Consider the following 72089-nt stretch of genomic DNA (forward strand, 5'->3'; position numbering starts at 1 on the left):
GGCCGAGATCCCCCGCGGCCAGAACAAAACGGACGGGGCCGGCCGAAACCCTAGCCATTTCCTCTTCTCCCCCCCGATATTTCCGCGACAGAGAGAGTGAGACGACGCCGGCGGCGGCGCCCCCTCGTCCCCTTGCCGCATCCGCACGGAGAGGGACCGGCACGCAGCGAGGCGCGCGATGCGGCCAAGTCCGGCGGCGCGAGACGCGCGAGGCGTCCACGCCCGGCGGCCCGAGGCGCGCGAGGCGGCCACGCCCGGCGGCCCGAGGCGCGCGAGGCGGCCACGCCCGGCGGCCCGAGGCGCCCTTCATCATGCCGGCGCGGTGGCGGCGCTCGCCGGAGCAGCGTGCAACGGACCATGTCCGGCGCGCTCCTCCGTCGAGCGTGGCTACTGGCGCCGTATCCGTCTGCAGGGGGGCGCTCGCTGGCGAGGCCGGCAGCCATTCCGCGCGTTACCGCGCGTCCATCCGCGCTCCTCCGTCGGGAGAGAGCGGCGGCGCGGGATCCTTGCCCTCGCCGGAGCTATCGCTGCTCCGGTGGGCCCCGAAGGGAGAGGCAACGACCCGGCGGCGTAAGGTGAGTCTCCAAACTCGACAGGGGCTAAAAACATCATGAGATCGCTACTTAAACTGCCTAAAAACATGATCTTTATACAAAAAAAAGTGATCTTAGATCACCACTAGGGTTCTAGTGCTTGCAGTACTAGGCCTCTGCTACCACTGTTAAGCCTAAAATTGCATGAGTAGCACAAGATCGCAAAAGCAGACACTAGAACACCTAATGATCATAACAGAGAGAGTAGATGCGATGCATTACTGGGCACTGACGATCCCATCGACGCCTGCGTGAGGCAGGCTTGGTGTGGCGGTGTTGATGACGAACTTGTGGTCGATGACGATCTGGAGATCCTCCTGATCCCCTCGGGCCGCCACCTGCACTGCCCTGGAATAGCACGGTGAGGTTCCAGCCTTCCCGTTGCTTATGCGCGAACTGCGATCGGTGCAGAGCCTTAGGAATATTGGGGAGCAGCGAGACTAGGCGACTAACAGATGAGCTCGCTAGCCACCGGGGCTCCCCCTTTTATGTGCGCATGCAACAGGGGGCCACGAACCATTAGTTGGTGAGCGACGCCCCCGATCAGGGCGTTTAGAGATAAGTCACGTACAGAAAAGGTCGTCCTGGACGTTGGTCCTGTGGGCCCCCTTTTCTTCTTAACGTTAAGTGTTTCTGAAAATCTCTTTTATCTGTTAACTGAACCTGACAGTACGTTAACCTGACAGATCAATCCAACACGTAGCAGATGGCTGAAAGATTGATTTTGATTTCAATGTTGTAGGACACACAACAAGCAAAATGTTTTGAAATATTTTATCTAGCAAATGTCGTTGCTCAGAGGATGATTGGCTCAATAATTTGATTATTTGCTATGTTCAGAAAGAAATATTTGCAAAAATATGATGACACAAAGATTATGCTACGTTTTCACATTCCTACAGTGATCATCTTCCTCGACAGTTTTGTCTTGCCAACATGGATTCAGCGGAATGGTATGATACGATCTTTATCAAAATGTAGCACTATTTTATAGTAGTTTTCTTATTTTTATAGTCAGTTTGTAGTTGTCCTTGATGAAATATGTAACTGAATCTGTTAGGACCTTTGTATTGTTGAATACACTTGCTTTTGTGCCTAAACTTTTTAGAGCTTATTTGTTCGACCGGGTTAGTTTAATTCCTAGCTCCACCACTGACTCGTGAATGAGCATAACTTTTATGGCTGTTGGCATCTGTTATGGTCTTATGGATGGTATGAATACCTATTTTATGTCATACCAGCAGTTTACTTTGAACAATGTATGAAATACAAATGGGGAGTGGTGTTTTGAAACATGAGAACATATGCTCCCTCTATTTAGAAATTTATCTTACACACACTTTGAATTTTTTAAAAATTGAAACAAAAAATTCGTACGTACATCTTCATGTGCTACGCGCTCACAATGTTGTTTCATAAAAAATAGATTTGTCATGTGACGTGTGTAAAAAAGATAAAATTCAGTACTAAAAATAATGCTTTTTACAAGATAAATTTTCTCTTTTTTTACATAGACCACAAAAAATATTATTTTTTCATGAGACTTGACGGATGCACATATATTATAGAGATGTACATGTAGAATTTTTTGTCAAAATTTTTCAACAACTCAAAATATAATATTTTGGTATAGGGAGCATACGGACGCGGGAGCCAAATCGAATTTCCGATACAAACGACCATTGTTATGGTACTATGTGTTGTCCTCTTTTAGCATGGAGTTTTGAGAAGTTTTTGCACATCCATTTTGAGCAGAGTTACCAGTCTGTCCATTTAGAATATCATCGAAGCCAATGGTTTTCTACTATATCAGTGCCTTTTGAATCGAATGCTTTTTGAATAGAAATTGTGGAGATTTACAGTTCCTAATTAGATTGGAGATGTAGTCCAGCTGTTGTGCATAGGTTAAAGCTAACCAAATTATAGTATACAGGAACAATCAAATTTGATCAACGATAGTAATTTTGGTTGGGTTGTTATTCCCTCTAATGGATGCCCTAAATCTTTACATAAATCTATGTTAAGTAGATTTCCATGTTTAACTTCGTGCACACATGTTTGACAAATTGGCATGAGCGACTGTATACACCACATGAAACCAAGTGAGATCATATATATACTAAATGACCAATTCATATGTATGCAACGTATGACATGCATTAATTTTATGTCAGTCGATGATTACTATAAGGGATGCCATTTTAATACAATGGAGATTGCACTGTTGTCAACTGAGCATGGCTTGCAAGAAACGTTTGATGACTTGCCAACGGTTAAATTTGTAATCTAGAAGTCTCTATAATTATACTTTCCTAATAACATACTGCAATAAATACAAAGATATTTTCTCGACTATTGGCTTTAAATAACTCTATTAGTATACTATTTGAGGATGTTAAAAATATATACATACATAAACACGTATACATTAGTACACACTATATAATTTATGTAACCATGAAAAAAAGCTCAAGGACAATTTAAATTCAGCACAACCATGCTTTTGAGTGGAACATATAACTAATAACATGGTAACTTATATTCTGAAATATTGTTATGGGTTAAACTATGTTATCCAAATATAGAAATCATACTCATTAGGACTATAGTTGATGAAAATAATACAAAAATAAGTATAAATTTTAGTATAAATTATATTTATTTTAATTTTCTTTGGTTTCAAAAATTATTTGGATCGACCCTATATTTCTGGCCGTTGGCTTGAATGTAAATGGCAGTGTCGTGAGACTAGACACTAACTGCATGAGTTTGCCCCCAAATTTCCTGATCTGACCCCACGAGTGCAAGGTTGACACCCATGACTTCGTGGTCTTATCCCAGGAATTCTTGGCTTTGCTAAGAATATGTTGTCAGGAACTTCAGATCAAATCAACTATAGTATATCCTAGAGCTTCTATAGAACAAAAATCATGGAAGCCATGTCCATTAACATCATGATTATGATATCTTAGAGTCATTTAAGCCACTGGATTTTTGGAGGAGACTATTTCAAGATGATGAACACTTGAAAGGACAAGCATAGATTATGGGGAGTATTAGGATTTAATAATCGTGTAATTAATTAGATAAATCTCTGCTTGTAACCACACGTGGGAAACCCCCACGATGTAGGAACCGACATATCCAGGACCGCCTTCCGAACCATGCCCCGTTTGGAGGCGTCTCTTCCCCTGTATATAAGTGCTCAATCATCAATGAAAAGATCAGTTGATTCAATTATTTGTTCAATCTCTTGTTCTATCGATTTCTACTCTCAACACCAGTAAGATGATGTTTGTAGATAAGTTACTAGATAATCTCTGCAGACTGCAGTTCTGCACAACTCGCTGAAGTAGTAGTGATACGGGGCCATCCGCCCAGCCTTGGATGGTCAATCCCAGCAATGGAAAAAATTGTGCCCTACTTTTTTAATAAGGAGAATATTTTAATATCATGAAAATAACAATTACTTTTTTAGTCTCTGTAGCAACAAAATGTTCTAAAGACATTATGGGTGTACACAACTTAGAAAAAGAAGAAGAAGAAGAAAATTGGCTATAGAGATCAACTTCTTGTAGTTGTAGCACAAACCACCGTAAGACAACTCATTCTTCAAAAATAATCCCTCTAAAAAGAAAATAATGTATAAGCAACATCATCGTCTAATCATAGATCCTATGCGGTGTTTTGATCCGGTGGTGTCCATGGATGAGGCAACGACTCCATCTACATGGAGCTAAAGAAAAACCGCACGCGTAAGTTTTAGCTCAGGTCAGGATAGTGGACAAGCGCCGGGAGATGCCAAATCGTGTGAACCCAGCAATCAGCTGGAGCGTTCAGGTACACACCACAATCAGTCAATCACGCTGGGATGAGTTCGAGAGGATAAGAAAACAAGGCGCCGCAAAGAAGCGACGAGACGAGAGGATGAAATGGTGGTACCGTCTTTTGTCGTGACCGGACGCGCACTCCAATCCGAGACAAAGGATTGCGCCGGAAGGAATCAATCGCCGTCGCCCCGGAGTGGATCACGAATTCACGACTAGACATTCGAGATGACACGGGCAAAACCAAGAGGCCGCGCGGCATTGCACCCCGCTCCACGCGATCTCCCCGCGCGCGCCACGCCACTCCCCCGCCCATCGTCTCACAAAACCATCGGCCGCCACGGCAACCAAGCTAGTGACCCACAAATATTCCTCGCTTTCCCCCTATCATCTCCTCCTCCCCACCACCACAACATCCAAGAAAACACCAGAACCTGATTCCATTCCTCTGCCCTTTTATGCGTGGAGTACACCGGCGGACAGAGCCCTCCCTGCAGCGTAGCCGTCACTGCCGCCGGGCATGTGCCATCCTGGGATGCCGCCTCTGCCGCCGGGCTGCGCGGTGATCCGGCGGCGGGCGCGGCCGGCGGGAGCCGTGATGGCGCCCACGCCCGTGCCGCAGCGGCAGATGCACGCGCACCACTACTGCGTGTGCTCGCCCACCGCGCACCGGGGGTCGTTCAGGTGCCGCTGGCACCGCGGCAGCTACGCGTGGGGCAGCGGCCGCGGGAGGGCGGCGGCGGCGCTCGGGGCCGTGCCGTAGCCGGACGCGCGTGCGAGGATGGTGACACCTAGCACGGCCACGTGCCGCCCGCGCAGAATGTGTACGTGTTCTCGGCTCATGGCGCCTCCATATCCACTCTGATTGTAAGCTCATGTGATGTAACTGTACATACTTCTCAGCAGAAATACATGCAAACAAGGTTAGCATGTATGGTTTGATTTGTTCCGAACATTAGAAAATAGCATCACCATGGCTCTCCATCATGAATACCAATGTGCATACGTGCTCTGATTTGTTCTCCACTGAAAAATCAATCAAGAATTGAGTTCATGCATGTGCACTGGCTACATACTGTGCTACAGGAAACAGAGAATATCTTGTATGTCAGTCAGTGTCAGTCCACTGTGATCCGTCCTGGACCTCCCTTCAGCGACCGGTGCAGAGGCCTTGACCGCTTGAACCCGAATATGTCGGTAACCCGGTAAGTTTTCGGCGGATCAGCCTCGGCGATAGCCTTCTTGAACTCCGCCGAATGGTTGCCGCTGAAGACTTGCACGCTTACTGTCCTCCTTTGAGGCGCGCCAACCTTTATGTACTGGTCAAAGAACTCGATGAATTCGTCCTTCTTCAGCTCTCTTAGGGCATCTCCAGCGGAAGGCACCACCTCCAGCGGGGTGACGCAAAGTGACCGGGCCATCTGCGGAGACGCAAACCTGGTCCAAATATGCGTCTTTGGCGGACGCTCGATGGACACGGAAAGTATACACTCGCGTCTGGCGGACGTTTTGTCTGGCCACCCGGCAGTCGCGTCGATGCGTCTTCTCCGCCAGTACTGGCGCCGAGGCGTTGCTTCGGCAGTATGCGGCCGTTAATGGCGATGCCTTGCGTGCCGCACGGCCGTCGCCTACCTCTGCGCACGTACTAATGGCGATGCCACGTGTGGCGCGGCCGTCGCCCTGCCTCCGACCTATATAAACAGGGGCGCGAGCATCTCATCTCCTCCCCACAAAACCCTAGCCGCCGCTGCCGTAGCGCCGCTTCCGCTCAGCCCTAGCAGATCCGCCATGAGCAGCGCCGGACGCGGCCAGGCTGTCGCTCCTCCACCTCCACCTTCACCTCCCACTCCACCTCCCCCGGCCTCGAGCTCCGACGACGAGTTCGACTCCGAAGACAGCACCGACCTCCTCCACCCGGTCAGGGACGCCGCGACCCTGGCTGAAGCGGAGAAGGAAGCAGAGGAGGAGCGGGCGGCCCAGATGCCGAGCTGGAACAGCACAGGCTGGCAGCCGCCGCTGCAGCAGAGGACTCCGACTCGGAGATATCTTGGTCCTCCGATGACCCTGATGCGCCTACGCCAGAGGAGAAGGCGGCGGAGCAGAGGGCCATCGTCGAGTCTTTCGAGACGCTGAAGGACGACGCCGCCAACGCGAGGCTGGAGCAGTGCCTGCAAGAGGACGCGGCGGCGCACCGAGCCATAGCGGCCGCGCGGGAGGCGGCGGAGAAGCAGGCGACGGAGCGACGCAACGACGGTGCCGGTCCGTCAGGAAGCAAGTAGTCTAGGCCTATAGATCTACTTTGTATAGTTTTTATGCATTCATATGTACTACTTTGAAAGTTTTTAACTATGTTGCAATTCAAAAAATGGATCGCCCCGGTGGGAGCACACCCAGACGCAAACGGACGAGCGGAGAAAATATATTCGCGGGGCGACGCAAACGGATGCTCGCGACCACTTTTGGGCGTTCGAAATACATCGCGCCGCTGGAGATGCCCTCAGAAGAGCAACCTACGTATAAATTCTTGAGGTCATATATATTAACGACCTTTTTCTCATCTCCCCTTGGAAAGAAGAGTAATGTGTTTTCAATAGGTAGTGGCCATTTTGGTCATGTTTGCTTTATGTTCGACAGAATTTCTGCTTATCACGGCTGTGCATTGTTACCTGTGGTGGTGGAATTAGCATCTCTAGTCGTGTCCCCCAAAGGGATTTGAGGCGCGCCGGATAAAAAAACGTTTCCAGCCGCATCCCCCAAAGCCGTTTTTTGTCCGGCACAGCCCGATACAGTGTCCGACCCCCCGAGCCCGTCCCCGTCCCACATGAGACGTTCCGGATACGCCGGACACAACGAAAAGCGAGGCGAAACGACGCGGGTCTGACCTGTCAGCGGCTTGGAAGCCACCCGTCGTCTACCTTTGGTCAAGCGACGTTAATGGCGTCTCGGTTTTTCCAGCCAACGCAGGGACGCGTCTCGTCATGCATGGCCGCGTGGCCGTCAGCGCCGGCGTAATTGCGTGTAACCACTCGTTGCCGCCGCTGTACATTAAGAGGCCCTGCGGTTCGTCCCAATCTCTCACCGCTCCCAAACCTTCTCGTCGCCGCTCCCAGATCTTCTCCTCGTCGCTCCAAGCATTGTCGTCCTCGTTCTCCCGTAAGATCGCACCGGCAGCCTAACCGTGAAGGAGGCGTGGGCGTTGTACCACGCGGGATATCCTGTCCCGCTGGACATGCGCCTGCCAAGCAGCGGCGGCTGGAAGATGACCATGAACGGCATTGGCATCCCGCCGCCGCCGACGCCGGGCACGGAGCGCTAGAAGGACGCCATCAGTGCCCAGTGGGCTGAACTCAGCGCCGAGGAGCGGGCGGATCCGACCTAGGCGCCCAAGAATAACGACGACTGGTGGGCCACGTATTTCAAGGCCAAGTACGACGTGGAGATGGGCAGCACCGCCGGACTCATCGGCGGGCCGAACAGCTGGAATAGGGACGGGCGCGCCCGGTTCTGGGGTGTTCCGGGGCGCACCCTCGAGAGCGTCATCCGCGGCATCCGCAACGGTGCTCCAAGGTTGGAGACGCCGCCCTCACCACAACGTCTCCCGCAGCGCAATGGCAGCCGAGGAGGACCACGTACTCATCCTCCTCGAACTCTTCTTCCTCAGGATCGGCCCGATCGATGACGTCCTTGTCATACCGTTCGACGCCCTACACCGTCCCCAATCGCCTGAAGGAGGAGCCGGCGACGCCCGTCAATCCGAGGCGCGGCGGCAGCGGCAGCCGGCGCCAGCAAGAGAGGCGGGGCGACGCCCTCCTCAACCCGAAGCCGGAGGTGAAGGAGGAACCGTAGGAAGCGTCGCAGGTGGCGCTGCTGGCGGAGTACGAGCGGCATCAGCGCCTCATCGCCAACAGCGACGATCCCGAGGACTGCCCAGGGCTACGAGCGGCGTACTTGGTGTCGCTGAACGACAAGGACGCCCGCCTGGAGGGGCGACTGACACGCGTACAACACGCGACCGTTGGGAACCCCAAGTGGAAGGTGTGATGCGTACAGCAGTAAGTTTCCCTCAGTTAGAAACCAAGGTTTATCGAACCAGTAGGAGTCAAGAAGCACGTTGAAGGTTGATGGCGGCGAGATGTAGTGCGGCGCAACACCAGGGATTCCGGCGCCAACGTGGAACCTGCACAACACAACCAAAGTACTTTGCCCCAACGAAACAGTGAGGTTGTCAATCTCACCGGCTTGCTGTAACAAAGGATTAGATGTATAGTGTGGATGATGATTGTTTGCAGAAAACAGTAGAACAAGTATTGCAGTAGATTGTATTCGATTAAAAGAATGGACCGGGGTCCACGGTTCACTAGAGGCGTCTCTCCCATAAGATAAATAGCATGTTGGGTGAACAAATTACAGTTGGGCAATTGACAAATAAAGAGGGCATGACCATGCACATACATGATATGATGAGTATTGTGAGATTTAATTGGGCATTACGACAAAGTACATAGACCGCTATCCAGCATGCATCTATGCCTAAAAAGTCCACATTCAGGTTATCATCCGAACCCCTTCCAGTATTAAGTTGCAAACAACAGACAATTGCATTAAGTATGGTGCGTAATGTAATCAATAACTACATCCTCGGACATAGCATCGATGTTTTATCCCTAGTGGCAACAGCACATCCACAACCTTAGAACTTTCTCACATCGTCCTGCATTTAATGGAGGCATGAACCCACTATCGAGCATAAATACTCCCTCTTGGAGTTAAGAGTAAAAACTTGGCCAGAGCCTCTACTAATAACGGAGAGCATGCAAGATCATAAACAACACATAGGTAATAGATTGATAATCAACATAGCATAGTATTCTCTATCCCTCGGATCCCAACAAACACAACATATAGCATTACAGATAGATGATCTTGATCATGTTAGGCAGCTCACAAGACCCGACAATGAAGCACAATTAGGAGAAGACGACCATCTAGCTACTGCTATGGGTCCATAGTCCAGGGGTGAACTACTCACTCATCACTCCGGAGGCGACCATGGCGGTGAAGAGTCCTCCGGGAGATGATTCCCCTCTCCGGCAGGGTGCCGGAGGCGATCTCCTGAATCCCCCGAGATGGGATTGGCGGCGGCGGCGTCTCTGGAAGGTTTTCCGTATCGTGGCTCTCGGTACTGGGGGTTTCGCGACGAAGGCTTTAAGTAGGCGGAGGAGATAGGTCAGGGGGCCTAACAGGGGGGCCACACACTAGGGCGGCGCGGGCCCCCCTTGGCCGCGCCGCCTTAGCGTGTCGGCGCCCCGTGGCCCCACTTCGTGACTCCTTCGGTCTTCTGGAAGCTTCGTGTGAAAATAGGCCCCTGGGCGTTGATTTCGTCCAATTCCGAGAATATTTCCTTACTAGGATTTCTGAAACCAAAAACAGCAGAAAACAACAACTGGCTCTTCGGCATCTCGTTAATAGGTTAGTGCCGGAAAATGCATAAATATGACATAAAGTATGCATAAAACATGTAGATATCATCAATAATGTGGCATGGAACATAAGAAATTATCGATACGTCGGAGACGTATCAGCATCCCCAAGCTTAGTTCCTGCTCGTCCTGTAACATCCCAAATTTCAATAAAAGAAAGTTAGAAGAATTCCAGAGAGCAAAATTTTAAACCAACAAAAACTTTTCAAATTGCATATAGTGCCATGCATAGGACTTGTGCATTTGTTTGATATGCCATGATGATTGTTATTATGTGTATAAGCTAAACCCTAAAACCCTAATGTGATCAAGAGAAGATCACCAAACAAATAAATCAAAAAGAGGAAGAAAATCAAATAAAAGAAAAACCCTAAAACCCTCACATATGCCCTATGGCATTTTTATAAATTTTTACCCTAGACCTATTTGGTCTTCACCATTAGTTGAATAATGTTACTAAACACTTATTACAACTTTTGGAATCAAAGAATCACAAATCAAATGGATTTCAAATACAAAACTTGCTCACATATGATAATGGCCAAATCTGCCAATTATAGTCTGATCACTACTTTGAGCCCCTGCAATTCAAATTTCTCAAACTAAACCTTGCTAACTCTTTGCACCACATCCAATACAACATCAAGGTGAACACTTTTTGTAAATATCACCATGCCAAATTCTTTCTAGATCAATAGCTATGCTCATCCAAAGTTGCAACATTTTAATATGTGGAACAATCTCACACTAAGCCAAATTTGCAAAACTTTGAATTTAACAATTCCACCACCACACTCCATCACCTCTGGTGATTTCTAACTAAATGAAATACTCACAATTCAAAACTTTCAACCATTTGAATTGAATCAAAATTGGATGAAATTCACAAATAGCATCTATGTAACTATTTGACACTATTTAAAATAGTGCTCTACACAAACCTAATCTACACCACACTACTCTAAATGGTTCCCCTGCCCCCTCTCACCCTTAATGACAAATAGAAACCCTAAGGAGGAGCTAGGCATGGCATGGACATGGCCATGCCGGCCATGGACACCATGTCCACCCAACCCCTCTCTCCTTCCTTCCCCAACCCTGGCCACCGTGCCAATGCTTGCCACCACACCCTATTGGATCTCCTAGAGCAAGCCCTGGTCGAGGAGGAGCTCGATAGCCGCTGGAACGCGCGCGCCCAGCACGGCGACGCCATGCCGAGGACGTCGCACGTGTGCACGCCCGCAGACGCCGCTGGACACGCGCCGCCTCGCCACCCTACGCCTTGCCTGGGCCCCCTGTGAGCGAGTTGAGCACCTGCGTGACACCGCGACGCCGCCAGACACGCGCGCAACACCAACCCGTGCCCGCCGCCGCCGGAGAAGGAGACCCTGATCCGCCGCAGACGCGCCCGACGCGGAAGCAATGCGACCAAACCACGCCCTGCCCGACCAAGCTGTCGCCACCCAGAGGACCGCCATGATGCACTGAGCAGTGCGCCGCCCTCGCCTAGCTCGATAGACCGCCGGAGAAGCCGCGCCATGGCCGAGTTCGCCGCAGCAACCACGGCCACCCCCTCGCCTATAAAAGGAGACCTCCCCTCGTCGATCTAAGCACACCATCGCTTTCCCCTCTTCTCACTCGACCACCAGAGCCACTCCACCATCGACATTACTCACTGACGCCACCCAATCGAAGCCTCACTGCCCGTGATCGCCGCCGAAGCTCGCCGTCGATTGGAGCCACCCCAGGACAAGCCGACGGTACCAGGAGCTTTGCCGTCGTCGACATCGTCCTCGAGCACACTGCCCACCCTAGCTGGAGCCACGGTGAGCTCTCTGACCCCCTAGTGCCGCCGCGCCAGTGAGCTCCTCTCGCCGGAGAAGACGATGGCCCTGTGCCGTCCGATTCGCTTCTAATCCAACGCGCCAGATTAGTTCATACCGTTTCGGGTTTGAATAGCCGCTGACATGCGGGACCCACCCTGTCAGCACGCCGCGCGTCTGTGGACCGTGGCTGGGCTGGACTGGACCGTTTTAATTCAAATTTGGCCCAGTTTCGTTTCCCGCCGGCCCTATTAATTCAAACTCCATTTAAACAAATCCAAATAATTTCAATACTGCCCAAACTTTGAAAATCCATAGATTCAAATTGGCTTAACCAAATTCAATGAACTTTATATGGTTGGAAAGCTAGTAAAAAGATCTAAAGAATGCCACTGGTCCCATGTCAAGTTTTGCTGTAGAATTAATCTGATAAAAAGAAGAAGGCAGGGACTTTTCCCTATTCAAATAATTATTAAAAATCAACCAAAATAGATATTAAGTTAATTCCAACTCTAATATCTCACATTTGACTTACACTAATTGTTTATGCAAGAAAATGGTGTGGTCACTTTGCATGATCATGCCCTAGTTTAGTTAATGGACAATATGGCTAGTTTATGTAGTTGATATTGTCCAAAACTATTAAGTAAATCATATGAAGTATTATACTTCATTTAAATCTTGTCTCAAATGAATTCATGTGATGTTTGGACCCCTGGCCAAACTCACCTATATGAATTACTTGGAGATTTAAATCATATGTAGCATTATTAAATGGTATGAGGTGGTCTACCTCATTTAAATCCTTTTTCTCAAATGATAATGATGAATGTTTGACTTAGGTCAATATAAGTTCATATATGATTGTTTGAGAAATTAAATCTTAAGAAGATTTCAATGAGAGGAAATTATTTCTCAAGAATCCTATGGAAACTATCATTTACATATTAAATAAAAAGAAGTAAATTCTCCTCAAGCAACACAACCCATGCACCCTAATTAGATTATTTGTGTGCATAGAATAGTTTGTGTGATTATATAAGATGTATGGAATAGCCATTGAATTAGTGAGTAATTATACTCGTATTCAAATTTAGACGCTAGCACCGGAGAGTACACGGAAGAAGAAGGTTGCTACCAGGAGGAGGAGGAGGAGAATTTTGAGAACTACCAAGGCAAGCTAATATTCTTGCAAAGTGCAAAGCCCCTTGGGGCAAGGCACCATGAATCTTATCTTTTCTTATATAAGCCTATCCCAAGTTTATACAATACAAGTTTTTACTTGTTTTCTCCAGAAGTTGCTTTTACAGTTAACTTTGGTCAAAGTAAGGAAGTTTACTAGAGTAGTAAAGTTAGTCTTACTCAAGCAAAGCAAGATAGCACCCCTTATGATTTAGAGCTAGTGCTAATGAATAAAACTTGACTACTGTAGATGGGAACAATGTGACTTGAAATGAATTTGAAACCTTGGAATGATGAAGTATTCCATTGAATGATTTTTGAAGGTGAATATGACAAAGAGAAGATGGTGATTTTTGACAAACATGATATTGGTTTGAATGCGATACCTTTCCAATATTGAGTACCCCCACAATACCTGATTATGGGTAGGGCTTAACTGGAAGTTTATGCATCTTAGTATGGGTTCCCTCTGAACACACATCATAGGGGTTATGCTTGAGGCTGCCTCCGTTGTTGAGAAAAGATGTGAATTGAGGTGAATTGTACGGCCAAACCCTGTGCAGTTCCCAGGTTGACAGTTGGTCTTCACTGGGAGGCCAAGCTCATGGGGAGAGGTGCTCATACTAGGATTTATAAGTGAAAGGTTATGGTTGATGATCCGCGTATTGTGTTACGATGATTCGGGGTAATCCCGACGGATTAAATCAAATGTTGTGGCACAAGTGTGCAACCTCTGCAGAGTGTAAACCTATTCAAATAGCCGCGTCCACGGTTACGGACGGTTGGAAAGGCCATACAGTTTCCGATGTCAAATTTTGAAATGTTGGTGAAATGAATTGTGAAGTGGTGAATTGAATTGAAATCACCACTTAAATTGTGGGAATGACACTAATGTTCCCACTTGAGTTAGTTAGCACTTGAATAAGCTTTTCTCAAATACTTGTGAACTAAAACTGGCTTTATGCAAATAAACTAGAGCTTAGCAAACATGACTAGATTTGTCTAGCACTTACATCTTTACTATTATATTCTTTACTATTATATTCGAGTTGGTACGTCCTCAAACATGTTTGATGTCAAAGATCAGAAACATCTGCACCATCCGTTCAAAGATCAACGTCCAAAAAAGCAACATCCGATCTGCAAGAGTTAAGGAAGTATATTGTGTACTGCCAATAATAGAGAGATTGACACAATCACAGATTTTTTTTTAAAAAAAAGGAAAGCAACTAATGTCACCTCTAATCTTTAGTAGCGTCCCCTCCTGGTTGTTTGCGTTAAGGCCGGATTTATTAATTTGCCGACAATCAATCAACACTTTCCTTATTGTCTTGTTATTCTCGGAATAAAATCAAATTTATGAGCACAAGGCACGGGAATCAATTTTCTTTCCTATCAATTTGCAGACAATCAAAATCATCAGTTTCCTTATTACCTTGTCATTCCCGGAATAAAAATTGATGAGCACAAGTCATGGGCACCTGATGGGATTGTTTTCCCGATGCCCCCTCCCTTCACGTCTGCATTGTGTTGTGACTTATGACAAAGGCTAAAGGTTCGGAGGAGGGGGGTGGGCGGATGGCGATAGACGGCCACGGCGAGCGCAACATTCCCAGCATGTATCCACCCCGCTCACGCCAAGCTCCTGCACCCACACGATACGCATCATCGTCAGCCGCGACGCCCGTGCCAAGGTCGTCTCCTCCCTAGAGGTTGATGAGCTGCGCGCACCACACGCTCGAGGAGATGGTATGGTCTTTGTTGGCGACGGATCGCATGCAGACCCAACGCACGACGTGGCGGGGTCCTTGGTGGCGGCACATCATGGATGGAGACACCGCCGACGGTGGTCGTGAAGGCGTTCGTGGAGCTGGCGCATGGGATATGGAGGACGAGCGACGCCTCAGGCCTTCCCCACCTCCCTGCTGCACTGCTATATATGATCTTTACTATTAAAAGCAAACTGGTGAATGTCCGGTGTCACATTTTCATTTAAAGACAAAACTGCCCTCCCACGTCCTGAAGGAAAAAAAGATCCATCTAACAACCACAATTATCCATGCATGCAGCCAAGTGAGAAAAAAATGCGGTTGTTCTCATCTACATGAGCTAGAACGTAACCATCCCCTTGATATTCTCAACAACTAACAAAATCCATATCTAGCTACAGGTTCCATTTTATGATAGAATGCGTTTCACCCTTTTCATGTGCCCGTCGCTCGTCCCAGCGGGAGAAAAAAGGGGCTCGACCAAAGCAGGTACGAGCCATCCCCAATTTCCATCCAGAAACTGCAGCATCCATCTCGCTCGATCTGTGGCACAGGACCAGGCTGGTCCTTTGAACTGTGCCGCCGTCGCTGCCGGAGCAGCCTCCTGACCCCACGCTCCCTCTTGGTCGCATGCGTTGGCGGACACATCCCATGGAGCTCCGGCCGCCGCAACCTACCGACTCGTGTTGGCTCCCCGCCTCCGTCTCTCTCCACCACCTGCGTCGGTGAGGCCCAACCTTCTCCTCCTAGGGTTTCCCACCGCCTCCACGCCCCGATCTGTGCCGCAGTCAAGCCTCTGCACGTGATGGTTAACCCCAGAGTGGTGTGGTGTCTGGCGTGGCAGCGATGACGACTATTGGAACGCCAGAGCGGCGCGGTGATGCTGGGTTCGGTGTCGAACTGTCGATGCTGGTCAATATCGCTAGGTTCGTGGCATGGCTGCTCCTACAACGGCATCTCCTGTGCAGGTAACCGGCAGTGTACTCACCGACGCTCATGACGATTGCCAGCTTTGCAGGAGGCGGCGTTGGCGCTATCTATGCAGCGGACCACCTATGAGAGAAGAGGGATTACCCATGCATATTGATATGTATGTTCCATAAGAAAAGAAATTGCAATTTTTACTTTAATTTTTCTATAAAATAAAATTGTTTCCGATTCACCAAACCAATTCTTATCTCTTTCTAAAGGAATAAATAAAAAGTGGCTAGCGCACAAATACAAGGAAGGTAGCAGTGGCACTAGAGTGAGTTTCTCGCGATGCACGCGACCACCTTGCCATCGCGATGGCCCTTTGCCGGGTGCCATCACGCATTCACGTGGTGGCGCTTCCCTTACAAGATCAGATGTACAAACTCAATCTGATCTATTAAACAGAGCCTGCCTTTCTCCCATGCTCTCCTTCATCACCCATGAAGACTCTTCCAAGAATCAGCATAAGCGATCATGGAGGCACTCAGGGAGGTCCAAGCTAGCACACGTGTGTAGACTGCAGTTGCAGTCCATATCTCTTCTCCGGTCTCTGCCTTAATTTTTATTTTATTGTGTACACAACATGTTTGACGCTAACATGCTTATAAAGTGAAGACAATATTCATGTGAATTTGTTTTTTCTTTGTACTTAATTTTTACATGTATTGTTCACATGTGTGACACTAAACCCAAGATAAAGAGCCGTGGCCAAGCACGGACATTTGAGCAAGTCCTGTAGATGCAAGATTATAATCCCTTTATTCTTAAGAGGAAGCAGAAGGTTGCATATGTAAAAGGTGAGAAACGTGCCTCCATTTCAAATTTCAAATGAATGAAGAGAAAGAAGAGTATAAGATATATATTTGTGCTTGTTGCATTGTGCCCTACTTTCTCATGTAATTAATTGAGTAACATGGAAAATAGAAGTTTGTGCAAGCTAATTGAGTAACATGGAAGTTGAGACCTTACGCAAAACATTGAGACCATTTCTCGTTTCCCTCAACATTTTGATCACTTTGATTTTTAGTGCCTACAATTAGGCAACTTGAAAAAAATACTATACCACTCCTAAAATGATCAAAATGTGAAAGATCCGATGTCACACATCTCGTGATGTCACACTTCACATTATAAACGTTCCAAATGCCACTGCACCTATCCATTGTTCAGTCAACGCAACCTATTAACCGAGCGCATCATCCCGATCATCGTCTCAAAAACTGCCTGAACAACCTTGGCCCATCACACGCCTCACAAATTCTTTTCTCAACTACTGTATCTACTACCAGTGCCCGCATTCATGCACCACCTCGCCCTGCAGGTGCCTGATCCTCCCGATTCTAAGGTGCCTGATCCTCCCTATTATAACGGAAACGTCATTCTAGGATTTCGCAGTTCATAGCCTCTAAGCTCGCCACTACCCTCGCCGGTTTCCATAGGTCAGACGCCGACACTGGCACCTCAACGACGACGACCACGACGAGGCTTCCTCCTCCGATCCGTAAGATTTCCCGCCCCGATCTACTCTTCCACGAGTACCATCTTGACGATTTTTTGCTAAGTTTTTTGGTGGGGACGGACCGCAGGAAATCGAACAAGAATACCCCAAGCTGCGGCTACCGGCATCCACCTCGGAGCAGAATCCGTCGTCTTCCAGCGGAAGTATGGGCATCCTCCAGATGCGGCACCACCGCCGCAACGACAATGATGGTGATCGACCTGCTGCTGCTCTCCCCGGACGGCTGCAATGATACCTGGGACAGGCTTTTGCTCCTCTGCTGATTTGCGATAAGGAGCATCCACATGCAATCTGGTCCGTGTCTTGGCGATTCATCTTGTGCGTAATTTTTTTTCAACAAGCTCAATTGTAAGCATATGCATCTACATGTCTACATATAGTGCAATAGAGATTCATCAACACTTGTGCACTGTGTGTACCACTATGGTGTAGTGCTTAATTAGTTCTATTAACTGCTGGAAAAGGAAATTTGACTCTATATGCACCAACGTGCAAAGACACCAAAACTGCGTAGATAAGTCGAGCAAAATTTTATTGCTTGCTTATGCAATACAATTATTCTGGATACTATTAAAATTTGAGTGTTTCCTTACGGGCATGTAGTTAGTCTTGACTGTTCTGGATAGTTTATCTGCTAAGACTCTGATGTGCATGTTTCTCGCTGCCTCATTTCAATCATAGTCTCTACAGGTGACGATGATCCCTAGAGTTAGTTGTATTAATACTTTATGCAATAATTATGGTCTTTTGATTCACCGATATCTCTTAACAAATGCTTAGGTCTGACCGACAACATTTTTACATGAGCACAAATGCAGAGCACTCTACCAAACCTGAAACCTTCTATTCTTGATGAATACTCCAAGGCGGTAATCTAACATTAAAAAGGTGCTTCCACATAAATTATCCGCTAATGTGACGTTGATCTTGAATAAGCAACTTTCATCTTCATCTGTTGCTACTGTAATATTGATTTTGAAGAAGAAACTTTCGTATTTATCTACTACTTTGATGTGGATTTTGAAAAAAGCAACTTCCATGTTCATTTGTTACTCTAATTTTGATCTTGAAGATCGTCTTCTTTGTCCTCCTATTGGTTTTTTCAGATGAAGCTGGCTGTTTTGTGTTCTATAATAAAGTATTAGTGCTAAAATGTTATTGTATCATAATGAAGTATTAGCGATGACTATTTTTTGTGTCTCTGTTTGGTTGTAACTCGCTACATAGGCGTGAGGCAGCAGCAGCTGCCGATTCGCGTCCGCCTATAGAAGGCGGAGTTGATGAGTGAACATCAAGACTGCACAATAACCTAAAGAGCTAGCAGCTAAGACATGGATCTTGCTAGGTCCAGATTTCACGGCAAGGTAAGGGGTGGAGGAATCAGGCACTAGCTAGCGAGGTTAGAGTGCATGATTCAGGTCCTATTATCTTCCCATTTGCTTTTGTCTACATGTTGAGCGGAGTTTCTAGGGAAGATCGATGTGGATGCCAACTGACAGGAACATGGCAACGATCGCAAAGCCTTAATCCATCTTTAGAAATTATGTGGCCCTGACAATTGGCTCAATTTTGTTCTTTTTTAAATTTTGCTGGTAAAAAAACTTATAATTTTAACTATGATTTATATTTATAATATAATAAAAGTTTTGAGCATTCTAAAGTCATATAAATTTGTATATATTAGTAGTTAAAGTTGTGCAACAAAAACCGTGTGAAAATGCATGTCTTAAATGTCATGATTGATGGAGCAGTAAAGATTAAGTTATCATAAATATGTTGATTTATTGATACATCGTGAGCTAGGATTAGGTTCCGAATCACACAAGCTTTTGATAGAGTGACTAAGTAATTTAGTTTTTTGGTTACATAGTTTTTAGTTTTATGCCTTCGTGGAATGGTAAAGGTTGTTCATCCAGTTTACACGCACCATGAGTATTATATGTGCACATTTTTAGATTTTTATGGAAAAACTTCATGTTAACATGATAGACTGCGTGTGCATAATGGCTACGAGTTAATGAAAAAGTTTTTGATACTTGTACTAAAATACAATGTATATGAAGTTGATGATAATATTACTAATGTTATGCAAGAATTCCTTAGACGTTGGCTTTTAAAATGAGGAATAATGGGTTGGTCCTTGCATTTTATAACTTAAATATTTGTAATATTTACTGCATGGGTGATTTTTCTACATACTTGAATATTTGTGCATTATTTACACATGTAACGTGTGTAACACTAGATATAAGGTAGGGAACCGTGGCGAAGCACGGGCATTCCACTAGTATTGGTAATTTGTACAATCTCACGTGTTATGGTCCTGTTTGTGATCTGCGATATGGCTGCCACAAACGCCAGTGAATGCCTCTGCAACTTTGGATCCATTTCTTAGGCTGCCATCACATTTGCTATGCAATGTCATGGAATGTAATGTGTCTTATATTAGTGAATATCGACATATATGAATATGAGAAGGGGAACCACAAGCTCTTAGCTTGTGCATCTTGTGCAGGGTCGCTATTCATTAATGTTATAGCTGATGTACGATAAGTCTAACATCGGGGATGAATCTCCGTCTGCTCCTAAAGGAGGACATGCAGAAGAATTGGCACTAAGGGTGAGGACTTTAACACCTTCACTGTTACAGACATATCTTCTTCTCATGGGGATTGACCTTGTCTTCTCTAACATCAGGTTTTGAGATGTTATATTATTGCCTACCAGTAAATAGTACTTTGCTGAAATTACATCATTATGACAAACGAAAACGGATTTTTTTCCTTACCAGTGTGAATAGGTTCTCGATTGTTTGCTCGCTGGTTATGCTTTGTTTATAGTTCTCATAAACTTCGCCCGGGAGGAGCAAGACAACATACAACAGATTATCCACAAGATGAGGATATAACATGTAAATTTATGTTACCATATGTGCACAGCTAAGTTTGTTAATCCACTACTCTATTTTTTAATTTACTTGTAGAACTATGTTCATGATCAGGTGTCTGTCAATGATCTCTTAGCAATTGATTTCCTTGCTTTAAGGAATAGTCTCAGATGCGTGGAGTGTTCCCAAGTTATGCTCTTCTAGATATTTGTGTCAATTTATCTTGCTAAATGAATTCCCATGGGTGTGTGGAACACCAGTGTTGGTATGCGGACATAATGATTCAGATTATACGAATGATAAATTGAAAATTGCAATCATTCTCCCACTTTTTCTTGATTTTGAAGAAATGGCTCATATGTTTCCCATAGAACAAGATTTATGTAGATACTTTAACAAAGGGTGATCCTGGTGTCACATGACACGAGATTATCAATTTGAGGTTGTCAGAGTTGTAAAGAAATATGTAACATCCCATTTAAACCTTTATAGCATGAATTGTACTAGATTTTGAGATTTATAATTTTATAGCCTTTTACTTCTAATATTTGTTACTGACATGTATTTTAAACTTGCCAATAATCTGGATCAGCATAGAGAACTCTGAATATGAGCTTAATAATCAATCAATCATCCTTTTTTGTAGTGCTCAATTTCTTGGACAAGTCGGCATTGCATTTTTTTGTTTTATGGGATCCAAGTGGCTCATTTGTTATTGGGCATGTATTTTAGTAGAAAAATGTCAATTTATTTCCTTATGTCTTAAGAATGACATGCAATAGTCCAAATAGAAACAAAATTTCCAAAATAAATCATACCGAGATTTTAGAATATTGAGCACAAGTCCCCCACGAAACAACCTGAGGTAATCCAATCGAGTACAACCCACCTATCTGATGCACACCCTATTCGACTGAAAAGTGTGACTCCTATGTACATGCTTGGCTGAACTAAGCTCATAAATGGAAATGCATAACTCGGAGGCAATACGGTTGTCGAGGAGATCGCCATTTTGATAGAGTCATGTACTCATACAAAATATGGTATTTGCATTAGAGGTTAAGCTGGGAACGTGACATGTATCTCATTTCATTTACCATGTTTTTTAGGTCGTATGCGTGTTCCTTGAAAATTGCAAAGCACATTGCCGGTTGTCAAGGTAAGGATGAAGTGATCGTATAATGCCGGGTTGTCCTCTTTAATATATAATGATAGCATTCGTCAAGAGATTCAACAATGTAATCGGCTTCCTATGAACACCAGAGTCCTTCAAATTTTCCCCTTGTAAATTATTTGTATTTGCGGGAAATAATGTTCTTAAATTTATATAGATTAGTTTTTGGTTGGGCTGATTTTTTATAGTTGTATCAACGGTACTAGGTGTGGCTTGAATCCAAGTTCTTTTCTTTAAATGAAGATGTGAGTATTATATGCACTATCAACTACCCATTTTTTGGAAGCAAAATTACGTGAAAACCCCGGTGATGTCGTGTTTGAGTTCGGTGAAGTATACTTTATAAATATTTGACCAATATTTGCTGATTGCGTGTCTATTTATTGTTTTGTTGAAACCCATTGGTAGTTAGCTAGCAAATTATTTAAGTTTAGTTAGTTAAATTGTCTATCGGCTGTAGGCACTCAAATCCTGAGGTGTATATATTTTTGCACATTGTGCCCCTTATTATTAGAAGTGTGAAGGTTTGTTTGGTAAAGAATATATTTTATAGTATGTAACTGAATAAAAAGAAAAATCAAGACCAAAAATTCTACTCCGTACAAGATTCAATTGGGAGCTTGCGGTGGTCATTTTCGTGGTGGTGGTACCAAACTACCACTCTCGGACATGCACTTACATTTATTGTATTTTTTTACACATTGGTGCCATAGTGTATTGTGTGTGTTTATAAAGGCAAAAGGTTGACGATATCTGTTCAAACATTGGTTATTTTATTTATTCATATTCTTTGCGGCCAATGTGTTTTTGGCATGGAAAAAATAGCGTGCTATCCCAATGCTAATAGCATGCTATAGCATATCTGGAGAGCCGACGCTACGCTATTTTGGCGCTATAGCGCGCTATTCGCGTTAATAGCACGCTATAGCATGCTAATAGCGTATTTTTGGACCCACGCTATTTTTTATAGCACGCTATTTTTTTCCTTGGTTTTGGTGGCACCTCACAATGATTTTAGGATATAAACTAAAGGCTTTTGTTTGCTCTAATCAGGTAGATGTGAAGTTCTTGTTGTTTGCAAATTGAACATTGGAAGGAAGCTAACCATCAATCCTATTTCATGTTAGGTGTTTCCATTTGTCAAATGGATAGGGTAGGGAGAGAAAATGCCACCCGAGAAGAATGCCATCATTGTTGCTCTACTCTCATTGGCGGAAGCAACAAACTGGAGATGAAGCCGCGTACCACATAGATTTATATCTTTTACCAGAATCTATTTTTTGCAAATAGAATTCTAATATCTTTCGAGTAATATGTGGGTATTTTTCTACTCACATGAATTTTTGTGTGACTTCTACTTAAGTGTGTTGGAAGGGAATAAACTTGAATCGCCGTAGCAACGCACGGGCATTAACTAGTTAGTATTAGTTTGCGAGTACTTGAAGTACTCACGGCTTTGTCCCTGGCTATTCAAATGGCCAGAGTATGAAGATGAACAAGGAGATGACCAGCAGGACGCCTACGACAACTAGGAGTCTTCCGACGTCAAGCGTTGGCATGTGGACTAGAGAGTCCTTATATCTTACGCTTCCGCTAAGAACTTATGTTTGTTCGTTGATCAATAGATCAACTATTCGTGTAATATGGATGATGTGATTCCAATTGTAAGACATTATGGTTTGTAATGAATGATGACTGTGATACTTAACTATTATGCCTCGCAACAACAATATTTCTGGGATTGCGATGTATGACATAATAAGCATTCGGACTTAAAAATCTGGGTGTTGACACGTCCCGAGCAGGTAAACGATAACAAAGATAATTTCTGGAGTGACATGCCATCATAACCTTGATCATACTATTGTAAGCACATGTAATGAATGCAGCGATCAAAGCAATGTAAATGACATGAGTAAACAAATGAATCATATAGCAAAGACTTTTCATGAATAGTACTTCAAGACAAGCATCAATAAGTCTTGCATAAGAGTTAACTCATAAAGCAACAATTCAAAGTAAAGGTATTGAAGCAACACAAAGGAAGATTAAGTTTCAGCGGTTGCTTTCAACTTGTAACATGTATATCTCATGGATATTGTCAATGTAAAATAATATAATAAGTGCAATATACAAATATGTAGGAATCAATGCACAGTTCACACAAGTGTTTGCTTCTTGAGATGGAGAGAAATAGGTGAACTGACTCAACATAAAAGTAAAAGAAAGGGCCCTCCGTAGAGGGAAGCATTGGTTGCTATATTTGTGCTAGAGCTTTGATTTTGAAAACATATAGAGAGCATAAAAGTAAAATTTTGAGAGGTGTTTGTTGTTGTCAACGAATGGTAGTGGGCACTCTAACCCCCTTGCCAGATAAACCTTCAAAGAGCGGCTCCCATTTTATTTTTGTTTTTGGGTGGCACTCCTTCCAACCTTTCTTTCACAAACCATGGCTAACCGAATCCTCGGGTGCCTGCCAACAATCTCATACCATGAAGGTGTGCTTTTTTATTTTAGTTTTATTATGATGACACTCCTCCCCACCTTTGCTTTCTCAAGCCATGGCTAACCGAATCCTTCGGGTGCCGTCCAACAATCACATACCATGGAGGAGTGTCTATTTTTGTTAATTAATTTGGGACTGGGAATCCCATTGCCAGCTCTTTTTACGAAATTATTGGATAAGCGGATGAAGCCACTAGTCCATTGGTGAAAGTTGCCCAACAAGATTGAAAGATAAACACCACATACTTCCTCATGAGCTATAAAACATTGACACAAATAAGAGGTGATAAATTTTGAATTGTTTAAAGGTAGCACTCAAGTAATTTACTTTGGAATGGCGGAGAAATACCATGTAGTAGGTAGATATGGTGGACACAAATGGCATAGTGGTTGGCTCAAGGATTTTGGATGCATGAGAAGTATTCCCTCTCGATACAAGGTTTAGGCTAGCAAGGTTATTTGAAACAAACACAAGGATGAACCGGCGCAGCAAAACTCACAAAAAAGACATATTGTAAACATTATAAGACTCTACACCGTCTTCCTTGTTGTTCAAACACTCTACTAGAAATTATCTAGACCTTACAGAGACCAATTATGCAAACCAAATTTTAGCAAGCTCTATGTATTTCTTCATTAATAGGTGCAAAGTATATGATGCAAGAGCTTAAACATGAGCACAACAATTGCCAAGTATCACATTATCCAAGACATTATAGCAATTACTACATGTAGCATTTCCCGTTTCCAACCATATAACAATTTAACGAAGAAGATTCAACCTTCGCCATGAATATTATGAGTAAAGCCTAAGGACATATTTGTCCATATGCAACAGCGGAGCGTGTCTCTCTCCCACATAATGAATGCTAGGATCCATTTTATTCAAACAAAAACAAACAGACGCTCCAAGCAAAGTGCATAAGATGTGATGGAATAAAAATATAGTTTCACTAGAAGAACCTGATAATGTTGTCGATGAAGAAGGGGATGCCTTGGGCATCCCCAAGCTTAGACGCTTGAGTCTTCTTAAAATATGTAGGGGTGAACCACCGGGGCATCCCCAAGCTTAGAGCTTTCACTCTCCTTGAAAACTTCCTCCACACCAAACTCAAAACAACTCATTAGAGGGTTAGTGCACAATTAAAATTCACATGTTCAGAGGTGACATAATCATTCTTAACACTTCTGGACATTGCACAAAGCTACTGAAAGTTAATGGAATCGAAAAATCCATCAAGCATAGCAAAACAGGCAATGCGAAATAAAAGGCAGAATCTGTCAAAACAGAACAGTTCGTAAAGACGAATTTATAAGAGGCACCAGACTTGCTCAAATGAAAATGCTAAAATTTAATGAAATTTGCATACATATCTGTGGATCACTCACGTAAATTGGCATAATTTTCTGAGTTACCTACAGAGAATTAGGCCCAGATTCGTGACAACAAAGAAATCTGTTTCTGCGCAGTAATCCAAATCTAGTATGAACCTTACTATCAACGACTTTAGTTCGCACAACAATGCACAAAATAAGATAAGGAGAGGTTGATACAGTAGTAACAACTTCCAAGACTCAAATATAAAATAAAGGTGCAGTAGTAAAAACATGGGTTGTCTCCCATAAGCGCTTTTCTTTAATGCCTTTCAGCTAGGCGCAGAAAGTGTATATCAAGTATTATCAAGAGACGAAGCATCAACATCATAATTTGTTCTAATGATAGAATCAAAAGGTAACTTCATTCTCTTTCCAGGGAAGTGTTCCATACCTTTCTTGAGAGGATATTGATATTTAATATTACCTTCCTTCATATCAATGATAGCACCAACAGTTCGAAGAAAAGGTCTTCCCAATATAATGGGACAAGATGCATTGCATTCAATATCCAAGACAACAAAATCAACGGGGACAAGGTTATTGTTAACGGTAATGCGAACATTATCAACTCTCCCCAACGGTTTCTTTGTAGAATTATCGGCAAGATTAACATCCAAATAACAATTTTTCAATGGTGGCAAGTCAAGCATATTATAGATTTTCTTAGGCATAACGGAAATAATTGCACCAAGATCAGATAATGCATTACAATCAAAGTCATTGACCTTCATCTTAATGATGGGCTCCCAACCATTCTCTAGCTTCCTAGGAATAGAAGCTTCGCGATTTAATTTCTCTTCTCTAGCTTTTATGAGAGCATTTGTAATATGTTTCGTGAAAGCCAAATTTATAGCACTAGCATTAGGACTCTTAGCAAGTTTTTGTAAGAACTTTATAACTTCAGAGATGTGGCAATCATCAAAATATAAACCATTATAATCTAAAGCAATGGGATCATTATCCCCAATGTTGGAAAAAATTTCAGCAGTTTTATCACAGGCAGTTTCAAGAGCTTTTAGCGATTTCTGTGCAGTTTTTCACGCTTTGCATTAGAAGTGGAAACATTGCTAACACCAATTCTTTTACCATTAATAGTAGGAGGTGCAGCAACATGTGGAGCATCAGCATTACTAGTGGTGGTAATAGTCCAAACTTTAGCTATATTATCTTCTTTAGCATTTTCTTCTTGGGATTTCTATTTTCGTGCCCTCAGGTCCTTAGTTGTGCTCAGTTTTCCCCAGCTCGTTAGTTTTTGCTCAGTTTTCCCCTCCCTCTAGTTTGAAACCCCTCGCAGACGCTCGGACGGGAGGGTTGCCGTCAGGTCAGAGGCCTTACCGTTACCGTTAATCTGACGGGTGGGGCTGCACAGAGGGCAGTTCCTCTCTGACCCGTCTCGTGCTGACAAATGGGGCCGCTCTATTGGGCTGCCGCAGCCAATGACCAGTGGGGTCATCTATTTTTCAGGAAAAGTCATATATTGCCGCTCTGAGGGGCTGCCGCAGCCAATGACCAGTGGGGTCGTCTATTTTTCAGGAAAAGACATATATTTGCCGCTCTGTGGGGCTGCCGCGGCCAATGACCAGTGGGGTCGTCTATTTATTTATAGAAAATCATATATTGCCGCTCTATGGGGCCTCCGCAGCCAATGACCGCTGGGGTTATCTATTTATTTAGAGAATATAATATAGAGCCGCTCTGTGGGGCCGCCTCAGCCCATGGCAGGTGACTATTTTCGTAGCTTAATTTAAAGTGACTCTTATGCTAAACATTGTGCATAATATATAGAAAATAGCTAGATCTCTAAATATATAGAAAATAGCTAGATCTCTAAAGGGGATGGATGCATGGCTTCACGTCGTCGTCACTTTCATCGTCAGTATCTTCGTCGTCTGAGTAGTAGTACTTCCTGCACATTGTTCCGTCGAACACCTTCACTGTGAGCACATCATCGCCTTCATATTTGAAGTGTACGTAGCAGCCGAAATCCACACCGTGCGCGATGGCGAAATTCTCCCAGCCCTTGTCGAGATACATCCGGCCTTGTCCGTCAAATAGGACCTCCACGGTCCAGAGATGAGGACCGCAGTCAGCTGCTCGCAGATACACCTTAGCTGGCTCCTGGCCGTCAAAATAGTCTGCAAACTTTTTTGGGAGTGCCTGCAAAGAGATCGAGCGCCGATCGTTTGAAATTAAAGGTTTTTTAGAACATGCCCATAATTAATCACATGCATCATATATGTGGGAACGCATACGTACCTTCTTGACCAAAGGGTCTTCATAGATGACGATGAAGAACTCCTCTATGATCAATGGCAGTGTTGACGACGGTGGTGGTGGCAATGATGATGATCCACCACCCCGGCCGCCCCTTCCCCTTCCCCTTCCCCTTCCGTTCCGCGTCCGAGACGTGGAAGCCATGGCAATGGATGATCAAGTGTATGTGAACGAAGAAGAGAGAGGCAGAACCTATTGACACAAGGGATGGCCGTTGTGGGTGTTTATAAGGGAGAGATGACCGTTGTAGGGGTTTACACAATAAATTAAGGAGGAGGTGACCGTTGTGGGGGTTTACACAATAATTTAAGGAGGAGATGACCATTGTGGGGGTATATATCTCAACAAAAAAGTAATGCGGACTATCTTGACGGAAATGGAATTTCGTGATATAGTTTATCATTTTACCGTGAAAAGTAATGCCTAAAAGAAATGGTAATTCGTGATAGTTTATCATTTACCGTAATGGCTACAACAAATCGTTGATGGTTTATCATTTTTTGCGTGAAAAGTAATGGCTACAAGAAATGGGTGATGGTGTATCATTTTTTGCGTGAAAAGTAATGGCTACAACAAAATCGGTGATGGTTTATCGTTTTTTGCGTGAAAAGTAATGGCTACAAGAAATGGGTGATGGTGTATCATTTTTTGCGTGAAAAGTAATGGCTACAACAAAATCGGTGATGGTTTATCGTTTTTTGCGTGAAAAGTAATGGGTACACGAAATGGGTGATGGTGTATCATTTTTTTGCGTGAAAAGTAATGGCTACAACAAAATCGGTGATGGTTTATCGTTTTTTGCGTGAAAAGTAATGGCTACAAGAAATGGGTGATGGTGTATCATTTTTTGCGTGAAAAGTAATGGCTACAACAAAATCGGTGATGGTTTATCGTTTTTTGCGTGAAAAGTAATGGCTACAAGAAATGGGTGATGGTGTATCATTTTTTGCGTGAAAAGTAATGGCTACAACAAAATCGGTGATGGTTTATCGTATTTTGCGTGAAAAGTAATGGGTACACGAAATGGGTGATGGTGTATCATTTTTTTGCGTGAAAAGTAATGGCTACAACAAATCGGTGATGGTTTATCATTTTTGCGTGAAAAGTAATGCCTAAAAAGAGTTTATAATTTAGCTCGTGAAAAATAATGCAGAAAACCAAACTTTGCGTGAAGCTAACCGACGACAGAGAGAGAGAGAGAGAGGGTGGTGGCCCACTGCAGAGAGAGATAGGTTATCCTGCCCGTTAGATCATACGATCAACGGTCGGCGGGCACGATCCGCGTGACATGGGCTAGACCAATCAGGGCAATGTTGGGCGTCTGTGAGAGTTTGTGAAGGGAGAGGGCAAACCGAGTAGTATCAAGAAACCAAGGGCAAGTGAGTAGTAAACAGACTAAGGGATTCAAATATGAGATTTAAAAAATGGAAAATGCGTGTTTTGTACAATGAAACCCATCTTGGCCTACCTCAAACTATTTGCAATACAAATCTACATGAGTGTGAAAATTATGGCCTCATTCAGACAAAGTATGTTTTGGGGAAAGCTGTTTTGGGTAGGGCTTATTATGGAAAACCATGCACCTTCATAGCTACTAGGTGATTTGAGAAGTGGCAATTTGTGGTGAAACTTGATTTATCTAGGATTTATCTATGATTTGAGAAGTGGCAATTTGTGGTAAAGACTCCATGAGTAAGTGCCACTCTTTTTCGGAATTTTTTGCACATTAAATAACTCATTTAACTAGTTAATCCCATTTGTTGACTCTCTGTTGACCAGCCACTTGAGGGTAAAACTGAGTATATTACACTAGCCAAGCATTAGCACTCAAGGCGAAAACTGAGCACACGAAAAATGCTAGTATATGACTCGGGGGTATACCTGAGTATATCTAAATTTCCAGGGTTAGACCCGAGGACGCGTGTTGCGGTGCAGAAGTGGTAGACGTGCCTTTGTTGACGCGTGTCGCGGTGCAGACGTGCAAATAGTGGACGCGTAGGACGCCGGTCGCATTTAGGACGCGTAAGCCCCTCCCTCCCTCTGCACACAGTCGTCTCATTCTCGCTCACGCACGAAACCACCCTCTCACGTCCCATCAACTTCTCCAAATCGAAAACCCCAACCGCCGTACGCACGCTTACCCGCCGGCGATGGAGAAGAAGAATGCGCCGGCGGCCGCCGCCTCCGAGCCCGTCGCCTCCGCGCCCGTCGCCGCCGAGCCCGTCGCCGCTGAGCCCGTCGCCGCCGAGGGCGGCGCATCCAAGCGCGGCGCCTCCGTGAATCGGGCCTCTCTCGGCTGATGGACCACTTCACAAGATCGGCGAATGCTTACCGGCGAACGAGGAGTACGCCGACACCTACTCGCTATGAGGCAAGTCTCAGTAGAAATTGGCGCTCAGGTTTGCCTGAGCCCGACGTGCATCTGGACGAATGGATCATGCTAGACCACGCCCTTCCACGCGTCGCTGAGTTCACCTTCCTCCAACTCGGCACATCACGCTACGTCACCATAGATCTATCGGAAGTTCATACAAGGTTCAAATTCCTCCATATCTACCTTTTTATTTTCAATCTTAAACATCTTAGTGCTGAATGTTATCTTTATCAATATATTTTAGATACTACTTCGTCGGCTTTTGCCGTGGCGTCATCGTGCTTGCCCAGAAGAACCCGCCGCACAAGATACGGCTTCTGAACCCACTCACAAAGAAATCGAACACTATGTTTGAGGCGCAGATGCCATCTGTTTTTCTGAATTCAGTCGATGTAATCAAATCCCCGACTATGATCTTCGTTGCCGCACATTACCCGCCAGAAATTGGTTGGGTCGATGAGAGCACTCCAACTAAGGATATATATGAAGATTGGGGAGAAGGAAGATTTTCGATCAAGAACCATTGTCTGCGTTGTATTACCCCGTTCAATGGTGAATCAGATGCGTAGGCGGACAATTTTGAGTCCGGAAGAATAGTGTGCACCAATGTACATTTGCAGCAGCGCGCGAGCACTGTCAAGATGGAGACACTAATTTCATTTCTAGAACTTGGACATCAGAAGTTCTACCTTGTGAAGTCGGATGGTGATCTGCTGCTTGTGTTGTTGGTCAGCGTGGCATTGGTGGGCAAACCATTGGTGTACCGTGTGGACACTCAGAGCCGCTCTCTCCATCCGGTCAGTAACATTGGCAGTAATGCCTTCTTCGTGAATTATACTCGGTGTATCTCCGTCGACACCAGAGTGTACCCGACACTTCGACCTGGCTGCATCTACTACACGGATTTGGGTTATATCAGAGAGTACTCTCATGATACAAAGGCCTGCGATGAGTGGCCACTACGTGTGGATAGAATAGGAAACTACGGTATGAGAAATGAACACAGGCCATACCGTTTGGAGGATGTATTGGCCTCACACTGCAGACGGAAGGAGTTCAATGAATATTTCCTTGGGGTAATGCACGGCTGGAGCGACGGAGAAATATATGAGGAGGAATGAAGAACAAATTCATTCATCCTGGTGTATCCTAATCTTCTTGTTGTCCATACATTGCGTGCGTCTTGTATATTTTTCAGCTTAGTTTGTCGTGAACATTAACAACGTTATTGGCTGCTTTTGGCTGCTGTATGCAGTTTATGTATTATACTTAGTTTTCTGATTATGCTGTTGTGAATTTATCATATACTAGCTTCTAGATTTGCTGCCATATTGGGCAAAAAACGAGGGCCAAAAGGCATAAATAACCCCAGAGATTTGCTACTAGATTTGCTACTAGATTTGCTGCCATATTGAAGAAAGACAGAAATAGAAGCTTCTCTAGATTTGATACTAATTTGGTGAAAAAGACAGAGAGAGAAAGAGGGGAAAAGGTGCTCTTAAAAATGCCAATTTGGGCCGAGAGAGACAAAACCCAGCTCCTGCTCACGTGCAACCAAACGCTTCTCGTCCTATCCCACGCGGTCCCTTTCTACCAGCCCCACACGACGCGGCCCCACAGACGACGCGGCGCAACACGTCAGCACAGAACGTCCAAATAAACGGATTCCTTCCGTCTGAACTCCTTCTGCGGGTCTTCAGACAAAGGCTAGGGTAAAACTGAGGAAAAACTAAGGGGCTGGGGAAAACTGAGTACAACTAAGGACCCGAGGGCACGAAAATAGAAATCCCTTTCTTCTTTCTCCCACCTAGCACGCAATTCGGCCATCAATCTTATATTCTCATTAATTCTAACTTGGATGGCATTTGCTGTAGTAACAATCTTATTATTATGATTTTCATTAGGCATAACTTTCGATTTCAAAAGATCAACATCAGCAGCAAGACTATCGACTTTAGAAGCAAGTATATCAATTTTCCCAAGTTTTTCTTCAACAGATTTGTTAAAAGCAGTTTGTGTACTAATAAATTCTTTAAGCATGGCTTCAAGTCCAGGGGGTGTGTTCCTATTATTGTTGTAAGAATTCCCATAAGAATTACCATAGCCGTTGCCATTATTATAAGGATATGGCCTATAGTTGTTACAAGAATTGTTCCGATAAGCATTGTTGTTGAAATTATTATTTTTAATGAAGTTCACATCAACATGTTCTTCTTGGGCAACCAATGAAGCTAACGGAACATTATTAGGATCAACATTTGTCCTACCATTCACAAGCATAGACATAATAGCATCAATCTTATCACTCAAGGAGGAGGTTTCTTCGACAGAATTTACCTTCTTACCTTGTGGAGCTCTTTCCGTGTGCCATTCAGAGTAATTAATCATCATGTTATCAAGAAGCTTTGTTGCGTCGCCAAGAGTGATGGACACAAAGGTACCTCCAGCAGCTGAATCCAATAGGTTCCGCGAAGAAAAATTCAGTCCTGCATAAAAGGTTTGGATGATCATCCAAGTAGTCAGTCCATGGGTTGGGCAATTTTTAACCAAAGATTTCATTCTTTCCCATGCTTGGGCAACATGCTCATTATCCAATTGTTTAAAATTCATTATGCTACTTCTCAAAGATATAATTTTAGCAGGGGGATAATATCTACCAATAAAAGCATCCTTGCATTTAGTCCATGAATCAATACTATTCTTAGGCAGAGATAGCAACCAATCTTTAGCTCTTCCTCTTAATGAGAAAGGAAACAATTTTAATTTTATAATATCACCATCTACATCCTTATACTTTTGCATTTCACAAAGTTCAACAAAATTATTAAGATGGGCAGCAGCATCATCAGAACTAACACCAGAAAATTGCTCTCTCATAACAAGATTCAGTAAAGCACGTTTAATTTCAAAGAATTCTGCTGTGGTAGCAGGTGGAGCAATAGGTGTGCATAAGAAATCATTATTATTTGTGGTTGTGAAGTCACACAACTTAGTATTTTCAGGAGTACCCATTTTAGCAAGAGTAAATAAAGCAAGCTAGATAAAGTAAATGCAAGTAACTAATTTTTTTGTGTTTTTAATATGGAGATTGCAAACAAGACAGTAAATAAAGTAAAGCTAACAACTAATTTTTTTGTATTTTGATTTAGTGCAGCAAACAAAGTAGTAAATAAAACAAAACAAGACAAAAACAAAGTAAAGAGATTGGAGGTGGAGACTCCCCTTGCAGCGTGTCTTGATCTTCCCGGCAACGGCGCCAGAAATTTAGCTTGACACGCGTACAGCACAAGACCGTTGGGAACCCCAAGTGGAAGGTGTGATGCGTACAGCAGCAAGTTTCCCTCAGTTAGAAACCAAGGTTTATCGAACCAGTAGGAGCCAAGAAGCACGTTGAAGGTTGATGGCGGCGGGATGTAGTGCGGCGCAACACCAGGGATTCCGGCGCCAACGTGGAACCTGCACAACACAACCAAAGTACTTTGCCCCAACGAAACAGTGAGGTTGTCAATCTCACCGGCTTGCTGTAACAAAGGATTAGATGTATAGTGTGGATGATGATTGTTTGCAGAAAACAGTAGAACAAGTATTGCAGTAGATTGTATTCGATTAAAAGAATGGACCGGGGTCCACAGTTCACTAGAGGCGTCTCTCCCATAAGATAAATAGCATGTTGGGTGAACAAATTACAGTTGGGCAATTGACAAATAAAGAGGGCATGACCATGCACATACATGATATGATGAGTATTGTGAGATTTAATTGGGCATTACGACAAAGTACATAGACCGCTATCCAGCATGCATCTATGCCTAAAAAGTCCACATTCAGGTTATCATCCGAACCCCTTCCAGTATTAAGTTGCAAACAACAGACAATTGCATTAAGTATGGTGCGTAATGTAATCAATAACTACATCCTCGGACATAGCATCAATGTTTTATCCCTAGTGGCAACAGCACATCCACAACCTTAGAACTTTCTCACATCGTCCTGCATTTAATGGAGGCATGAACCCACTATCGAGCATAAATACTCCCTCTTGGAGTTAAGAGTAAAAACTTGGCCAGAGCCTCTACTAATAACGGAGAGCATGCAAGATCATAAACAACACATAGGTAATAGATTGATAATCAACATAGCATAGTATTCTCTATCCATCGGATACCAACAAACACAACATATAGCATTACAGATAGATGATCTTGATCATGTTAGGCAGCTCACAAGACCCGACAATGAAGCACAATTAGGAGAAGACGACCATCTAGCTACTGCTATGGACCCATAGTCCAGGGGTGAACTACTCACTCATCACTCCGGAGGCGACCATGGCGGTGAAGAGTCCTCCGGGAGATGATTCCCCTCTCCGGCAGGGTGCCGGAGGCGATCTCCTGAATCCCCCGAGATGGGATTGGCGACGGCGGCGTCTCTGGAAGGTTTTCCGTATCGTGGCTCTGCATCGGGGGTTTCGCGACGAAGGCTTTAAGTAGGCGGAGGAGATAGGTCAGGGGGCCTGACAGGGGGGCCACACACTAGGGCGGCGCGGCCCCCCCTTGGCCGCGTCGCCTTAGCGTGTCGGCGCCCCGTGGCCCCACTTCGTGTCTCCTTCGGTCTTCTGGAAGCTTCGTGTGAAAATAGGTCCCTGGACGTTGATTTCGTCCAATTCCGAGAATATTTCCTTACTAGGATTTCTGAAACCAAAAACAGCAGAAAACAGCAACTGGCTCTTCGGCATCTCGTTAATAGGTTAGTGCCGGAAAATGCATAAATATGACATAAAGTATGCATAAAACATGTAGATATCATCAATAATGTGGCATGGAACATAAGAAATTATCGATACGTCGGAGACGTATCAGCGACCTCGACACGGCGATCGCCATGTCCATTCGCGACACCGGCAAGCCTCTCGTGGACCTCACCGATGACGACGAGGCAGGACCAAGCAGCCTGGTGAAGGACGAGCCCGTCGACGATCCCGACGAGCGCGTCAAGCAAGAGGTCGTCACCAACGATATGTCCAACTTCCACCAGTACTACGACGCCTCCAGTCGCCGCAAGTACTTCTAGATTAGGTTTAGTTTAAATTTAGTCGAATCTCGTTCAAATTTATGTAGTATATGTCAAGTTTGGATGAATTTAATCATGCAAAATTTCCGAAATTTTGTTTGGGGACGCGACTGGGGAGCGACGTCCTCCAAACGCGGCACGAACAAAACACGTCCCCCAAACGTTCAATCCGGCGCCGTTTGGGGGACGCGACTGGAGATGATCTCAGACTCGGCCCTATCAAACTTGAGAGTCCCAGCTTCAATCTCTCCCCAGTAGAAGTCAGATTCCTCCCACAAGTATTTGAATTTCTCCAGTTTTGAATCAACAAGAGATTTGACATTTCTCTGTCATAAGGACATGTCAGTGCCAACATGAGCTACATTAAATGCACAAATACATTTGTATTTTCTTTAAAAAGACAATAATGTGCTAATGTAGTCAATACTGATCATATTGCGGGTACTGTGTATGGTGAAACAGATGTGAATTTGACAGTAGTTCCGAAGCTAACTAAAGCCACTAACCTTGAAATCCTTGTCAGACAGTTCATGGATTTCACTTTCGAACATCTTAAAGAATTCGTCAACTCCAGTCAAGATACGAAGGATCCTACGATTTCATTATAAGATCAGTAGGAGAAAGCAGCAAAAATATACCCGCAAAAAAAAGCAGCAAAAATATGTCATATTTATTTATTACCCTTATATTTGAACCTCTACCTTCACTGCGGATTGAATAACAACCTCCAGTGCCCAGACTCCACGATCAGATCTGATGGATTAGGATATTCATAGTAAGATAGGATCATAAATTATCAATGCAAACAAAATTCACAGGTTTCTCCTGAAAGGATTATACCTTAAAGAAAGACCTGCTATATAGCCAAGTTGCTCAACAGTCCGCAGCTGGTTGAAAGCAGGCTGGCTATCAATCTGAGAGAACAGCTCAAGTTTGATGTTCGGAATGGCGTCGTCCTGGTGGACCTGAGTATATTGATTATACTTAGTAATCTGGCATGCTTCACTCAATATGAGTCAATTATACTTATTCGGATATTATGCTACTCCTTGAGAACAACAATTCTGCAAGGAAGTTAATAGAACAAAAGCATTGCCATATCTTATACATCTAGATCTAGGCATGTCGCACACAGACGCGCCGCTGTATTTTACTGATTTGATAAGGGCGGATGCTAGACGTTGGTGGGTTGATATTTTACCCAAAATCGGTTGTCCTTCCGGCCGTCCGATGAACATCCAACGTTGGGAACCAGATGCAATGCATTTATGCAGTTTGACCCCCTCAGATCTAGTAGAATCAACCCGCAGTCCTAGTTTGTCCGAACTGGGCACAACACATTTTTGTAGTTTAACCCTCTCGTCTTGCAAAATCAACCAGCAATCCTTAGTTGCTGCACTTATACGGTACGACTATATAATTTTGGCTCTGCCTTTCTCCATATTTACAACAAATATGCCACCGTACTGATTTATCCTAGGGCAAAGGGTATTACAACAAAAAAGGTCACCCGTGTATACAAAAAATATATACCATCACAACAAAATGTCCTAGTATTTATAAAAATAATAATGTTACAATAAAGTGGTTAAACCAACAAAAAAAAATTGTAGATCTATTTACAACAAAAGTCGCAAACATTATCCACAAAACCCGCAGACTATTTACAACAAAAAATATATATGTTTGCAAATAGTGCAAAAGTGGTTAAGAAATAATTAATTTTCTACAAGTTGAATTACAACAAAAATCATCTTCAATTTTTTTACAAAAGTTGCAAACAAATACAAAAAAAATGCATATGTTTGCAAACAATCAAGTGGTCAAGCAACAATTAATTTCCTACAGATTAAATTACAATAAAAATCGGTAACTATTTTTTACAAAAGTCACAACCGATTACAACAACAAAAAATGGTGCACAAAGAAGAGAGTCTTTAACTGCTCCTTGGATTATCACCCATGGTAGAAAAATGTCCAACATCCAATCTAGGCCGCGAGGAAAAAACCTTGAGTTATAGCCTAACAGCCTTAAAACCTAGCCGGACTATGACGGAGGGAAGCTCGCACGTCGCTCACTCGGCACAAATGATTGCTCGCCAGCGATGGATCGACTGATCGGAAGCATTTTCCTTGACACAATTAGGCAACATCGGAATAATCAGCAGGCCATGTCTCTCTAATTTAGCATGGTTGAGCACACTGCAAGTGAATGCATACATCAATGTATCGATAAGCTAGCTAGCTATACCTAGCTAGGCGCGCATGTGGACAACGGCGCGCGCGTATATTGGCATATGCGTATGGAGCAAGCTAAGCTATCTACGTACGCACGCGGAGAGCAGGTGGGCGCGCGCCTGCACGACCGATTTTTGCCCCGCATCGGTCGGCCGGCCGGAAGCATTTTCCTTTGATAAGATATTGACTCGTTAGAGCATCACTTTTTTTTTTTTGAAAGCCACCACGTGTTCATTCATCCAAAGTCCAGATTACAACGCACACACACGGCAACAACCAGAAGGGTCGAGAGAGAACACGTAACCAAGCACAAATGCAGAACAGCCCTCAAAGAAACAGAAAATACAAAGAAACCCAAGGGGCTATCAGCAACCTCCGTCTCCGCCGCTTGCCATCGATGGACATGAAGAAGCGCGATCGCCCAGACGGCCTTTGGACTGTCCCCATACTCCTCGACAGCCGGAGCCGCCGCTCGCCATCGACGTCGTCGAGGCCGAACGCCAGGTCCACCACCAAGATGCCACCGACCGAGCACTTGGATCACCAACTCCGCTCGCCCACCAACAGCTCCGAAAGCTGCCGGCCAAACCTCCTGTACAAAACATCCCCGGGGAAGAGGATGTACCGCAGATCCGCCGTCACGGACAGCTTCCGCAGCCCAGAGCCCGGCCACCAAGGACGAACTGAGGAAGAGAAGAAGCCCTCTGAAACTGAGATCTGCATTATTTGGGAACCTAAAAGAACTAGACAACCTATCTAAATTCAACTGGACCTCCCTCCCTCCCACCGCCGGCCACCATGGCCGCCGGAAGCAAGGGGGAGAGAGGCCAGGAACGGAGGGGAGGAGAGGGTTCCTCAAGGGAGAGGGAAGGAGCGGGTATCCACCACGAAAGGGAGAGAACTACTACGCGTTAGAGCATCACTTGGTCGCTCAGATCCGGTTACATTGGTACTTTGAGAGTGCAACTAGTGCCCTCATAAACTCCTGTGTCGCCTCCTCTAGCGGTCCGGGAGACCTCAAACCCTAGCCGCTGCCGGCGGCCGACCTCGTCTCTCCCACCGCCGTTGCGCTGGCTGGGTCCGCGGTGGTGGCGGACCTTGTTCCCAAGGGGGGTGGGGGCCTCCGACTGTCCCTCGCGGTGGCGGAGTCTGGATCCCGGGGCGGCGGCTCTGCTCGGTGGTGGCGGGTGAGGCTCGGGACTTCCTCGGCTGCGCGGCGCGGAGAATCCCAAGCCAAGGCCGTGCTGCTCCGGCGGTTTGGTGGCTTCGGCCTGGACGGCTGCCTGGTGATGCGGTGGCTTGGTGGTGGTGGCTCTCCTCCCTTGCTCTTGGCGCGCTTCGGCAGTGGCCAGTGCGCCGGGCTCCCGAGGTGCTGTGCGGTCGTGGGTGATGGGCTGATCTGGGTGGTGTGCCCTGCCGACGGCAGAGGGAGGGGTGGGGGCGGGCTGCAGGGGTAAACCCTAGGTCCTCTTCTCCTCGCCTCTCGACGGCCGGCGGTGGAGGTCTGGCTCTCGGCTGCGGCGGGGCCAGGCGTGTGCGGTGTCTCCGGACTACGCGATCTACGCTTGGTGTCTCCAGCGGCAGCCTTGGCCGGCCTGGGATGGTCGGCGGCGTGGGGGCACGACCTGAATAAAGGCGACGGTCCTAGGATTCCAATTTGCGTCAAGATGATGATCTGCCAGAGCTATGCCCCCTTTGATCTGGCTAGAGTGACGGGTTTCCGGAGGCGCCGCCGGCGATTTTTCATGGGCGATTCACGCCTGGAGACTGCTGGATCGGGTGGGACTCAGTCGTGCGCACCTGTGTTTTACTCTGGCCATTTGGTTTCAGAGGGAGCGCTTCGAAGCTCTGTTGGCTGTTAATATCATGGGGCATGTTCTCGTTCCATGGTGCTGGCAGAGAATGTCATGAAGGTCGAGATCTGAGGACTAGTAATGGAGGTTCTATTCTTAGGGCGATGAGGAGTTGGCTTTCATGACTTGGATCAGCGGCATGCAAGTGGGGGCGACTGCACAAGAGAAGACCAAAGTTTTACTTTTTAGGGTGAAAATCCAACGTCTAGCCTTAATTGGTTGTTTGTACCGGCAATGACCTTGTTGAAGGCATTGTTTTGAGAGTGAGAACCTTCTTCAGGGTGAAAACCCAGATCTTTGATCGGGCGACGATAGCGCTTTGCACTGTTCTCTTCTTGAAGGCGCCGCTTTTGAAGAAGTTGGGCTTATGGTGCTGTCTTGGTGGTGTTAGTGCTGCAGTTTCAAAGATTAAACTACCGTAGCGGGACTTTTTTCTGTAATTCTTTTTTCTTTTTTAACTATGTGTATCCGTAAGGCTGCTAGAGCAATACGTTGTTCCATAGACTGGATGTAATTAGTATCTTCAATATTAATATATGCTCTTTGTCGAAAAAATCACTTGGTAGCTCAAGCATGCCTAGCTCTCCTCGCAAACAGGTAGCAATAAATTGAACACTACTTATCTGTCCCATTTTTTTTTCACGAACATGTACCCAAATGCGTCTCCTTTTGTATTTGACGAAAATGTTGAGACGACACAAAGCATACAAAACAAGATCAAAAGGCAAACGAGACAGCCTAGGCTAGCATACCAGCATCTTCAGCAGCGTCTCCCCTAAAGTGACTCCTAAAGGTTTTTCGGCACGTCGGATATTTTTTCGTTCCCAGCCGCGTGCCTCAAAGGTTATTTTCGTCCGGCGCGGTCGAATACGGTGTCCGGCATCCCAAGCCCATCCCCGTTCCACAGGAGACGTTCCGGGCACACTGGACACAGCGAGAAGCGAGGCGGTGAGTGACGGGCCCAACGTGTCAGCGACAAACGAACGAAGCGTCGCAGCTTTGCCTTAATGGCGACGGAGGGGCAGGCGAGACGTTTTGTCGGTGTTGCGCAACCTCCACGCGTCGCCGACGTTCGCACGCCACTGCGTGTTCCCGCTCTTTCTTCCCGCCGCTTTTGGCCTCTTCCCGCCTCTTCTCACGACGTCGGCGTCTATAAAAGGCATCCCCCGCTCAATGGTAGCCACCACAGCCGCCGGCATCTCTTTCTCCACCGCAAGCACATGCCTCGTCGCATACACACCACCTACACAATGATGAACCGCGCCGGCGCCGGCCAGTTCCCTCCACCACCGTCTCCACCTCCACCATCGTAGGAGTTCGACGTCGACCCGGAAGCTTCGAAGAATGAAGCGTGGAAGGAGGCGGCGATGGCGGACACCATAGTAATGTTCGACGCCGCCACGGCGGAAGAGGCGCGGCGGCGCCGGGCGGGGGAGATGGGCGAGCGGTGGCGTGCAGAGTGGGAGTGCCTGCGCATGGAGCGGGAGCTCCATCACCGTCAGTTTGAACAACTAAAGTTTCAGCACAGAGCAGTTCTAGGAGACGAACATTTTAGGCAGGCAAACGATGTCCGATTGAAATGATTTTTGGTCGGTGTGCTGAGAACTCATATGTTTGTTTGTCTACCAAATTTTTTGATGATTGCATCTACGGTTTAACGATAAATTTGTTGATTACCGAAGGGGACACAAACTATGGTATCTCTGTTTAACCTTTTGTGGATGTTGTTATTGTTGCCAGCGGGAAACGAGGTGAAGTGTGTTGTAATCTCTAGATGTTCTATATAAGAGTTTGTACCTAGGTTTCTCATAGCGAAGTTTGCGTGGACCGGTTTCCACACCCTTGGTTTTCCCTCCTCATGTTGAGGAGGTTTTTCACGTAAATCCTTGTGCCACTTGTGCGTGTGCTTGTTTTTCCGTCGCATATCTATTGGTTGAAGCTATCCTCGAAAGTTTGTTGCACACATCCCGGCGGGTTGTGAGATTGTGTATCTCCTCCCCATTGCCCAAAAAAGTGGTATCAAAGCTGAAGTTAAGTTTGTACTCAAGTTTCAGAGCAACGTTTGTTTTGGGCTAAGTCCATTTGCATGTGTGAATGATGGAAGTGAATACCAACATAATAATATCATCAAATGGTATAAATTATCAGGCTTATAAGAGCAAGATGAAGAATTTAATGTATGTGGAAGAATGTGTAGCAGAGCCCAGGCTATATACTACTAGTATGCATTATCATACAAAGAATGTGTAGCAGAGTATATATATATATATCAGTCCATTGTGATCCGGCCTGGACCTCCCTTCAGCGACCGGTGCAGGGGCCTTGATCGCTTGAACCCGAATATGTCGGTAACCCGGTAAGTTTTGGGAGAATCAGCCTCAGCAATCGCCTTCTTGAACTCTGCCAAATGGTTGCCGCTGAAGACTTGCACGCTTACTGTCCTCCTTTGAGGAGCATCAACTTTTATGTACTGATCAAAGAATTCAATGAATTCGTCTTTCTTCAGCTCTCTCAGGAGCGCAACCTGCATTTATTTTTTTGAGGTCATATATCTCGCGGGCCAGAGACACAACTTCCATATCTTCCTTCGGGAAAAAGGTGACATGATTAAAAAAAAAGTGTACTAGTAGTATTTCCCATTTTTGTATTGTTTGCTTTATATTCGACACAATTTTTGCTTATCACGGTTGTGCATTGTTGCCTGAGGCAAAATCACTTACCTCGGACTCAATCCTATCAAACTTGAGAGTTCCGGCTTCAATCTCTCCCCAGTAGAATTCAGCTTCCTCCCACAAGTTCTTGAATTTCTCCAGTTTCGAATCAATAAGTGATTTGACATTTCTCTGTCATAAGGACATGTCAGTGTCAACATGAGCTACATTAATGCACAAATACATTTGTATTTTTGAAAAGAAAACACCAATGTGCTAATTTACTCAAATATACTGATCATACTGTGAGTACTGTGTATTATGAAAGAGATGTAAACTTTGACAGGGTGCGTCAGTTAGTTCTGAACCTAACTGAAGTCGCTAACCTTGAAATCCTTGTCAGACAGTTCATGGATTTTTCTTTCGAACGTCTTAAAGAATTCATCAACTCTAGCATCAAGATATGAAGGATCCTACGATTCCATTATAAGATCAGTAGGAGAAAGCAGCAAAAAAATGTCATATTTATTACCCTTGTCTTTGAAGCTGTACCTTCACTGTGGATTGAATAACAACCTCGAGTGCCCAGACTCCACGATCAGATCTGATGGATTAGGATATTTGTAGTAAGCTAGGATTGTAAATGATCAACTAAAACAAAATGTACAGGTTTCTCCCAAAAGGATTATACCTTAGAGAAAGACCTGCTATATACCCAAGCTGCTCAACAGTCCGCAGCTGATTGAAAGCAGGCTGGCTAGCAATTTGAGAGAACAGCTGAAGTTTGATATTCGAAATGGCGTCGTCCTGATGGACCTGAATATATTGACGATGCTTAGGAATCTGGCATGCCTCTTGCCGTATGCACTTCACAAGATACAGTTTTACTTTTTTTTTCAGATACTACACTACTCCGTGAACAACAATTCTTTAAGGAAGTTAATAGGACAAAAACATCGCCATATGTTATACATCTAGGCATGTCACACAGTCGCGCCACTGTATTTTACTGATTTGATATGCTATTGAGTCGTTAGAGAGTCACTCGGTAGCTCAAGAATGTCCTAGCTCTCCTCACAAATAGGTAAAATAACTGAATATTAATTGTCGGACCCATTTTTCTTCTTGAACATCCCAAATGTGTATCGCTTTGTATTAGACATCCCATAACAGAGTGAAGCGGAAAAAAACATAGTGCAAGAACGAAAAACTGCACACCTAGCTAGTTCAGTCATACGTCCCCTTATGACTTGGTCTGCCAATCCCATTGACGGGAATAATATTTCATGCCCCTAATGCTTGTTCAGTCATACGTCAGGTTAGTGACTGAAGGCTGAGTCGACAGTCAAGCTAGTTGCAGAAGCAGAACAAATCGTAGAAGATGATTTAAATGAAGATAGAAGCGTTGAGCAAGAAATGAATTTTCCATGCAACTCTTATTTCCTTAGTCCCATACATACTTGAAAAAGATCATTATAGAGAATGACACAAATTAAGATTTTTTTTCAAAGATACTCTTATTTCCTGTAGTTGTTTTAGAGGGCGCAGTCCTTATGCACATCCTAAAATCCAGTATATGGATCCTGGGAAAAGTATGATGCAGTGGCTGGGTTAGAGTACAAATGTAGTCCCAAGTGGCCGATAGAGTGGACTAATAAAAGTGTACTAATCAAAAACACATGGCTGGGTTAGAGCGGACTAATAAAAAACACATGATGCAGTGCAAGGGGTGCCTCTGTGACAAATGCCACATTCTCTCCATAAACAATTATGGTTGCAGTCAGGGTTTGCTAGCAGAGAATACTAAGTTGATATGCAGACGGTTACCCACTGGACACTCCATTTAGCTATGGTGGATTGTTCAAGAAATTCACATTACAAATTCTTCAGATAAATCCAGTATGCCTTATAAACTTAATTATGTTTTAATTGGAGAAACTGGCAACAGATTTGAATGTAAGAGCATACCGCACAATAATTTTTCAACTACGTAAAAGTAGCATCTTAAAAAGAGTACGAAGAAGTAAGAACTCTCAATCAGTCTGTCCCCCACATTGTTCCAAGTTCCAACTACTAGGTTGATCATAACCAATAATTTGCTGGAAACAGGATCGCCGACTAATGACAGGTTTGGTGATCAGAAGTTTTGCAACAAACATTAGGTCTTATCACTGACAAGTAATCACTTTGGATAACATTAGCAGCATCAAAGTTAAGGAGGAGCCTATACCTGGATATACTGGACAATCGATGAATTCTCGTTCTTTGGATTTAATCCCTCGATTTGGTAGTAGCATTTCAACTCATTTTCAAGCATGATAACCCTTTTTATCAGATATTGTGATGGAGACATGGATTTGAATAAAGAATTGGGGGTATTAAATACAGTATCTTCAATCTCCTGGACAATAGACTCAGCCTCACCTGGTTCAATGTTCCCTACAAGAAGTTTAATTGATAAGCATAATTGCCATTGCATTTCCATTCAGTCCCTGGAAATACAGCTCGGTGATTAATATGAAGTTTTACCGAACCTTGAACATAGCATTCCAAATATGTCTTCGATAGCAAGTGTGGCACAAACTTTGCAAGAGAATCTGCCTCAAGCTTAGAAAGAGCTTGAAGTTTCTCAACCAATGGCCATTTCTTCTCCTCCAATATTAATGAGAGATAGTATGAAGCTTGAGAATATGGTTGACTGAAGTCAAAATTTTGGTAATCCTTAACAGAAGTTTCCTGTGATGGTAAGATGTTGGTACAAAGTTAGCCCTGGCAGAAATCATCACAACACTGATTAAGAATCTGAAGGGAAAGAATATTTCATAATCTGAAATCGACCATCACGAGAATCCATAGTATTACCGCAACTTGATAAGTTCATTTTGTAATTCCCTGCCCAAAATTTGTTACAAGGCGAAACCACAGTTGGGATAATAACCATTTTTTTTCGAGAAAACGCAATGACATTGCGTTTCTTTTCATTGCAAAGAAGAAGATGAGTTCGTTACAAGATCACGCCTCCATGGGATAATAACCATGCATTAGTAGCACCTTTTTTGGGCTTCCATACTTGCTTCACCCAAAAGGATCAAACCCTATGTGCTACAGGTTTGGGCTACAAGATATTTTATGCATTATGTCTTGAAAAGTGCAGATAATGAAGTGTCACTCGCTAAGTATAAACATTGTACTGTTAGAAAGAAGGTATACCATGCAAATCAGACTGAATTTGACAGTTTCACAGAATGTGCTAAGGGTGATAGATAAATAAATAAATAAATAAATAATGAGAAAGTGCAATCTTAAAGATTACTGAATTACATTATAAGCACAATGTTTGAGTAAAAAAATGTTTTTTAATAAAATTTGATTTTCCATGTATACATCTAGATCGATGTACTTGTGAAAATGAATCTGTAGGCTCAAACCTTTGTTATTTAGCTACATGTTTGGTAAAAGGTTGCCATAAATTTCAAATGAGTATGTTGCAAAAGATGCAAACAAGCTTTTGGTTCTAGCAATATCATGTTCACCACTTAAAATTTACATACCTCAGCTTTGACCATCTATCAGTTGCAAGGCAATATATGACCAGTATTTAACAAAAATGAAATTCAACAGACTTTTAAGTTGATCCACACAAAGTTGATGACAAAGAGACCAGGTAAATATATATGTGCCCATGCGGTATTATGAGAGCTGACAATAAAACCCAAGGATCCCAACTGACCTTCAGGGCAGAAAACCTGTTTGGTTTAACTTCAAAGTTCACTATTTGCTTCACTATGGCATGTAAAAGAACTCTCATCTTGTCATTATAACCACCTAGAGAGACCTTCAAAATAGACAGATAAATGTTTGAATTGGAATTCAAACCACATACATACAGCAGGAAGAGCAATTTATCTGTCTGGGACAATAGTAGGAAACAGGAAGGAACATAGTAACAGAGTAGAACCTGGAATCCAGTAGAAGTAAGATATATCGAATAAAATAAACCCGCAATTTGAGCATCGTAAGCTGCAAATGGCAGAAACTAATTGAGAGTATGCCTTTGGACTTAAGGTTGGAGGGAGCAATCCCCAAACGGACTGCCCAATACCGTAAAAAAAAATTGTTCACGTAAGTTGAGAATTATTACTTACCATAAGCATTCAAGTAATCAGCTAACAAATCAACAAAGAGACTTATAGATACTGCTGCTTCGGGGGAGTGGCTTGACAATGGACAGTGGAAATCAAGTATTATGTAAACTTTCGGAGTGAAGAACAGCATGTCGGGCTTATACCACAGCCGTGAAAGTGGTGTCTTCCTTAATACTGTCGGAAATCTAACCTGGTGAGACAGTTATGTTTTATCAAAATTAATATACTATGTAAATATTTGAAGTCTTAGAATATTCATACAAATTGTGCTAATGTGAACACAAAACATAAAAGTTGCTCCAAATTTTACCTTCTCGTGCACTTCTTTCAGAGATAAATCCTTTGGAATGAAAATGTTAGGCTTTGGGAGATGGAGCATTTCAGTAGGAGCTTTTTGAATCCATTGCTGGGAAACAGAGGCATAAGATTAGAAATAAAATAAATCTTGGAACATCAGATAAGTGTGTGTGTGTGTGTGTTAGGGAGTGGGGGGCAACCTGTATCATGTAAGGAGTGACGTTCTCAACAGAATATGATGTATTGTACCAGGGCTCAGCACAATCAGTAGATCCTTCAAACTTTTTAGACTCGCGGAATATTCTAGGGACAGAGAGAAGTATTGCGTAGTAAGAATAAATGCATGATATTTAGCTTAGGTTCGTATGCTAATTTTGACGCATAAACTTATCAGCAAAATAGTAAGTTCGTGATATGAAATAAGGCCATGCCCAATTCTTTATTGATGAGTCACAGTATCAGGTAGCAATTTACTAACGCCGGATATCTCCATATATGTGTTTATATGTTGACATCGAAGATACTAAGCACATATAAGCAGGAATAATCAAAGCACTCATGCAAACTGTGTAAGCATACCTTACTCTTTCCGGTGACAACTCATCAAGTATCATATTTATTCTACTTGGCGCATACTTCGACGGTAATGATGCTCCAACCAGCCATTCCTCTGGTGGGAACAACTGCAAGCCAGTTCACAACTATTTCAAGTAGAAGAAAGAAGACACTACTGAAAAACTGAAAAAAGAATGCAGTTCAACAAATTCTGGACCCGTTGAAATCCTAGATGTTGAGTATTTGGTACTTGAAATTATCATTCATAAAATGGTGTGGACTTAGATCCACAATGGGATAACTACCGTGCAGAAGATAGCCGCCAGACGGCGTGGTTGCGATGGATTGGGTACACATAGGCTGGGATTAGAGAATACTTGGGGGAGATTAGATTTATTGGTCTTGCTTGATTCGATAACTCACATGACCAACACATATATAAAACTTCCTAACTTGACACCCAAGGTGTTATACATTACTAATCCTTACTGTTACGATCCTTTCGTAATCCTATCACTAACTCATCCTTCCTAATTCAAGTTGTCCCCTTCATGAACTCTTACCTTCCCTGAGTCGCATGGGAGATAACGTGCTAATGTCCACAACATCAAACATCTCCGCAAGATACACATCACAATTCAGCATTCAAAATTATTGACTGCAAGGATTTGTAACTGCTGAAATATGTAATTAATGAGCTCTAGAGAAATGTACCCGCATGCTTGAAACAGTATCTGTCACATAGCTGATTGGATGATCTTTGTCTTGATAGTGAAATTCCGTTTCATTTACTGATGCAAGCTAGATAATAAAACCATATGTTAGCACGTACATATATGTAATTAAATGTAAATCATATTTGCTTTTCACTGTACTTAAGAAAAGCACAAAAACCACACTACCAATTGATGGAACAAACAACCTTAGGTAATACAATTTAAACCCAATGAGATCTTCTGTTACACATCAGATCCACAGGAACAATGTTTATATTAAACGTAACTCCATATTAGAATCATAATCCATCAAAGAACTTTACAAGATAATATAAATGTATGACGTATCTGTCAATTACCTCATCAAAGATCCATTCGTGGATACCATCTTCTTTTAATAAACGGAGGTATTTGAAGACCAACCCAATGATATCCTCCATGTGTTCTGAAATTGTGCACATATAAGACTTACAAAATGATTTCAAAATGTGCTTAAAATCACAAAATGAAATGTCCGTTTCAATTCTAAGAGAACAAAATGAAGGTAGCAACTTACCATGGCCAGAATCAGTGAGCCTCATGCTTACTGAGAAAAATGAGTATTCAGTGCTGTCACTACCGGCGCCAGCTGCCAAGTCCATGGCCCATCCTAATGTAGTAAAAATCAGACATGTCACAGGTCACAAAGTTGACACAAGAAGTAAGCAATGACCAGTGTTTGAGCAGATAACACCGGCAAAAGAATATTTAAAACAATATACTGTTCAAATTAACTTGCCTAATTCCTTTATAATATGGAAGATGGATCCCTCGCCTTCATGCCCAATGAGATGGCTAAGATAACGGCAAGGACCTTCTTTGTAGAAGTGCATGTTAGGTGTAACTGGCCACGATATTTTTAGGTAGTCGTCGTCTGTTATTGGGATTGCTTTGACAAGAAGCTGCATGACAAGACAGGAAGTATGCTAAACTCCAGTATCATTTGTGGTTTTATTTTATTTAATTTAGTGTTGTTTAAGTTACCTGCAAATGTTCCGTTGCAAGAGGTTGACTCGGACATTTGAAGCTTCTCTGTTCGGTGTTTTTGACGTTACTAAACAATCTTTCAACTAAGCTTTGAATGCAATCCAGACTCTCTACAAAATCATTTTATCAGTAACAGATAAGTATAAGTGTGCCAAAATTGACTAACCTGTAATATTTACCCTTTCCATAAACAACAAGGTGCATAAGATTTGCTGAATAATTCTCGTAAAACTTGAGAAGCTCAAGTCTGATGTCCAAGCCCCTCTCTTTTGGTTTAGTTTCCAATGTTTCCCAACTTCCTGATGAATTACATGACATAACATTTAAGTAATCCAAGCTCCACGAGGAGCTTTTTTATTAGAGATGCACAAATAAAATATAAAAATGATATGAGTATCAGCAATGTCAACAATCAAGAATTTCTTACCAGTACTGAATTTATGGTAAGGGTGATCCTTTGAAGCCAGATGCTTCTGAAGCTGTAGAAAAGAAAGTTCTAAAACTGAAGTAACAGTGCAGCAGGGCTAAATAGGTAATATGGTTAATATGAAAGTAAATGCCATTCCGAGTACAAGTCGGGCTTGTATCGTGCCAACTAGGTTTATATGGAAGCAGAACCACACCTTGTAAGTGAAGAGAACACACATTCAGAACGTCAATACTTTAGTGGTTGCAGTTTCTGATGCAGATATGACATGGTATGATTTATCTAACTACGAATCTACGAAGGTTGAGACTTTGAAGTACCTGATACATCCTCCAGCCATCTGACAACAAATTTTTCTTGTGTTCTGTAAGAACAACGAAACATAGTGTTAGCCGGAATGTGTTTCTTACTATGAACAAAGCAAGTGTAAACATAAAATGATCGTGATAAGCTGAAATCGATGGTGTGAAGCAACTTCTCACCAGAATCAACAGCCTTTATCTCTCTAAGAACAGCATCCTGCGACATCAGCGGCTTAATGAAGAACTGGGCAAATCTGTGTAACAGAACCTCCTTAATTAATGTTAAAAAAACATGCAACTGTGCAGGAAATCACTGTCTTATTCAACGTGTGTGCATTTACTGAACAAAATAATACTAAGAGAGCTTACCTATCTAAGGCTTCTTCGAAATTGTCCACATTAACATCAAAATAGAAATTTGTTGTCTCGGAGGATGTGAAGGCATTGGAAGAACCACCATGCTGAAAATTTTCACAACATACCAAATAATCAAAAACATATAATTCAAGTACCCTGCATGCAACTTCCAAGCATTACAATAATATTTAAGCTGTTAAGAAATAATTATACTGACATAGCGTCAGTAATAAAATCATAGAAAGAGCCCTTTTACAAAAAAAAAAAATAGAATGACCTTTACAAAGTTATGATAGGATCACAAAGTTGTTGCTTCTGTACAGCATTCGCTGCGCCCTGAAATAGACTAATAGTACCACAGCACCTATATATGCACCTTAGCTTAAGGGCTAGGTTTGATTTGAGAGCGCAACAGGCTGCAACTGGGCCTTACTCGTGAACACGGTTTTTTCAACTAAAAAACCGTGACCACAGTCCACACAGTTTATGGCAAGTACATATCATTTGGTCCACTTTGCAATCACGGTTTTTTCACATCTTCCTCTTCACTTTCTTGTAATCTTGTTCATCTTATGAATTATTTTCTGACTGGCTCGGGGATCTTTGAATATGACGCAGGGAACGCTAGACCTAGGTCAAAAATCTTACAACCCTGCTTTGAAGTTTGGTTGGTAGGTGCAAACATATGATGAAACGAAAATGGGTTGAATGTTTTTCTTGGAGTTGATTAACAGAAGGTACCTCCGAGATATACTTTGTATATTCTTGTTCTCCAGGGTATTTCTCGCTGGCATAGAATAGCATATGCTCTGCAAGCAAGTCAATGGTAATGAATTAGAACAATAAGGACACGGGAAAATGTTTAATACATAGAAAATAAATTTGATTTGATGCGACCAAAACTAATTATTTCCTCCATTACATATCGGAGGTTAACTATGATCTACCGAGGACCAAGCACTCATGCCAAGATGACACCACATGATTTGTCAATGAGGTTCGGCGACATTCCTATGTCTGTGGGGCATATGACCACAAGTGCTCCTCCATTGATACCACAACACTGGCCGACCGTGCGCCGGCACAACCTGGCCAGTCTTCCCTGTGTGCATGTTGCTGTGTCTTCTTAGTTAAACCGTGTGGTAGCTGCATCCCCCTCATCATTATATAGGATGTTGAATATGTGTCGATTATGTACGTACACGCATTCCTACGCTTTGACTTATAGTTGTAAGTAGTGTGGCTAGGGTTCAATATTTGGAGTCGAACATTATATATCAGGCGAGTGTGGCATTTTGGAGCTCGGGCTACATGGAGCCCTTTTTGTTCAAAAATTCGAAAATGGCATTTTGTAGTTTCAAAAAATCATGAACACAAATTCTAGAGGTAGACAATGATGTACTCTACCACTGTGCAAAAAATCAATACGAAAGACTTGGTATTTTGGGTTGTGCAAAATTCACAAAATTGTGGATCTAAAATAGTGAACAGTACAGATTTTGAAACCTCCAACATTTTGTCAGAATTTGTCATTTTTGTGTACCCTAGAATACACCATCATCCTGAGATTTTGCACAGTGGTAGAGTACATCATTGGCTACATCTCGATGTTTTTTTCAGAATTTTTTAAAAATTAAAAATGTTGAATTCGAATTTTGAAAAAAAAAAGGAGCCATGTAGCTCGGGCTACATTTGGGGTTTCCGGCTTATGATATATAATGTTCGACTCCACATATTTAACCCTAGCCACACTACTTACAACTATAAGTCCAAGTGTAGGAAAGCGTGTACGTATAATTTTGACACAAATTCAACATCCTAGTACTCTACTTTGTACTCATCAAAGAAATTAACTGCAAGAGTAATATGTTACTACCCAGAAAAAGGATTCCACTCTTTACTCAGGCTACCAGTATGAGGTTGTGTTTTTTTCTGCAATATGCCCAGCACGTGTAGCTCACATCCAATAAAATGGTACTGTTCCCCGCATTTGTATCGAGTAAATAAATCTTGTGCCGCTATCAGTCATGGTAGAAATCACATGCCGGCAGACAAAACATCAACACGGACTCAGTGGAGTGCGCATTGAGCAAGCTGCAAGGATCCTACTAGGCAACAACGTGTAGGGGCAGTCCAGGTCCAGCTAGCAGAGCGACAGGCTCCCATATCCTGGAGCGGTGGAGCCCGCCCAACCAAATCCGTGTCTCACCTCAAATTTTGGGTTCGTTTCGCCTATGCGCAGAAATTATTTCCACGAGTGACATTTACCAACAGATTCTCGTTTGACAGAGAAACATTCAAGGAAAGCAACCTCAAGCGCCATTGCTGCAGACCTGCAGTAAATGCAACAGGTAGCCGGCTATCCTACTCCGCTACAGTACCCGTATCGCTGCGATGTGCGATCAATCATAGAGGATGGAAAGGGGGCGAGAACTCGGCACTCGTTTCAGCCAGACCCCTCGCTCTGGACCGTCGATGGCGTGATCGGACGGCCAGAACACGGCAGGCGACACTCGCCGAGACTGGTTCAACTTTTCACAGGAACATCCGTTGACTGACCTGACCTGATTGCAAATCTACGATTTCATCATTGGCACCGTGAAGGGCGGAAGAAAGCGGCCGTAGAGGGGAAAAAGGTTAGCAAGCAAAGCATTCGTGCGTCTACTGATTCCATTTGAGACAAAATTCGAGGCCCCAGTCGAGATCCCGAAAGGGAGAGGAGAGGAGATCCATGCCACGCCGTCGGGCAAGCAAATCGTCGAGCAGGCGCACGGCGCCAGGTGTTCCCGGCGGACGAACCAATCCCCACCCAACAACCACTACCACGGTACCACCTGAGTCGAGAACACTCGCTCCAGGAATCCGGTGGTTAGATCACGCGCACGCACGCAACGAACCAGAACAGATGCCACACGCCGACGCGAGCGAGCGAGATGACCGGCGGAATCGATGCCACAGCGAGGAGGGGAGGGGAAGTGGACTCACCGAGGAAGTGCGCGAGGCCCTCGAGCCCCTCCGGGTCGCTGAAGGAGCCCACGCCCACCTCCATGCACGCCGCAGCCTGAGCACGAGCAGGGAAAACCGAACGAATCAGGCGGAAACGATCGAAATCAACCGGCGGCGAGCATTCTCTGCTTCCGCGACGCTGGTGCGGAGACGAGCGAGCGAGGCCGGGAGGGGAAGGGACGGACCTTATCGGTTTCGGCGTCGCGGATGAGGAGGCACTCGAGCGCGTTGGGGAGCACCAGGCGGCGGTACTCCCGCTTGTCGCTCCGCGCGCGGATGAACTCCACATTGCCCGCCGCCGCCGACGGTAGCGCCGAAGCCGCCACCGCCACCATCTCCGCTCGCTCTAAACCCCCGGGTCTCCCCTGGTCTCGTACTCGCTCAACTCCAATCTCCAATGGCGGCTTGGAGAGGCAGGAGGCTTAAGGCTTAAGCTAGTGGGGGCGCTGGGTCTATTTTATGGTTTGTCAGCGTCGTCGTCGTCGTCGTCTCGTTAACATATGCAGTCAGGGCACGGCAAATGGGGTGGGGGTGGGTGGCTTCCCTCGTGGCAGGCAGGAGTCTCGACCGGACTTCCCCTCCGATGGGAACAGTTCGACGAGGGCATCTTCAGCTGGCGCGACGCATTTCGAACGTCTAAATGGATGTCTGGGTGTTCATTTGCGTCGGGTGGCTCCAGCGGCACGACGCATAATTTTTTTTCATTCATGAAGCCATAATTTACATTAATAAACAAACACAAAAAAACCAGAAAGGCGTGCTAAAAGTAGGTGTTGCCTACTAGTCGTCGTCACTGACGAGGTCAATCAACTCCGGCGTCGGCCATGGAAGCTCGTACGCCGGCGATGGAGGAGGTACCGCCGCATGGGCAGGAGGCTGTGGCCAGGGATCCCACGCCGGAGCAGCAGGCGGAGCGCGGTCGTTGGAACGCGTCGGCGTGGCCGGAGGAGTCACCGGCCTCCCCTGCGCGAGCGCTGACTCGCGAAGCTGGATTGCGAGCCCGTCCCACAAAGCGAGCTCGTTGAGCTCGTCCTGCTCGTTGTTGGCCAGTGCCATGGCAATGGCCTCCTCCTTGGAAATATCCGGCGGCTGGGTCTCCGGATCCCACGCCGGCCCGCCGTCGTCGTGGCCGTACTGTGCCATGGTCACGCCCTCATCCTCGTCCTCGTCGCCGTCCTCGTTCGCGTCCTCCTGGTCGTTCTCTTCTTCTTCTACGGCGATCTCGCGCTCGAAGTAGTCTACGTCGGCGAGGTAGCCAGCGCGGCGGCGCGCGGCGAACTCCCACGACCCGAATGAAATCCAGTTGCAGGAGTTCAGCGCGTACGCCGGATCCTCCCGCAGATCCGACGGCAAGATCGCTCGGCGGCGGCGCACCTCGTCCCGCCGCTCTCGGCCCTCGCGCGGCACGGGGGGAACCGGCACGCGCCTCGAGTTGAGGTACCAGCCCCCTCCCAGCAAGTTCGCGTCCGGCCATGGTACCGGCCGGTTTTCCTCCCATAGCTGTCGCGCGAAGTCGACGCGGACGTACCGGCCGACCCGTGCCTTCTTGCCGGACCGCGAACCGCTAGACTCGTAGGCGTTCTTGGTCTTGCGGAACGGGCATTTCTTCCCCATGGCGTCGGTGGGGTGGATACCGTGGGATGTGGCAATGGTTTGGTCGGGGAAATGGCCGTCGGCAGCGTCCCTTTAAGAGGCTTGGACGCCATCTCGCCTTCAATGGCCTGCCACTGCAACGCCACCTCGCTGTGCACGCTCGTGGAAGCCGAGGCATGCCATTAACGCGGCCCTGCAAAGGCTGCAGCGCGCCACTCGCAAGTAATGCCGCGGAAGACGATGCAGTTGTGTCCCTACCAAATATGTCAGGTTTGGATCCCCACGAACGGCTCGGTCACTATGCGTCGCGCCGCTGGAGGTAGTGCCAGACGCATTTTCGATCACGACGGACACGTCGCGCCGATTGCCCTGAGACCGCGAGATGACGGAAGCCTTCTTTCCCCTACCGGCGAATGACCTGCTCGCGACGCCGCGATGGGGGACCTTGCCCAGTTCTCCTCGCGCTCGGCGGTCGCTAGCCGGTGCCGGGTCGCGTAGACACAGCCAAAAGGAATTGAAAGAAACTACGTACTATTGTTTTTTATGGAGAAGATTTTACCCCTAGGTATGAACAATTCAGCGACCAATAATGTTTTCAAAAAAAAAAAATCAGCGACCAATAATATGGCTTCTCTCTCCGACTTGGAAAAAATCGATGCAATCCCTCTCCTCTCGTGGCACTGTGGCAGTACCACCGGTACGTACAGACCGTGCTGTGAATTGTACACGACGACCCAGCTGCTCGACAAGATCTGCCCCCACTTGTGACTTGTGCGTCGAACGGCTCACGGTCATTCCATTTGCATGACAAAGACTTAGATTTCGAGGAAATAAAGGTAGTGGCATCCTTGGAACAAGTACAGCACTACGAGAGGTTACGGTACCATTTCGCTTAGATCAGGCCCTACACTTTGCTGAAAATTCACAAGCCACATGACAAAATAGATTAAAACTAAGCTAACGTGGTTGACGAGCATAGCAAATATCCTGTGAACCTGGGCTAGTCACAAAGGGCACGAGTAAATGACACGGTTCCAGATCAGCATGCTGCACAAAAGCAGCTTTATTAGCAAGGGAGAAAACATAGTTGTAGTCTTCCATTAGATCTAGCTGACTCCAATTGCGAATATGCAATTGAAAACTGAATGTAACAACAAAACATATCACTGTCGAGTACTCTCTCAGGTGCCCTATTGGCTACCGTATTCCCAAAATAACCAGTAATACATCTTTGTAATTCAATCGTGCTAAACAAACAGTCCCTAAAGTTCATCCAAGTAAAAAAGGATTGCTTCTCCTCGACGAACTGCCAATAGAGGCGCAATGACAAAAGGTTGCAGCCATCACTTGAGGCAGGTTAGCGAGGCCCATGTTTATGTTCAATGTACAGAAGAGGAATAGGGCTTAAGCCAGGCGTTAAGGCTACTGAGGAGAATATCTGCAACTTGGAGCTGAATAAATACAACAACTTTCGCCGTTAGTTTGTTTTAGAATGGCTCAGGGACGAGGAATCGGTAATGAGCTCCATCTCTACGTCCTGCTGCCTTTTGCGATAATCCTGAGCTGTTGATGTGACAATCTTAATGAAGAAGTTCATAAGCACCAGCCATACTACACTGTTCCAGATAAATGCAAATGAGAAATTCCACTGTTTATCCTGTACAAATGATATAGTTAGAGATAATCAATGAAATAGTAGGAACAGAAAACATTGGCCTCGAATGTGACATAAAAATGAGGACACCAACCTCAATTTGTGATGATGGTGAACCTGACGCCGGTGGTGATAAATACTTCTCCTTCGCACTGTGGAGTTTGGCAATCACAGATGGCAAGTTGGCAGAAAACCCAGGAATGTGGCCAAATATCCAGATTAATTCCTTTTCCATAAGATACAAGAGTTGGTTGTTGCATAACGAGATGATAAACAGAGTCTGAAGAAGTGAGAAGGTAAAATTCATGTGTCAGTACAGAAACAGACTGCAAATATTCATGTCAATCCACCAGAGAATAAGGTGCCAATCTGACAATAAACTAAAATGATAAGAAACTATAAATATAGTTCGAAATTGATAGTTTCCCAACTAAAGGCTCCTTTGATTCAAAGGATTTGCATAGGAATTGTGTAGGATTTGGTTCCTATGGGAAAAATTCCTATACATGTTGTTTGATTCATAGGAACATATCCTATAGGAAAAATTCCTATAGGAATCTTGTAGTGTAATTCCTATAGGAAAAAAGCATTAGCTCATATCTCATGGAAAAATTCCTTTGCTACAATCAAACAAACTTCATCTTCCTATAGGTTTCAAGAAGACATGCCATTCCAATCCTATACCTTTCCTATTCCTATGTTTTTCCTATCCTTTAAATCAAAGGAGCCCTAAATTTGCCTGATTTCATCAATAAGAGAAGTAAAAAATATATGGCGCATGTTTTGTATGTTCTATTAAGACAAGATATAAACATTACTACGAAAAATAAACAGTTGTGTGTATAACAAGCACATGACAACATCTTTTTATGCAAACTTTAGTGAACTTATTATTTTATCATAGCTAAATTCATATTTAGTGAAAACTCTGGTACAGCTCACAAATATTCTGCAGAGGTTACAAAGAAGCCAACTAGTCGCAATTCGAATTATGCATGGGCTTTTGGTAAAGATAGTTTTGTAAGATTCGAAGATTCTGGTTCAAACTGGGCATACACATAACCAAAAAGACATATCACATAAATCGCAGCGCACAATATTCCAACATAATGAACTTAATACACGATTGTCTTATAGAATCTTAAAGCAGACCAGCAAACTAAATCACCAGCAGACCAAGGTAACAAAAAATAGGGACGCATGTGGTACCAAAAGAAAAACAAATTAACATCAAGAAAAAGTGGATAGATTGAGAACCTGGATATGAGTCTTGATTATGGCCTTCCCAATCAAAGTTGCAAAGAAGAACTCCCAGAAGGGTATGCCAAATTGACCACACATAATACCAGCAAGGTCAAACAGCGGGTTTGGAACCTAGGAAACACAAAGGAAATAAATTGTATGGTAAACTATATATTCATTGCATATTAGAACTTGAAGCTTAACTTCAGTATTCAAGAAATTCCATTTAACTTATTTTATGCGCACCAAATAGAAACTTATATTTAGTTAAAGCCTGCAAACTACTTCCAAAGCATAACTTTAACATGTTGTAAACGAGCAGTACATGTACTTTTTGAAGAACTCATTACATGTACTATTTTTGCATTAAAAACATTGCTCAAAGATGTTGACATGATAGGATGTCAGACAGGACATAGACCACTAACCGAAGCAAGTATCAAGATAGTGAAGAAGTTGAGATGCTGAGAGTGAGAAAGAAGCCAGCGTTTTGTACGATTCACATTGGATGCAACTGGACCATCTTCTGTCGAAGGAGCAACATCCAGCTCCTTGACAGCTTCTAACTCACTTCCTGACAAACGAGCTGCAACACGGGAATCATTTACTCAGTATGTGCAGCTTAAAAAAGATGAAGCTGTAGATAATGAAGGCTGCAGATTTCAAGAACACACAACCATTGTTTTGCTACAAACTATTTTTCTACAATTTAATATTAGTCCGTATCACTAATTTATGACCCTTAAATAATTAATTCCAGCATGCAAGGAAAGAGAATAAACAAAGTAAAGAATTCCATAGGACGTACTACAGAGTGACAAAGTAACAGTTTCAAAAGCTGTTGTGTGGACCACTGATAAGAATGGAACCAGTCTAGATTCGATGGCATTTTAAAATTATGGAAGGGAGGAAAATAACCAATGAAACTATTGCTATGTATTACTGAAGCTGGTGGAGTTAGGTACCTACAGAAGGTACCAAGTCAAAATTTAGGTTGATATAATTTCAATGGCCCACATGTTACATAATAGAGTACAAAAGTAGGCGCCATCAAATAGTGTTCAAGGAAAGTCAACAATACAGAAAGAACTAGTAATATCTGCTTATAGATCGAATAATGATGTACAACTGTAAAGCATCCAAAGACATATAAGTACACTTCAGAATTAAAAAAAAATTGCAAAATTACCAGCTCGTGATATAAAATAAGGAGGGAGCTCGCCAAGTGCTGTCCCGATACCCCAAAGAACAGCTTCCAACTGAACCTGAGGGAGTAAATCAAAGACCGGGATCATCACTGAATGATCTGTTGCAGGGTACATTGGCGATCCAAATTCCGAACATTTTTTGTCAAGCCATGATGGTGCCTGTTTAAGCAGTATGGTATCATATGGAGCACTCTTCAGATCAACCCGGCCACATTGAACAGCCTTAATAGTGAAGAGAGCAATATGGGGCCCAAGATATAGCACAAATGTATGCAAACCTGAACCTGCATTTCAAATACTAAATCCATTTAAAAACGAACTCCTTGCCCCAGACAAACAAAATAAACTTTGAATTTCATTCTTCAAACTTAACACTTGGCACGCGTGCAATGCTATTAGTGTTGGCATAGATAAAAGTGAACCTTTCAGGCTATCATCTACGGACTATAGTACAAGACAACTGCTAATTAGGTGACTATACACAACTAAATAAACATGGTATATGCTTTACCATTTCTGAGGAAACCCAGTAATGTAGGCTTGGTGCCCACACTAGTCATTGCAAAGACTTAGACCCAACACTTTAAATGTCAGGTTAACTTCTAACTCTACGATATATCTTGGTAATGGTGGACCTTTTGCTCTCCCTGATTATACCTTTTGAGATTTTCTTAGTGTACGACCTTCTTGAGACTTTCCTCAAGGTCTAATAAGGTCAACACTTGATAATTTGGAGGCTGATAATTATTTCATATGGACATAGAAACAAGTAGACAGCTGTAAAATAAATTACTACAGAAATTAAAAATTAAAGAATGAGTCCAAATTACAAATTAACTCATTCAAGGCCAATAGATGCTTCGGCCACTGTATAGTTTAACAATAAAAGGTAAAATATTTCTAGGACTAAAATGGATCAATAGTGAAGTGAATTAACACATTATTCATCTGCACTTCCTTTCTATATATAATTGGACTACATAACCTTGAGAGATCTAAGAACACTTGCCTAGTCCGATTGACGAGGCCACACCTAATGAAACCCACCACAGCACAAACCTAGCATAATGAAGGAACTCCTGAACGTGCTGCAGAGATCAGAAAATAAACATTAGCACTCAAGTACTTTACAAAATAGACTATCTAGTGTTATTATGTCAGTCTACTCATAACAACATAAGTCAAAATATGTAATAAAGTTGCCCCTAGCAAGTAATGTAGCACACCTTTTTGTGTAGACCATCTGTAACCAGAAGTGTAACCCCAGGAATCACCACCAAAACAATTAGGACAGCAAACAAAGCACGTTTACTCAGGATATATGTTGCTAATCTTTTCAAGTATTGCAACATAGCTAGCATGAAAAAATGCAATGTCCTGAATGGGTGCTTTGTTAGAGTCAAATTCTCCAATTCCAGTTTATGTTTCTCCCGGATTTCTGAAAATAAGGAAATAATTAGGATATATAAACACAGTATGTGAACACTGAATCTCCTATCCCATCATAATCCAAACTTGAATGCTTCACCTTAAATAAGAAGTCGATGTGGGGAACAGGTCGTCCACTCAGATTGTATACGTACTAGCTTTCCGTAAATACATGTGTGAAAACATTAACACTTGTACTACTTCATTACCCAAATCTAATCTAAGCAGTTAAAGCATATCCGCACTCCCCGGTCGTCACCGCGCGCAAACAAAAAAGAAAAGAATAGCATGACGTGCTACGTGCACCCGCTACGTCGCGGCGCGCGCGGTGATCCGCATTTGAGTCAGAGGAGATTGCCCCCAATCCAGCTCGACTCGGCCGCTACGGCCTCATTCCGAATCGCGACTCTCAATCAGAGCGGTCTCACGGAGCCATTACGAGTACGGAGGTCAGCGACCTCCGATCCGCCGGCAAAAAAAACAAAATGCATTGGCACCACCCGCGCACGGGGAGAAACCGGGCCGCGGATCTCACCTGATATGACGCCGTCCGCGGCCCTCGACGAGCCCCGGGCGGGCGCGGCCGCCCCTGGCGCCGCCGCCGTGGCCTTCCGTCGCCCCATCGCCCCCGTCGCGGCTCGGCGCGGAAACCCTAGATCTCGAGGCCCCGATGCGGCGGACCCACCATGGGACGCCGGGTTCAGACTCGAAATCTCAGGAGGCTCGGGGGCGGTCGGAGAGGAGAGGAGCCTGATCGCGGGCCGGCAGGCGCGGCGAGATCGGGGATGGTGGCGGTTGGGGCGGGGCGGGGCGGAGCGGCGAACTAATGGCGTGGTGGCTCCCGTCGCGTCGCGCGGCTGGCTTTTTTATATTTCTCCGGTCAGGGCCAAGGGCCGTTGTTTCCGTTGCTGCGGGTGAGAGGCGGACTCGACTCGAGTGCTGCGAAATCCCGAGTCGTTTCTTAGCTGCACCGCGGGCCCCGTTAGTTTGTCCCGTATTGCGGGGCCCGCGCGTCAGTGGGCGTATGGGGCGAGGGGAGCGGTGCGGGGAGACGTGTGGGGCTGCGCGCCGGTGGACGGGAGTGCGGGGTGAGCGGGAGACGTGCACATTGGGGGGAGGTGGGTGCCTGTCGTTGCTTGCAAGGCGTTCCAAGGCATGGAGCACCACCGGCCGCCAAGGGGAAACGCTGCTGCTCCGGGAATAAAAAAACAACGAAGATGCTCTTATCCCGATCTCCCATGTTGGGTCAAATTTTTGCAAATGTCGCTACGACCAATCTCGCCAGAATATGCGCGGAGGTTGCTTGCCTACAGCATCTCCACCACTGAACAACCGTCCCGGCGAGAGTTCCCCACAGATTTACAATCTCCAGGCAGGCAATCGGTCTCCGTCACCGCACCAGGAAAACCTCGAAGCCGTGCATAAATCACACCATCCCGTAGTGCCAAAACCTTGGAGACGAGAGGATCCGTAATACCCTGACACGGTTTAGAGCATCTCCAGCCGCGTCCCCCAAAGCGTCCCCAAAGCGCGTCGGATTGAGCGTTTGGGGGACGTATTTCGTTGGTGCCGCGTTTAGGGGACGTCGCTCCCCAGTCGCGTCCCCCAAACGCCGCCCCCAAAATTTAAATAGATAGAATAAAACTCTTTACTAATATTTAAATCGGTTCAACATAAACAAAATACATATAAAACTTCGAAAAACATAATTAAATTACATATAAATTATTTTAAACTACTACTTCTTCTTCTTCGATGATGGCCCTGCCTCGTCGTCGTCATCACGGTGGCGCTTCCTGCTCGTCACCTCTTCCGAAGAGGCGGTGTCGGCCGACGCGTCGGAGTCCTCCTCGTCGTCGCCGGTGCTCGCCGTCTGCGCCTTGGCCTTGGCGGTATTGGCCTTCGCGTCCGCCTCCGCCTTCGCACGGGCCACCGCCGCCTCCTCTGACCCTTGTTCCTCCGCGTCCTCCTCCACGCCCAGCCATTCCTCCGCGCTGTCAAGTGGCGGGAGGGAATCGTCGCCGCTGCTGGGCGTCGGAGCTTTGTCCCACCAATGGCGCCATCCAGCAGGCTTTCCCTCGCTGGAGGTGTCGGACGAGAGCTCGGAGATGTAGCTCATCGTCGTTGGAGGTGTCGGATGCGGCCGGTGAAGATCCAAAAGTGCCGACGTACGGGTCTTTATATTGAGCGCGGGACGGCGGCGCAGAAGTCGAAAAGTGCAGCGGTTGCTCTCCCGAGGAGTCCCGACTCCATTCCGGCGGTTGCCGCGTCGTCGACGCGGTTGCCAATGCAACGGTTCCGCTTCCCGGGAACTGCCACGCGGCCATGCACGACGAGACGCGTCCCTGCGTCGCCTGGGAAAATAGGGACGCCATTAACGTCGCTTGACCAAAGGTAGGCGACGGGGTTTTAGCCTTCTGTGCCGCTGACGGGTCGGCCCCGCCACTCCCCGCCTCTCATTTCGTTGTGTCCGGCGTGCCCGGTGCGTCCCCTGTGGGACGGGGACGGGCTCGGGGCGCCGGACACCGAATGGGGGCGCGCCGGACAAAAAAAGGCTTTGGGGGACGCGGCTGGAACGCATTTTCTGTCCGGCGCGCCCCAAATCCCTTTGGGGGACGCTTTGGGAGATGCGGCTGGAGATGCTCTTACACCAAGCAGCAACGAAAGAGGATGCTGAACTTGCGACTCCCCCACCTCCTCCCTTGCGAACAGGGTCAAAACTTCCCCGTCCCATGCGTCCAGCTATTCCTCAAATTTCAGATCGCTCACATAACTGTAATCATCTTGGCTCGATTGGGATCGGAAAATTCGTCACATGTGGTAGATATCTCGTGACCAACTGAGTGGATGCATGAAGACGTGGCAGCAAAAAATACATCCAAGACTGAGCTTCCACCCCAAAACTTATGTGCTCGCTCACACTTGATCAGTGCATGCATTAGGTCATCATCTGATGCAAGACAAATTTTGCATCTACCTATTGGAACAATGTGTCAATGCATGCTTTAAAGTTGCTTCAACTGGAAGAATACCTTACCCTCCACCAAAAAACACAAACCTTGGGCATAACTTTCAACTTCCAAAGGGTGGTACATAACTGTTTCTCTGAAACCGAGGATTCAGTCATCGCCCCTTCGTTTAGTGCAGCTTGCTCGTTGCGACTCATCAGACCACGATACGTTGATTTTACAGTATATACACCCATCTTCTCTAAAGACCATGCCCAAGAGTCCTCCCCCCCCCCCACACACACACACACACCCAGACGCCTCAAATGAATATTGAGAATCGCATCGGCCTCTAGAGCAATGAAGTTTCTCCGAACCATATCAATCTTCCAAGATCCTGTTTCGTGGTCAAACATATCAGAAACCACCAGTAGGAAAAGGCTCATCTGTGGCGCACCGAAATCACCATTCTGTGACGCATGAGAAGACCACATAATACACGCCATAAAAAATGGAATTCTGTGGCGCACCAGCCCGTGCGCCACAGAATATCATCTTTATGTGGCGCATCGTGGCCCATGCGCCACAGAAACATGATCTTCTGTGGCACATGTGGTTGTGGTGGGCCACAGAAATAGATGCGTCATAAAATTAGTTTTAGGTATGCCACAAAATTATTTACATGTATACACGGATTTTATACTGTCTGTTGTACACATACAGATTTTATGCAGGTTATAAACGTCAATATACATATATAATATAAACAACATGTACATTATACAGATATAATATAAACAACATCATCACATTACTTAGAGGTGTTTTGGAACATGGGTGCATATGCTCCATATATTTCGAAATGCATCTTACATACATTTTAAACTTTAAAAAAATTGAAACTAAAAGTTCGCACGTACATGTTCACGTGCTACGTGCTCACAAAGTCATTTCATAAAAAATTGACTTACCATGTGACGTGTGTAAAAAAGACAAAATTCAGTGCTAAACATAATGTTTTCCACAAGATAAACTTTCTCTTTTTTATATAGACCACACAAAATATTGATTTTTCGTGAAACTTGACGAGCGCACTTATATTATTGAGATGTACATGTAGAATTTTTTGTCCAAATTTTTCGACATTTCGAAATAAGATTTTTTGGTAGAGGGAGCATACGCACCCGGGAGTCGAATTGAATTTCCGATCGAGATACACATATAGTGCTAAGTGTCAATTTGTTACATACAAGTTTTAATTCATACAAAGTTCATCATCCCGAGATACAAATGAAGTGGCACCGACCACCACCTACACTAGGATGAAATAGAGTACCGTCGCGACGATGGTGAGCAAGAGCGAGAGCACAACGAAGTTCTTCATCTTGCTCTTGTTCGACTGGTGGTTCCTGATACGCGTACAGCACGCGTCCGTTGGGAACCCCAAGAGGAAGGTGTGATGCGTACAGCAGCAAGTTTTCCCTCAGTAAGAAACCAAGGTTTATCGAACCAGTAGGAGTCAAGAAGCACGTTGAAGGTTGATGGTGGCGGAGTGTAGTGCGGCGCAACACTAGGGATTCCGGCGCCAACGTGGAACCTGCACAACACAATCAAAGTACTTTGCCCCAACGTAACAGTGAGGTTGTCAATCTCACCGGCTTGCTGTAACAAAGGATTAGATGTATAGTATGGAAGATGATGTTTGCTAAGAACAATAGAATAAGTATTGCAGTAGATTGTATTCGATGTAAAAGAATGGACCGAGGTCCACAGTTCACTAGTGGTGTCTCTCCAATAAGAATAAGCATGTTGGGTGAACAAATTACAGTTGGGCAATTGACAAATAAAGAGAGCATGACAATGCACATACATATCATGATGAGTAGTGTGAAATTCAATTGGGCATTACGACAAAGTACATAGACCGCTATCCAGCATGCATCTATGCCTAAATAGTCCACCTTCAGGTTAGCATCCGCACCCCTTCCAGTATTAAGTTGCAAACAACAGTCAATTGCATTAAGTATGGTGCGTAATGTAATCAACACAAATATCCTTAGACAAAGCATTGATGTTTTATCACTAGTGGCAACAGCACATCCACAACCTTAGAACTTTCTGTCACTGTCCCAGATTAAATGGAGGCATGAACCCACTATCGAGCATAAATACTCCCTCTTGGAGTTACAAGTATCAACTTGGCCAGAGCCTCTACTAGCAATGGAGAGCATGCAAGATCTTAAACAACACATATATGATAGATTGATAATCAACATAACATAGTATTCCATATTCATCGGATCCCAACAAACGCAACATGTAGCATTACAGATAGATGATCTTGATCATGTTAGGCAGCTCACAAGATCCAACAATGATAGCACAATGAGGAGAAGACGACCATCTAGCTACTGCTATGGACCCATAGTCCAGGGGTGAACTACTCACACATCAATCCGGAGGCGATCATGGCGATGAAGAGTCTTCCGGGAGATGATTCCCCTCTCCGGCAGGGTGCCGGAGGCGATCTCCTGAATCCCCCGAGATGGGATTGGCGGCGGCGGCGTCTCTGGAAGGTTTTCCGTATCGTGGCTCTCGGTACTGGGGTATTCGCGACGAAGGCTTTAAGTAGGCGGAAGGGTAGGTCAGGGGGCGTCACGAGGGGCCCACACGCTAGGGCGGCGCGGCCCCAGCCCTGGCCGCGCGGCCCTGGCGTGTCGCCACCTCGTGGCCCCACTTCGTATCTCCCTCGGTCTTTGGAAGCTTCGTGGAAAAATAAGACCCTGGGCGTTGATTTCGTCCAATTCCGAGAATATTTCCTTTGTAGGATTTCTGAAACCAAAAACAGCAGAAAACAGCAACTGGCTCTTCGGCATCTTGTCAATAGGTTAGTGCCGAAAAATGCATAAATATGACATAAAGTGTGTATAAAACATGTGTGTATCATCATAAAAGTAGCATGGAACATAAGAAATTATGGATACATTGGAGACGTATCAGTTCCTCCACTTGGCAACCGCCTCCTGTCTAGTCGCGTATCCTTTGTAGCAGTTGCCGTCGAACTTGTGCAGCTGTTTCGTCCTCCCATTCCTCGTAGACTCCTGAACATTAGAGTCCCGCAAGGCCGAAATTAGCGGGTTCGCGCTTTCTTCATGATGATCTTCTCCGCCGGTATCTCCTTCTTCTTCATGATGATCTTCTCCACCGCTTCTTCTTCATGATGATCTTCTCTGCCGACATGTGGTCCTTCGTCATCTCACTCGCCCTGGTCTTCATGCGCACCATTTGCTGGGGCCGTCCGCGCCTAGTTGTCGCGCATGAAACCGTGCATGAGAATGTGTTCCTCCAATTGTCCGGAATCAGGGTTGATCCAGCTCACGAGTTTGCATGATCGACACGGACATCTTATCTGGCGCATGTTGTTCTGAATCATGTCCGCCTTTACGTCTTTCTTTTATCTAGGGATTCGAGCGGAGCTCATCGTGAGGATCATGGTTGGCTGCCAATGGTATACATATAGAAAAAATTAGAACCGCAACACATGCACACACATGCATGGATGTCGCCAAAAAAATCGACATGACCTCTCCTAAAGGTAGGACATATGGGTAGTGCAAAAATTTGCCGAAACGGAAATGAATCAACGCTTTGGCAAACATCCATGCACCACGCCGGCACAAGCAACAACTTTAGATGCAAATATTCATGGAACCACACAAGCTTTATGTGTAAGGATCGTCTTGCCATCCCGCACACACACCACCCGCGCGGGACAAGCTCTTCACCTGCAACAAGCATCCATACACACCGACGGCCACAAAAGACATGCATGTCCCCTCCAACTACTCACCTAGTAGATTCGATAGCGAGACGAGACCGCGATCGATGAGAGTGTGGTGTTGGATACAAAGAGATGTGGGAGATGAGGTGAGAGTATGGAGAGCCTTCCCCTCGCCAACAATTATGTATCAATCAAAGTAAGTGCAATAAGTACCAAAACCAAGTGAAAAGTACGACCAAAATGGGATGGGAGAGAAAGGGGAGAAGAGCTAGATGGAGGAGGAAGAAGAATGACATGGGTAGTGTGGTAGGTGGGGGTTTGGCACTTTTGTAGATCTGGGTCGCTATTTCTATAGCGCAACAGGCCCAGTGCGTCACAAAATGTCTTATTCATGTGGTGCACCAGGCAAGGTGCACCACAAAATCTTATTTCTGTGGCGCACTAAGCAAGGTGTGTCATAGAATGTCTTAATTATGTGGCGCACGTGGTTCTGTGCGCCACAGAAATAATGCAGCCAATTATTGGGTCTGGCCGAGGGTGGGGCCCACCATACTTTTGTGGCACATGTGTGTGGTGCGCCACAAAAATATGCTATTTCAGTGGCGTACCTTGTCTGGTGCGTCACACAAAAAATTTTTATGGCGCATGCAAAACAGATGCATCACAAATTAGCCTCCCACCTATAACTAGTTTCACTAGTGAACAAGACTTATAATTTCCCTCTCGTCCTCATTCCCAAGCTGTGTCGACGGTTTCATAGATTGAATCCCAGGGATCCAGCAATCATGGCGAACTGAAATAGAGCTACCGTCACCAATGCGCTTTATCAGCTCCTCCTGTAGGGCCTCCTTTCCGGCCATGATCGCCCTCCATGTAGCAGAACATCTATTTGGGGTTGTAGCATGCAGAAAATCTGAATTTGGAAAATATCTGCCTTTTAGAACCCGAGAACACAGGGAATTTGGATGAGTTATAAAATGTCAACCTTGTTTGCTTAACAAAGCCAGATTAAACAGCTCGAGCTTCCTAAACCCCATCCCTTCCTTTATGTTAGGTACAATGAGCACATTCCAGGCCACCCAATGAAGCTTCGGTACAAGGAACTACTCCACCAATAATTTGCAATGATCGACATGAGATTCTTGCAGACTTCTTTCGTCAGCTTGAAACAACTCATACTGTATGTGGGAATTGCTTGAATAACAGTTTTCAAGAACACTTCTCTCCCCGGGCATGAAAGAAATCTCTCGCACACCTTGATTTTACAGCGGATGCGCTCAACAATATGGTCAAAAGGACACGCTTGTAATCCACCCCATCACCGTTGGCAAGCCCAAGTACCTCTATGTTGGAAAACCAGTTTGCCGAGGACGATTTGAGATGTTGTGTGTATTAATACCTTTGTTTCTCTGTTTCAAAATGTAAAACGTTTTGGTATGCAAAATAGCCAACTAAAACATCCTATATATCGAGGTAATACAAAAGAAAAACCACGTTACATGTGGTCTCCTGATATATTTTATTGTTTCTACAGTATAAGGGGGAAATAAACACGGTTTTCCGGTACGTTCAGAAAGGGCATAAGTAAACAACTTCGGGCATAAGGGTAGATGAGCAAAGCCGTCCTCTTGATTAGCCCGAGCAGATTGCAAAGGGGGGGAGGGAGGGAAGGCCGGTTGAAGTATGACAAACTAGCACCGAAGATCATGGTCGCCGGCGTAGTCGCAAAAACCCTATGGTAGCCGCTCCAGCCCTCACGTACGTAGGCGGATCTGCAAGGAAAATACAAAATCGTATCTAGATAAAAGTGAGTTATTTATTTTAGGATGGAGAAAGTAGGAACGGAGTTAGGGCATCTCCAGCGGCGCGACGCATTTCGGACGCCCAAAAGTGGTCGCGAGCGTCCGTTTGCGTCGCCCCGCGGACATATTTTGTCCGCTCGTCCGTTTGCGTCTGGGTGTGCTCCCACCGGGGCGGCCCATTTTTTGAATTGCAACATAGTATAAATATTGAAAGTAGTACATAAAAATGCATAAAAACTATACAAAGACGATCTATAGGCCTAGACTACTTGCTTCCTGCCGGGCCGGCACCGTCGTTGCGTCGCTCCGTCGCCTGCTTCTCCGCCGCCTCCCGCGCGGCCGCTATGGCTCGGTGCGCCGCCGCGTCCGCTTGCAGGCACTGCTCCAGCCTTGCGTTGGCGGCCTCGTCCTTGAGCATCTCGAAAGACTCGACGAGGGCCCGCTGCTCCACCGCCCTTTCCTCCGGCGTCGGCGCATCAGGGTCATCGGATGACCAAGATATCTCCGAGTCGGAGTCCTCGGCTGCAGCGGTAGCCGCGAGCCTGCGCTGTTCCAGCTCGGTGTCCAACGCCGCGTGGCCCGCCAGCTCCTCCTCTGCTTCTTGCGCCGCGAGTGCCAGGGCCGCGGCGTCCCTGACCGGGTCGAGAAGGTCGCCCGTGCTGTCGTCAGAGTCGAACTCCTCGGAGGAGCTCGACGCCGGAGGAGGTGGAGTGGGAGGTGAAGGTGGAGGTGGAGGCGCGGCAGCCTGGCCGCGTCTGGCGCTGCTCATGGTGGATCTGCTTGAGAGGAAGCGGCGCTACTGCAGCGGCGGCTAGGGTTTGTGGGGACGAGGTGCTCATGGTGACCCCTGTATATATAGCGCGGAGGCAGGGCGACGGCCGCGCCACGCGTGGCATCGCCATTACTACGTGGGCAGAGGTAGGCGACGGCCGCGAGCCACGCGAGGCATCGCCATTAACGCGGCCGCAGACTGCCGAAGCGATGCCTCGGTGCCAGTACTGGCGGAGAAGACGCATCGACGCTGCGCACGCTCGTGGAAGCCGAGGCACTTCATTAACGCGGCCCTGCAAAGGCTGCAGCGCGCCGCCCGGAAGTAATGCCGCGGAAGACAAAGCAGTTGTGCCGCTGCCAGGCGGGCCCGTGCGAGGACCGAGCGGACATTTTCCGCGACCGCCGAGTGTCCGCGGAGACGCAAACCTGGCGCATATTTGGGCCAGGTTTGCGTCTCCGCAGATGGACCGGTCACTTTGCGTCGCCCCGCTGGAGGTGGTGCCAGACGCATTTCCGGTCACGGCGGACACAAACGGTCGCTCAGCGTCCGTTTGCGTCGCGCCGCTGGAGATGCCCTTAGCCTTAGGGAGGGGAGCCTAGAAATTTTCTTGACTACCTACAGCTGATGTTGATCTCTCGGGCTTGCACCGTGTTCCAGAGAAACTTGGGAAAACCTATACACCGACCAAGTTGGTGGCTACCGGCCACCGCACACCCCCCGCGTGAGTGTGGGCCGGGCCCCAGGTAGGCATTTTTCATCTTCGTGTTTTTCTCTCATTTTTGTTTCATTTTTCTTTTCTCTTTTCTCTTTTCTGTTTCCTTTTTCTATTTTTCTTTTCTGTTTTCTGTTTACGGTTTTGTTTATATTTATTTTTCAGATTTGAAAAATTTAAATTTTAAAAGTGTTTAAATTAAGAAAATGTTCAAATTAAAAAATGTTCAAATTAAAAAATGTTCAAATTTAAAAATCTTTCAAATTTGAAAACCGTCCAAACATGAAAATGTTCAAATTTAGAAAATGTTCATATTTAGAACGAATTTTTAATAAAATAAAAATCTAAATTATAAAATATGTTCATATTCGGAAAAGTTCAATTTTCAAAAAATAGAAAAATCTGAAAAAATGTTCAATCTCAAAAAAATGTTCAAATTTTGACAAATGATGGGACATTTCTTGAAAACTAGATAGATTCAAAAAACGTGAGAAAAAATAAAAAAATTGAGCGAAAAATCGGAAACCGAAACAGAAAACGAAACATCCGTATATGGGCCTGGCCCAGAAGCCAATTGGTGGTGTGCGGTGCCCCGATTGCCACTGACCTGCTCGGTAGCGTGGAGCCCCCGAGAAACTTGGGGCCTCCTATACACAGACCGGGTCGGTGCGGATGCGGTGCCGCACACCCCTCGACCCGGCGATTGTGTAGTGGGCCGCAGCCCATCAGTTAAGGTCGTTTTTATTTATTCTATTTTTCTTTTCTGTTTACATATTTCGTTTTTTAAAAAGAAGATTTTTTATCCGTTTTTAAATCTAGAAGTTTAATTTTTTCTCTTTCTTAAAATAATTTTTAGAATATCTTTTTTCAAAATTTGAATATTTTTTAGATTGAACATTTTTCAAAATTTGAACCTTTTTAGAATGAACATTTTTTAAAAAAATCGATTTTCCCAAAATTTGAACATATTTTAAATTTGAACATTATTCGATGATGAACATTTTTCGGATACGAACAATTTTTAGCTTTGAACATTTGTCGATGATGAACATTTTTCGGATACGAACAATTTTTAGCTTTGAACATTGTTCGTTTTGAACACTTTTTCAAATTTGAACTTTTCAATTTTGAACAAAAAGAAAAATAAACAAAAAAAAGAAAAAAACTGAAACAGAAAAGAAAAAAAGAAAAAAAAGAAAAAAGGTGAAAATGGGTCAGGCCCAATATCCGACCAGGGTGTGCGGTGCCTGGTAGGCACCGACCTGGTCGGTGTATAGGATTTTCCGAGAAACTTAGCCAATTATATCTGTTAAGCAAATTCTCAAAAAAAAAAATCTGTAAGCACAAGTTCAGCCCATTAGCCGAGGACAGCATTGTCTCACTGCCCGGAATTTCCCGAACCTTTGAACGAGGCCATGGCCCATGAGCGACCCCTTGTGGCCTAAGCCAGCCATAATGTAGAACGCTGTGTGTTCATTGTTTTCTTTACGGTATCGATCTCTGGGGGAGCTTGTCAGTTCTCATGGCCGGAACTAAACAAAACATGGATGCTACTGCGACTGCTATTTGTTTGAAAGTTCCAAAAAGGGATTTCTGGACAACAATAAAATACGTGAATCCCCTCCAACAGTGATAACTGACAAGCAGTAGCGATCATCTCTTCCCTTCGAGCAACAGCTGCTTCTAACCTTGTTGTGAAGTGTATATGTGGATTGCCTAGCCTTTTTTATCAGTTCGGACTTTTGGTTCAAGTGGCTAGTGCATGAAGCTTTATATGGTATCAGAGGCCCAGGTCTCGAGTTCAAATTCTGGCTTTCACATGGTTTTCGCAATTAAGCATAAAAATTGTTGTTGCCCCCTCTTTAGCCACCGATGATGTCCTGTTTCGGTGTGCTCTTCTTCTTTCACGTGTTGACTTTCTCTTCTCCCATCACACGCGAGTGGGGGTGTTGTGAAATGTATATGTGGATTGTCTAGCCCTTTCCATCAGTTCGGACTTTTGGTTCAAGTGGCTAGTGCATGAAGCTTAACATGGTATCAGAGCCCCAGGTCTTGAGTTCAAATCCTGGCTTTCACATGGTTTTCGCAATTAAGCCTAAAAATTGATGTTGCCCCCTCTTTAGCCACCGCTGTTTCGGTGTGCTCTTCTTCTTTCACGTGTTGACTTTCTCTTCTCCCGTCACACGCGAGTGGGGGTGTTGTGAAGTGTATATGTGGATTGCCTAGCCCTTTCTATCAGTTCGGACTTTTGGTTCAAGTGGCTAGTGCATGAAGCTTAACAATGTAGAAAGTTTGCTAGGGTTTGGGGGAAGCCTCTCACGGTAATACGTGGGGTTCCAGGTGTTTATATAATGGGCCAAAGGCCAAGAGTTAGAGTACAATACAATTAGGGTACAAAAGTAAATAGAACTACTATACACGCTAATACATACGCTAACACCCTCCCGCTGTTGTCACAGAAGACAACTGTCGCAGAACTGAGAGGTCGATGAAGCTCCTGCAAGAGCTGGCGGAGCCAACAGCACTCAGCAACCACATGTGCCACGGCTC

At 44.9% G+C, this 72089-nt stretch overlaps 3 protein-coding genes across 3 annotated transcripts in view; all 3 read right to left on the reverse strand.

Annotated features, from left to right (window-relative positions):
* Positions 1 to 41067: 41067 nt before the first annotated feature.
* LOC127344022 (insulin-degrading enzyme-like 1, peroxisomal) lies at positions 41068 to 52862 on the reverse strand. Its single transcript, XM_051370248.2, has 26 exons — positions 52585 to 52862; positions 52379 to 52454; positions 50135 to 50202; positions 49406 to 49497; positions 49217 to 49290; positions 49055 to 49098; positions 48735 to 48786; positions 48487 to 48606; positions 48305 to 48417; positions 48060 to 48222; positions 47838 to 47930; positions 47641 to 47726; positions 47280 to 47366; positions 46590 to 46693; positions 46211 to 46313; positions 46024 to 46119; positions 45714 to 45903; positions 45527 to 45588; positions 45299 to 45403; positions 44103 to 44304; positions 43799 to 44007; positions 42260 to 42384; positions 42121 to 42172; positions 41955 to 42041; positions 41638 to 41760; positions 41068 to 41441 (listed from the first exon to the last, which is right to left on the reverse strand). The coding sequence occupies exons 1-26, from the start codon at positions 52732 to 52734 to the stop codon at positions 41187 to 41189; spliced, it is 2931 nt and encodes a 976-aa protein (XP_051226208.1). The 5' UTR covers positions 52735 to 52862; the 3' UTR covers positions 41068 to 41186.
* A 2192-nt stretch (positions 52863 to 55054) lies between these two features.
* Positions 55055 to 60384, reverse strand: LOC127344021 (vacuole membrane protein KMS1). Its single transcript, XM_051370247.2, has 8 exons — positions 60060 to 60384; positions 59323 to 59534; positions 59106 to 59184; positions 58078 to 58380; positions 57317 to 57474; positions 56904 to 57020; positions 55741 to 55926; positions 55055 to 55649 (listed from the first exon to the last, which is right to left on the reverse strand). The coding sequence occupies exons 1-8, from the start codon at positions 60145 to 60147 to the stop codon at positions 55470 to 55472; spliced, it is 1323 nt and encodes a 440-aa protein (XP_051226207.1). The 5' UTR covers positions 60148 to 60384; the 3' UTR covers positions 55055 to 55469.
* An 11541-nt stretch (positions 60385 to 71925) lies between these two features.
* The window catches only part of LOC139838165 (uncharacterized mitochondrial protein AtMg00810-like), a 1323-nt gene continuing 1159 nt past the window's right edge, over positions 71926 to 72089 (reverse strand). The window contains exon 1 of the mRNA XM_071827535.1: positions 71926 to 72089. This exon is cut by the window's right edge and continues 1159 nt beyond it. Coding sequence (XP_071683636.1) covers positions 71926 to 72089 — 164 coding nt within the window.

The sequence above is a fragment of the Lolium perenne genome, chromosome 3 (assembly GCF_019359855.2).
Source record: "Lolium perenne isolate Kyuss_39 chromosome 3, Kyuss_2.0, whole genome shotgun sequence".
Classification (NCBI taxonomy): Eukaryota; Viridiplantae; Streptophyta; class Magnoliopsida; order Poales; family Poaceae; genus Lolium; species Lolium perenne.

What these genes read in the sequence shown, in the direction of transcription:
- LOC127344022 (XM_051370248.2), bottom strand. Translation starts at nt 52,734, where the DNA reads ATGGTGGCGGTGGCGGCTTCGGCGCTACCGTCGGCGGCGGCGGGCAAT. An exon ending in ATACTGTTTCAAGCATGCGG is followed by an intron (nt 46,694 to 47,279) that starts GTACATTTCTCT and finishes ACTGGCTTGCAG; the next exon opens with TTGTTCCCACCAGAGGAATG. An exon ending in TGTCTGACAAGGATTTCAAG is followed by an intron (nt 41,761 to 41,954) that starts GTTAGCGACTTC and finishes TCCTTATGACAG; the next exon opens with AGAAATGTCAAATCACTTAT.
- LOC127344021 (XM_051370247.2), bottom strand. Translation starts at nt 60,147, where the DNA reads ATGGGGCGACGGAAGGCCACGGCGGCGGCGCCAGGGGCGGCCGCGCCC. An exon ending in CAGATGGTCTACACAAAAAG is followed by an intron (nt 59,185 to 59,322) that starts GTGTGCTACATT and finishes TGATCTCTGCAG; the next exon opens with CACGTTCAGGAGTTCCTTCA. An exon ending in CACCATCATCACAAATTGAG is followed by an intron (nt 55,650 to 55,740) that starts GTTGGTGTCCTC and finishes TCATTTGTACAG; the next exon opens with GATAAACAGTGGAATTTCTC.